At 38.9% G+C, this 65,034-nt stretch overlaps 2 protein-coding genes, 1 long non-coding RNA gene and 1 other non-coding gene across 7 annotated transcripts; 1 reads left to right on the forward strand and 3 right to left on the reverse strand.

Moving 5' to 3' along the window:
• Positions 1-3,794: 3,794 nt before the first annotated feature.
• Positions 3,795-3,866, reverse strand: TRNAD-GUC. Its single transcript has one exon. It is a non-coding gene; the product is annotated as a tRNA-Asp (tRNA).
• A 12,817-nt stretch (positions 3,867-16,683) lies between these two features.
• Positions 16,684-22,870, forward strand: LOC103697596. Of its 4 annotated transcripts, none has more exons than XR_602589.3 (9): positions 16,684-16,860; positions 17,346-17,475; positions 18,605-18,689; positions 18,773-18,851; positions 18,938-19,051; positions 19,130-19,257; positions 21,075-21,183; positions 22,328-22,435; positions 22,547-22,870. XR_602589.3 is itself a non-coding variant. In XM_008779486.3 (8 exons), the coding sequence occupies exons 1-8, from the start codon at positions 16,788-16,790 to the stop codon at positions 22,667-22,669; spliced, it is 840 nt and encodes a 279-aa protein (XP_008777708.1). In that variant the 5' UTR covers positions 16,693-16,787; the 3' UTR covers positions 22,670-22,870. The 4 variants fall into 4 exon arrangements, 2 of the variants coding, with proteins under 2 accessions (XP_008777708.1, XP_008777709.1); XR_602590.3 differs by having other exon boundaries at positions 16,689-16,860; positions 19,145-19,257; XM_008779486.3 differs by lacking the exon at positions 21,075-21,183 and having other exon boundaries at positions 16,693-16,860.
• An 8,683-nt stretch (positions 22,871-31,553) lies between these two features.
• Positions 31,554-35,452, reverse strand: LOC120107455. Its single transcript, XR_005509219.1, has 2 exons — positions 33,083-35,452; positions 31,554-33,045 (listed from the first exon to the last, which is right to left on the reverse strand). It is a non-coding gene; the product is annotated as an uncharacterized LOC120107455 (long non-coding RNA).
• Positions 35,453-36,524: 1,072 nt separating this feature from the next.
• On the reverse strand, positions 36,525-59,400 carry LOC103697818. Its single transcript, XM_008779757.3, has 12 exons — positions 59,217-59,400; positions 58,937-59,079; positions 58,617-58,714; positions 57,935-58,194; positions 52,448-52,608; positions 51,952-52,296; positions 47,763-47,896; positions 43,457-44,202; positions 40,598-40,746; positions 40,274-40,495; positions 40,043-40,192; positions 36,525-37,944 (listed from the first exon to the last, which is right to left on the reverse strand). The coding sequence occupies exons 1-12, from the start codon at positions 59,398-59,400 to the stop codon at positions 37,606-37,608; spliced, it is 2,931 nt and encodes a 976-aa protein (XP_008777979.2). The 3' UTR covers positions 36,525-37,605.
• Positions 59,401-65,034: the final 5,634 nt, after the last annotated feature.

The raw sequence follows: 65,034 nt of genomic DNA on the forward strand, positions 1-65,034 counted from the left end.
AACCAGAGTGACGACGTGATCTCAAAGAGTTGCTCATCAGGGAAAGTGTCTCTTATGGGTAAATTGTCTATGGAATCTGGAAGAGTGAGACGGGACAAGTGATCAGCTACTCTCTACCCCCTTTTTATCTCTTATTTCTAGAAAAAATTCTTGGAGCAGAAGGATCCACCTAAGCAAACGCTCCTTAGCATCCTTTTTTGAAAGAAGGTACTTAAGGGCAGTGTGGTCAGTGTAGATAATGATTTTGGATCCAATCAAGTAAGACCTAAATTTGTCTAGCGCAAATACTACGGCGAGTAGTTCTTTTTCCGTAGTGGTGTAATTCATTTGTGCACTATTTAAAGTCTTACTTGCATAGTAGATAACATAAGGTTTCCTTTCCTTTCTTTGCCCTAGAACTACCCCAACTGCATATTCACTAGCATCACACATAATTTCAAAAGGAAGCGACCAGTCTGGTGGTTGCATGATGGGAGCAGAGGTCAGCAAGCTTTTAAGTTTATCAAAAGCTCTTTGACATTCTTCAGACCACACAAATTGGGTTTCCTTTTGAAGGAGATTACATAAGGGTTTAGATATTGAGCTAAAATCTTTAAGGAATCTCCTATAAAATCCTGCATGACCCAAAAATGAGCGTATATCTTTGATAGTTTTTGGGTTGGGTAAATTAGCAATTAAGTCAATTTTAGCCTTATCTACTTCAATTCCTTCAGATGAAATGACATGCCCGAGAACAATTTCCCTAGTTACCATGAAATGGCACTTTTCCCAGTTTAAGATTAGATTCTTCTCCTCACACCGAATTAAGACTAGCCTTAAATGGTCCACACAGTTTTCAAAAGAGGAGCCGAAAACCGAAAAATCATCCATGAAGACTTCCAAAAAATGTTCAACCATGTCAGAGAAAATACTGAGCATGCATCTTTGGAAGGTTGCAGGAGCATTACATAATCCAAAAGGCATTCTCTTGTAAGCAAATGTGCCAAAAGGACATGTAAAAGTGGTCTTTTCCTGATCTTCAGGATCAATTGCAATTTGGTTGTAACCTGAATAGCCATCTAGGAAGCAATAAAATTTATGACCAGCCAACCTTTCTAAAATTTGATCAATAAAAGGTAGAGGAAAGTGATCCTTCCTTGTGACAGAATTAAGTTTTCTATAGTCAATGCATACACGCCAACTAGTGGGGACCCTAGTTGGAACTAATTCATTGTTGGCATTTTTGACTACAGTAACACCAGATTTTTTCGGGACCACTTGGGTTGGACTTACCCATTTACTATCTGAAATTGGGTAGATCATACCCGCATCCAGAAGTTTCAGATCTTCTGCCCTAACCACATCCTTCATGTTTGGGTTTAATCGACGTTGAGGTTGACGAGAAGGTTTGGCATCAGCTTCTAAGTGGATTCTATGAGTGCAAATTGAGGGACTAATTCCCTTGATATCAGCAATTGTCCACCCTATTGCTCCCTTATGCTCTTTGAGAATTTCTAATAATTTTAGTACTTGACTTTGTTCGAGTTGGGATGATATGATCACAAGAAAAGTCTCTTCTTGACCAAGGTATGCGTACTTGAGCTCAGATGGCAAAGGCTTTAGCTCAAGTTTAGGTGCTTGAACACTAGATGGTAGAGGACTATTGTTGCGTGTGGGCAATTCATCAAAACGAGATTTCCACCTATCTGTATCCAACAAAGGAGCTGAATCTAATATAGCACTGATTTCTCTAAAGTTTTGGTTGATATCTATATTTCCAAAATGAGTTAGGCATGTTTCTAAAGGATCAGAAGAAAGAGATGGGACAAGAGCATCTTCTACAATGGAGTTGATCAGATTAACTCCATGAATTTTGATGAGAGCACAAAAGTGCGATCTACATACCACTTAAATTAGTATTATTGCTAACAAGATAATGATAATCTCATTAGATTAATATTATATTTTTGTTGAGTGTAGGTGATCGTAAATCGAGGCCAAAATATGTATTCAGTATAGATTAGGCTTAGACAAATGCATGACTCAGACCGCGTATGCCCAACCTCATCATGGTCAAATCGAATTCACCATTATCGAGTATATGTGCACCCGATTTTTAGTGCAGAGGACCAGCGAGGAGATCCCGAACAGCAAGGCACCGCATCCATCTTCTCCACGTGTGATCCCACGCATCCGCCCGCCTCCTCCACAGCGTCCGCAAAGCAAGCCTCCCGCGATCAACGCCCTCATCTTCCGCCCGTTTAAGGCGCCTCCTAGCTTCCTCCTTCCGCGTGCGCCTCCTTCCAGCTCCGCATCAGATCTCCCAGCATCCCGCGGCAGTCTTCTTCATCAGCAATCCCATGTTCGTGCAACCTCCCGAGATCTCCCAAGCTCCAGCGTCACAGCAAGGCACCGTATCCGTCTTCTCCGCCCATTCCGGGTCCTCGCACGTCCGAGCCAAGGGTCCTGCTTCCATCCGCCTCCCGCGAGTGAGCCACGGCGTTCATCCGCCTCTCCCACGTTCCCAGCTCCTCCGGATCAAGCAACATCCAGCCGTGATCAGCTCACACGTCCCAGAAGCTTCCCAACGGCTATCCGAAAGAGATCGCGATCCATCCGCGCGTCTTCCGGATTCATGATCGCCCAGCCATCCCTCCGCATCCGCTCCACATTTCCAGCCTCCTGATCCAACCGCGATCACTCCCGGCTGTCCGTGAAGCGTCCCGGCAGCCCGTGAAGCATCCCGTGCCATCCTCTTCTTCCGTTTGCTCCCAGCTCTTCTCTGCAATCAAATCTTCAGCTTCCGGATCAAGCAACTCAGCCGCATGCATCCCGAGCCTCACGGATCGGTTTCCACCCACGGACAAATTCCCCTGTTCCAAGGTCACCGCCCAGCCGTCTGCCTCCTCCATCACGACCGTTCTCAGCACCAGATCCGGCCGAGATTAGTTCCAATGCTTCAGCCTCACACGCCCAAGATCCAGCCGTTTGCCTCTAATGCATTGATCTCCAGCGCATTCCGAAGATCCATGGAGGGAGAGAGTTGATTATAAGAGGTAGTCAGCTGAGAGGGGGGGTTGTTCCGGTTCCCACACAAAAAAAAGGAAGAATAGAGGAGTCGGCTGCTGCGGTTGAAGGAAAAGAGAATAAGGAAATAGGGGATGCCCTGTTTCCGAAAAGAAAAAGAAGAAAAAAAAAATAGAGAGAGGAGTAACAGGGGAAAGTCTTTGATGTTGATGGCTGGCTAATTCTTTAGGTGAAGGGTGATGGAGGAACCCTTGATGTATTGCTATCTTTGAAGTAAATTCTAAACCTTTAATTCTTATAGATTTATATTTCCAATATATTATGGATTCTTGCATAATTATTTTGTAGATAGTTCTTTAATGGTTTATGTTGATCGACATGTGGACCGCTTTAGTAGTTGATTTGTCGTTGATGTAATAGGCACGATAAATGCTTAGAAATAGAGTTCATATGTCCCTAAAATATATCCCATGCTTTGATCTATCCTACATTTATATCTTTAATCAAGAATCGAAGAATTTATTTCTTGAATGCAAAATTATCAAGGGGGATTCCAGATCCCTACTCCATCTTAATCTATCCATACTTTAATTCTCTGTGTACTGATTTGTTTTCTATTTGCAAAACATCATCTTAATCAACAAATTAACTGAATTAATTAATCTGAGATTACGCTAATAATCTATAGATCGTTCCCTGAGGAATCGACCTCGGACTTCCGAGTTATACTACTTGTGCGAATCTCCTGCACTTGGGAGAACAATTTTATTTTTGCACCAAGTTTTTGGCGCCGTTGCCGGGGAACGAACCCGGGTCACCCGCGTGACAGGCGGGAATACTCACCACTATACTACAACAACAAATCAAATACTAAAGCGGTCCACATGTCGATCAACATAAACCATTAAAGAACTATCTACAAAATAATTATGCAAGAATCCATAATATATTGGAAATAAAAATCTATAAGAATTAAAGGTTTAGAATTTACTTCAAAGATAGCAATACATCAAGGGTTCCTCCATCACCCTTCACCTAAAGGATTAGCCAGCCATCAACATCAAAGACTTCCCCCTGTTACTCCTCGCTCTATTTTTTTTTCTTCTTTTTCTTTTCGGAAACAGGGCATCCCCTGTTTCCTTATTCTCTTTTCCTTCAACCGCAGCAGCCGACTCCTCTATTCTTCCTTTTTTTTGTGTGGGAACCAGAACAACCCCCCCTCTCAGCCGACTACCTCTTATAATCAACTCTCTCCCTCCATGGATCTTCGGAATGCGCTGGAGATCAATGCATTAGAGGCAAACGGCTGGATCTTGGGCGCGTGAGGCTGAAGCATTGGAGCTAATCTCGGCCGGATCCGGCACTGAGAACGGCCATGATGGAGGCGGACGGCTGGGCGGTGATCTTGGAACAGGGGAATTTGTCCGTGGGTGGAAACCGATCCGTGAGGCTCGGGATGCATGCGGCTGAGTTGCTTGATCCGGAAGCAGAAGATTTAATTGCAGAGAAGAGCTGGGAGCAAACGGAAGAAGAGGATGGCACGGGATGCTTCACGGGCTGCCGGGACGCTTCACGGACAGCCGGGAGTGATCGCGGGCAGATCAGGAGGCTGGAAATGTGGAGCGGATGCGGAGGGATGGCTGGGCGATCATGAATCCGAAAGAGGCAGAAGTTCTCAAGTTGCTTGACGTGGGTATTATTTACCCAATTTCCGACAGCAAGTGGGTAAGCCCTACTCGAGTTGTTCCTAAGAAATCGGGTTTGACGGTAGTAGAAAATGAACAAGGTGAACTAGTTCCAACTCGTGTCCCGACGAGTTGGCGCATGTGTGTTCACTATCGAAAGCTGAATTTGGTCACACGAAAGGATCATTTTCCTCTACCCTTCCTAGACCAAGTATTGGAGAGGGTTGCAGGGCATGATTTCTATTGTTTTCTCGATAGCTATTCGGGATATTATCAAATTAAAATTTCACCAGAAGATCAAGAGAAGACTACCTTCACTTGTCCTTTTGGCACATTTGCTTTCCGACGAATGCCATTTGGGTTGTGTAATGCACCTGCAACATTCCAAAGATGCATGCTCAGCATCTTTGAAGACATGAACGAGAAATTTTTGGAAGTGTTCATGGACGATTTCTCCGTTTTTGGCGACTCATTTGATGATTGCCTGTCACATTTACAAGCAGTCTTAGCTCGATGTATAGAAAAGAATTTGATACTGAATTGGGAGAAATGTCACTTCATGGTGCCAAAGGAAATTGTCCTAGGACATATTGTTTCATCGAAAGGAATGGAAGTAGATAGAGCTAAGACCGATTTAATTGCTAAGCTACCTGCACCCAAGACGGTTAGAGATGTTAGATCATTCTTGGGTCACGCCGGATTTTATAGGAGGTTCATCAAGGACTTTAGTGTCATAGCTCGACCATTATGTAACCTCCTATCTCTTGATACACCGTTCAATTGGACTGACACCTGTCAGGAGGCATTTGAAAAGTTGAAGTCTATGCTTAGCATTGCACCCATCGTGCGACGCTAGCGACTATGCGATAGGAGCTGTCTTAGGACAACGCAAGGATAATAAGCCATATGTCATTTACTATGCAAGCAAAACCTTAAACGATGCTCAAATGAATTACACTACCACCGAGAAGAAATTGCTTGCAGTAGTATTTGTCTTAGATAAATTTCGCTCTTATATCCTTGGTGCTCCTATTGTTATCTTCACGGACCATGCGGCACTAAAATATTTGTTGGATAAGAAAGAAGCCAAACCACGCTTAATACGATGGATACTTCTACTCCAAGAATTTGGCATCACTATCAAAGATAAAAAAGAAGTAGAGAATGTGGTTACTGACCATTTATCACGATTAGTTTTTAATGATTCGGTGCCACAGTTTTCCATCAAGGACTCATTCCCTGAAGAGCAGTTGTTTGCACTCTCTATTGTGCCATGGTACGCTGACAATGTAAATTTTCTTGTTACGAACCGGATTCCGGAGCATTGGGGGTCAACAGATAGAAAAATTTTCTTGCACGAAATAAAGAATTATTACTATGACGAACCTTATTTATTTAAATATTGCAATGATCAAATCTTTAGACGATGCATACCGGATCATGATATACAAAGCGTACTTTCTTTCTGCCACACTAATGCTTGCGGTGGACACTTTGCCTCTAAGAAAACTGTTGCAAAAGTTTTGCAATGTGGTTTCTATTGGCCCACTATGTTCAAAGATGCCCACGAGTTCTGCAGGACATGTGATCCATGTCAACGTATTGGAAGTCTAACTCGTAGGCAAATGATGCCTCTTCAACCCATTACTATTATCGAAATTTTTGATTGTTGGGGCATCGATTTTATGGGCCCATTCCCACCATCTTTTGGATATGAGTACATTTTAGTCGGTGTCGAATATTTGTCCAAATGGGTAGAAGCTGTTGCTTGTAAGACCAATGATCACAAATCCGTCCTGAAGTTTTTAAAAGAAAATATTTTTTCACGATTTGGGATGCCTAAGGTCATAATTAGTGATGGTGGAAAACACTTTTGTAATAAGCCTTTTGAGACATTATTAAAAAAGTATGGTGTCACCCACAAAGTTGCTACCCCATATCACCCGCAAACTAGTGGCCAAGTAGAATTAGCCAATAGGGAGATCAAGCGTATTTTAGAGAAAACGGTGAACCCATCACGAAAAGATTGGTCCTTGAAACTATCAGATGTATTATGGGCCTATCGTACTGCATACAAAACCTTTTCTTGAGAATTTTGCAGATGAAGAGGACTCTTTTTCCTTGGGGGAGCCTTCTTATGACTGAGCATGAAGGCAAAGGTATGTGTATATTAGTTAGGATTATTTTTCTAGTTTTGTAGGTTTTATTTTCTGGATATCAACAGCTCAAGGTATTCTTCTTCTCTTCAATATTATTTTCTCTACTGTCTTTCATTATAGCTTTCTTGTATCTATTACATTGAGGACAATGCAATGTTTAAGTTGGGGGGAGGGAAGTATTTTGGAAAAAAAAAATGCATTCTTTTCTAAGCAAATGCACATGTATTTTCATATTGAGTTTGTGCAACTATTAAGGCAAGGAATACATGCATACTATGACTGATCAGAGACCTATTATTAGATCCCCGCACATGTATTACAAGTAGGAATCCCAGTCCAAGTAGGAATCTCAGTTCAAGTAGGATTCCTAGTCCTAATCCAATTAGGACTCTAGGAATCTTACTCCAAGTAGGACTCTTGTTTTAAGTCCAATTAATTAATTCTCTTTGTTTCTTCTTCAGCTTATTATCAATCGAATTGATTACTTGTGATTCCTAATCACGATTCAACCATCGGATCGGTCAATGCCTTTAGTGTGTGACCCCATAGGTTCTACTCTGACTGGTAGTGAGATATATTGTGATCTCTATCACAATATCATTGAAAACTCCTTTCAATGGGTCGGAACGATTCCAACTCTACTCATTAGGGCATATCGATCATCGAGATAATCCCTATGAGTCCCACCATCCACCAGTGACACCTAGCGGCATGTAGTAGCTACCCAGCAGAATAGAATGATGAACCTCTAGGTGCAGTTATCGTGTAATACTGTCCTACTATCGTGGATCCCTACAGGACGGAGGTCATGGATAACTCGTCAAACTCCTTCGTCTGTCATATGTCAAGATTTATTTGACTCGAGTTCGATAGTGAAAAACTCTTTCTCCACTTTCTATTACTGTCCTGGCCAAGGTCTTAGAACTCAGTCTAACAAATCACATATGATCACTCCTCTTCTATCAAGGTCGATAGATTCCATGTAAGTGCATACCCTACTCCTACAGTGAACTTAATGCAGCCAATCTACACTACAAGGACCCATATGACTAGAGACCATGTATACGTGTAGTCAAACTACAATAACCTTACTGTGAGTAGCTAAAGCACCGCAGGTCAAAGGACCAGTCATACTACTGCAACATCAAGCAAGTCACTGACGAGTGGATAGATATCCAAGTGACTTCTTGTCTTGGTCACGCTCAGTACCTTTATTCTGTAACAAGCACCTGCACTATCACTTCAGTGTCCCTACACTGTGGACTCAAGTCTCGTCCATCCAGAAGGAAAGTGATATGTGCACTGATCGGATCGATCACCGTCCTCGTGATGATCCATTGATCAGGAGCATTTAGAAATTTATCACCAATGATACATGGCTCAAATTCTCAACTCTTGAGAATATGCATCATCATCTTATTAATTTTTTGGACGATTCATAGACACATAAATAATATGAATGAAACGATGCCTTTTATTTATTTAATAATAAATAGTCAAGTACAAAATTATGTCCCTAGAATTAACAATGTGTCAGCCAGATTGGCTTCTAGGGCATACATCTAACAGTTTTTTGTACCGTGGTTTGATTCTTATTTTATTATTTGGCTGGTTGGATTGGCCAGAGCGGACTGACCCAAATTGTCGGACGTTGCTACCAAGTCGACCCTATCGGTCTTGCACCCAATTGTTGTCAGCCACCATTGGACCCATAATTATTAACCCCTAACCAATTGCCTTGATTGGATATAATAATTTTTGATCATATGGATTGAGTTACATTATACTAACTAATTCAAATAATTGGGCATTGTCATCTAGCTAGCCTTGTACATCTTCGTATATGAAAATATTTTCATGTTTGGCCCTAGTTTGTATGGGGTTATAATCATCCAGGCAGGAAGAAGCCCAACGAGATCTTATTATCTAGTTTCTCTCTCTTTCTGTTTCATTCTCTTGGTATTCTCTCTATAGCTTGATCTGAGAAAATTTTGGTTAAAGGGACTTAGAGGGTAGTCCTAGAGTACTACATGATGGTGGACCTTTTAGTGGACTAGTAGGGGGTTCTGGTTGTCAGATACCTCGGATAATTTTTGATGTTGATTTGTTTATGTAGGAGAACAATCTTTTAGACAAGAGAACGTTGAGCAGGATTCTGTGCACCCTGATTTGTAGATCATAGAGTGGATAGATGATTAGTCTATCAAGGTTGTCGGCAAAGTAGTAAGAATCCTTATATACTTACCTGTATGATATAGATATTTTTATACCTATATATATATGATATGCTAATGATCCAGATAAGTAAAAAGTAAGAATAATTTTATGATAGTTTCTGTATTAAATTATAACTTACACTTGTATAATTAGACTAATGGATGTGGTTCTCTGAAATAACTATGTTATATTGATTATTCCATCACGAGCAGAAAACGTGGCTGTGGTTAGTCTAAAGCCGAGAATAAAAGAAAATTGATGTGTGGATGCAAACTAAATTGAATAAACAAGGATTTGGGGTTATCTCGTTACTATGGTAGGCCCCATCATAGGCTAAAAATGTGATACTTTGGTAGGCCTCATTATAGGCTGGAGATATAAAACTACAGCAGGCTCCGTCACTTGCTGAAAATGTGAAATTATAGTAAACTCTTTCATAGGCTGAAAATGTGATACCTTGGCAAACCTCATCATAGATTGAAAAATGTGGCCGAGATTTGGCCTAAAGTCAAAAAAATAATTGATTCAGATTAAGTTAAAAATGAATGGAATAAAAAGCATTGAAAACACTAATGAAGATTTATAAGATATCGTATGATATATCACTCTTGAGTAGCTAGATTTTTCTTGATATTTGATGTACATATTTATACGGATTATTCGAGCATTATTGATAGCCGGTTTATGATTTTATAATATGTGCATCGATTTCTAGCAAGTTACAAACTTATATTATTATTGTGTTGGTGTGGATGTGTGGAGATTCTTACTAGGCTATAAAGCTCATAATCCCTTTCTCTTTCTCTTTTTTAGAGTTGCAGGTTGCATAATACATGGTTATGGTTGAGATCATAGGTGGAGGAGATGATTAGACAGAGCGCCATTGATACTAGTTAGATGATCAAATTTGTAATTGGACCAATTCTATTGTTTGGTATGAATTGAGATCAATATTATTCAATAATATTGAGGTTGTGATATATTTTCAAGCCTTGCGTATTGGACCCGAGTGCTGGGTTCGGGGCGTGACATATAACCCATGATCTTATAAAATATGGTTGGAATTTTGTCCAATATGAACTAATCAATCTGACTACAATCAGGACTAATGTCATACTTGAACATCCAATAGTTCAAACATTTAGTATTCAAATGCACCCAAAAATCATTTGATTTGGTATCTATATCAAGTTAGGTTCAGGTCTAAGTAAGATGCTCAAGGAGTTAGGTTCCTTTTTTTTCCCCAACTCGCTTAATTCTCTGCCCTTTATGCATAGGTTTGGTCTAACGCTAGCTGTAAGCTTTGGTTTAGCCCAGATACGATGATATACGCCAGGATATATATTTCCTAAATAGGGGTTTTTAGGAAATCGAACTAGAAATGAGTGTGAGGTATGTTTTAAAAAACATGAAATTTATATTTTCAAAATAAACAATATAATATCTTGCTTAGAGGTAAAGGAAAAAAATATACATGCTCTTTTTTCTCTCTTTCATGTGCTTTGTTCCACCCACCTGCAAGAAGTTTAAGAAAATAAGGCATTGATTTAGATTCTCTCCAATGAGTTATCTCCAGAACTATTACTTAAAATTCCTTCTTTAATTAAAAATCTTATAAATCTAAAACTACTTTTCAGTAAAACTAATCTACTATTGTTAATCAACATGAATGCACAACACAAACCCATGTATGATAAAAAAAAAATATTAAGAAAAGGTTGCATGCCATTTTCTCCAATTGTCGTAGATTTCAAAAAATATTCATCCTCTCTGCTCATTTTCTTAAAAAAATACATAGACAATGAGTATAGATTTTATTGAACTTTGTAAGATATATTCGCTCTTTCCTGTACTAAATATATAAATAATTTGAATATTTTTTATAGAGTTTCTGCTTTCCAATTGTTATCCATTGTTTCATGCTCTCATTTTTCGTATTTTTTTTTTCTACCCGGCAACTATGAATAAGATATTCAATTTTTTTATATTATCTACAAAACTATATAATAAAAAATAAGATTATCTATGCTTCTTTTAAATGTATTAACGATGCCTACTTTTATTCATGGAGGGTTTTTTCTATCATTATTTTTTAATTTTTTATATAAAAATTAGTGGAATATCATACAGTGATTGGTTTAGAAGATAGTTTGCATAAAAATTCTGCTATTTCTGACTTTTATTTGTACTCTCTGTGAAAAGAAACAAACCTTTACTGCCAAAAGCTTAAAGATTTTTTAGATCTTTTAATACAAAAAGTATTTCATCACATGTGCTTGTCATTTTTGTTCATTTTCCCTCTTTGATCTTTTGAAAATAATAAATAAAGCCTACAAAATAAGTCTTAAACAAAAATGATGGGCATTATTTATGTTAGAGTTGGGCATCGGGCCATGCCGGGCCGGCCCGGCCCAGGCCCACCGGCCCAAGGTCTAAACGGGTCGTGCCTGGCCCGGCCCGCTTATGAAGCGGGCCGTGCCGGCACGGCCCGTCTCGGGTGCAAAAGGAAGCCCGGCCCGGCCCCAGGCCCGTCTATTGGCGGGCCGGGCACGGCCCGTAACGGGCGCAAATGGGCCGTGCCAGGCACGGCCCGTCTGGAGAGGGGGGGAGGAAAATAGCCGTTTCCAACGGCTATTTTGGGAAAATGACATTTTTACCCCTCCCAACAGTCCAATAACGGCTGAATTGAGGGGTATTTTGGGGAAAAAAATCTTTGGGGCTTCTATAAATAGTCCTTTCCTCCCTCATTCTCACCACACCAAACCAACTATTCTCTCCTTCTCTACTACTATTATTTCTCTCTTCTAAAGTGCTGTTCTAGCAATTTAATTTTTAGTTTGCATTTAGCAAGTGTTCAAGTGCTACACAAGAGGAGGTTCCTGTTGAGAAGAGAAGGTCACTCCTGTTGAGAGCACAAGAGGAAGCTCAGAATCTCGGCTCTGCGGCTCTGTCTCTGCCCTCCGACCCTCTACTCAATTCCTCCAATCCTCCTTGTGGTTAGTTTTTATTTTTTGAATTCATCAATTTAGATATGTCATCTTTTGAGGAAAGTCAGTTTGGCATTCCTCCTGTTTCTGAGGGAGAAGAAACTAATCCCCAACCCCATGTTCCTAGTTCTTCTAGAACTAGTGAACCGAGTGAAGATCAAACCTCTTCTCGTAAGAGGACTAGTGCTGTATGGAATGAATTTGATAGAGTTATGGTTGATGGAGTCTGGAAAGCTAAATGTAAAAAATGTGCCAAACTTTATAGTTGTAGTAGTAGTGGGGGAACAGGGCATTTAAAAAGACATCAAGAGAGTCATAGGATGCATGATTCTCATGCTCAAACTCAAAGTACCCTTAATATACAAGGGGGATTACTTGTAGGTAATTTTGCATATAATCATGAAAATCAAAGAAAAGCACTTGTAAAATGGATAGTTAAGGATGAATTACCTTTTAGTTTATGTGAATCTTTTAATTTTGAAGAATATGTTCAATTAAACCTACAACCTGCTTACAAAAGAACTAGTAGGCGTACATTTAGAAGAGTAGCTATGACTAACTTTTTAGCAATGAAACAAAGTTTAATTGAAACACTTTCTACTTTAAATGTAAAAATTTCATTAACTTCTGATATTTGGTCAGCATCTGTAGGTAGTAATTGTTTTATTGTCATTACTGCTCATTATATTGATAATGATTGGCAATTAAATAAACGTATTCTTGCTTTTCGTGCTTTTGATTTTCCACATTCTGGGCAACAAATTTCAAATATCATTTATCAAACTGCATGTTCATATAATATTAATGATAAAATTATGTCTATTACTTTTGATAATGCATCTAATAAAAATTTCCATCTAACATGGGATGCAATGAGTCTTTTAATAATGCAACAGCAGAATTATTAGAAATGCATATTAGATGTGCATGTCATATCTTAAATCTTTCTGTTCAAGCTGGCATGGGTATGATTCAAGATGTAATTGGTACAATTAGAAATGCAGTTTCTTTTATTCATGCTTCAAGATCAAGACTTCAAGAATTTAAGGAAACTATGTATAAATCATGGTAAACGTTTTAAAAAATTTAAACTTGATGTAATTACTCGTTGGAATTCAACATATAGCATGATACATGATGCATACCCATATAAAAACTTATTAAGTGCATATATTAATGATCGTGGATTAGGCTTTACATTGACTGAAACTGATTGGAATAAAGAAAAAATTTTGGAAGATTTTTTGCTTAGTTTTTATAATGCTACCAATGTTCTTTCTGGTATTTATTATCCAACTTCATGTTCATTTTTACAACAAGCATATATAATTAGTCAAAAATTTTCAGAACATAGATATGATGATGTTTTAATGCCTATTATTGACCTAATGGAATCTAAATGGAATGAGTATTGGGACAAGATATGTCCTATGCATAACTTAGCTGCTGTATTTGATCCTAGAGTTAAATTAAATGGCGTGCTAATTTTACTTGATGCATACTGTGAAAATATGATTAAAGATACTGAACCTGCTAAAAATGAGGTAAAACAACTTCTTTATGATATTTATGCTATATATGATGAAAAAATTCGTGGATCTAGAATACAAATACAAACCTCTATTTCTTCTTCTAGTAGTTCTCGTTCGTCATCTATTTTTTCATTCATTGCATAGAGAAGACACACACATGCTTCAAGTTTATCTTCATTTTCTTCATCTTTAAGTAGTGAACTAGAATTTTATTTACGAAATGATCTTCAGTCTGCATATGATGAAAATCAAATAGAGAATCTAGATGTATTATCTTGGTGGAAGAGTGTTAGAAATCAATATCCTGTTATGTCTGCAATTGCACGCGATATTTTAGCTGTGCCGATGTCCACGGTAGCATTGGAATCCGCTTTTAGTGCAGGTCGGCGTGTTCTTGACGAAAAGAGAAGTAGGATGACGGGCGAAACGGTGGAGATGCTTCTCTGCTTCAAAGATTGGTTGGATGCTGAGGCAAGACTTCAAGATAAAGGTGGACATAATACAACATCCTCTGATAATGATGATACAAACACTACTGAAGACTGAAGAGTGAATACTGATTCACTGAATCACTGATGATTAGTAAGATTTCTTAATTTTTTATAATTGTACATTTTTATTGTATTCTGGAGGTCAGACCAAGGTCCAAACCTCGGCCCTTTCTTATTGTATTCTGGAGGTCAGACCAAGGTCCAAACCTCCCTTCATGTACCATTTTGATTTAAATTAATAAACTGGTAGGGGTCTATGCCAAACCCCCCACCATTCCGGTGGCTTTATATTCATAAATCCTTAGTTTTCAATATTTATTAATTTATTAAAAAAATTTATGAAGCATTAATTTTTATCGGACCGGGCCGGGCCCAGGCCCGGACCGTGCCAGGCCCGCGGGCCAGCCCAGCCCAGGCCCTTATGGGTCGTGCCGGGCTGGCCCGCGGGCCGTGCCGTGCTTGGCCCGCAGGCCTAGAGCGGGCCGTGCCGGCCCAGGCCCGAAGCGGGCCGTGCCGGGCTCAGCCCGCGGGCCAGTAACCTGTGACCCAGCACGGCCCCCTTAAATGGGCCGTGCCAGGCACGGCCCGGCACTGTAGCTATCGGGCCGTGCCAGGCACGGCCCGCTTCGTGCCGGGCCGCCCAGTGCCCAACTTTGATAGATTCTTTGGATTTTGGAGTAGAACAAAAGTTGTTATAATGGCCATTATGACTTATTTTAGTAGGAAATTATGGAAAACGGCAATAAAATAACATTTTCATTCTGCAAAAAGATTATTCCTACAAATGATAAATTATTTTAATCAACATCTTTGCACATTAATCAAAATCTAATGTAAAAGAAATAGTTTCCTCTACATATGATAAATAAATTAAAGTCACTTTGCTAAAAAAATCGCAATAATTATTACCTATCATTTACATGCATCATAGGGGTCTTTTGGAACCATTATAACATTTTCTATTCCTAGTCATGATTTTCAAATTATATATCTATACATGATTCGAACAATCATGATATATCTCGTTGGTGTTATATACGAATAGATGTATAATTATTTAGAACAGAATGCTTCTCTCTTCGGTAGTTCTTTATTGAGCCATGTGCTTGTTCATAACATGATGGGTGTGCCATTAAACCGTGATATAAGGTCTTGGCTTTGGTTAAGCTAATAATACCAATCCACCATTGCAAACCATGTTGTTAATGCAAATTATAGCCAATGATGAGAAATTTTGGTCTTTTGGAATTGGGTGCGTATTCCCTGCTTTCCACTTTACCAACTTGGGGGAGATGGTAAACCATCGCGCCTCAAACTGCAATAAGATCCCGCCCTGATAAGTATTATTTCTTTGACTGCATGCTTTTTTCTTTTATACTTTGTCTCGTTTAGATGTGGGACTAAAAAAAACTACAGTTATACATCTCTTGATCAGTCGAATATGTTGAACTTCAACTTGGACAACAATTCTATTTTGTTAAGGCGTGATAACAAAAGTTTTAAATAAAGCATTATTTCCTCTTAATGAGCACCATCGAAATGTCGTAATAGCTATAGACGACTTTTATAACAGCTCCATTTGTCTTACAAGTTAAGCAGCTTCTAAAATTTTTTAGTTAATGATAGTTATAATAGTGCTATAATCAAAAAATAACAAGTAACAACATCAAAGTGGCATCGCTATTTTTTTCACTTTCATTAGATAAAATAATATTATTTTTTGGATATAACAAGTACAAGTAAAATAACGGTCGTTATCCGTTTTGTAATGATTTATTATAATAAAAATAATAAAAATAACAAAAAAATAATAAAAATGGCAGCAATATAATTTCATATTATTTACAAGTGACAAAAATCATTATAACTCTTAGAGCAGATCATGAAAGAAAACCAGATCAGAACTGTATTTCTAATGATTAACCCTATTCAATTTTCATACTTGGTTTGATTGGCTCTTACACTTATGATAGGCTCTCTCTCTTAATACTTTTTGTCGAGGAGGCCAGGCAATCTTTTTTTTTTTTTTACTTTACAAAAGAGGAAGGAGGAAGGAAGGGACAAGCCCACCCCCGCGTAGCAGCCCCCACTGGGCACCCACCCCGTCAGAATAATATTCGATGCGAGCAGAAATGATCGTGTGTTGGGCACTCCGTCCGGTTTTACTCATTCCCTCCTCACCTGTGGGTTCGGCTCGGTTACTCATCTGGACTCCGGCACGAATACCACGTGTGAGTACGTCACATCTGGTACCACCGAGGCTACCAGCAGAGCGATACGCCCTTCCAGACCCCATGTTCGAGCAGGAAGCATCCGATCTCCATAATTTAATCGACGTCCATGTATTTCAAACTCGGAACTATTTGGTTAGAAGTAAGGCCACGCCCTCGATGGGCTACCATCTCAGTGGTTGCCGGGCAATCATTTCACCCACAGGTTTTCTTGCCATTACGCGACTTCAAGCTTTGATACTTGGCTCCCCCAACAACAAGTGCCTTCATATCCGTGGTATTTTTATTTTTTGGTAAAAAGAAGGATTTTTAAAAAAAAACGGAGAAATATCCATTTTGGCTGGAAAAAAATCTTCATCAGCTCTCCTCATTATCTTCGGCGTTCACCACAACTTGTGGTGGTGACTGCCAAGTGCCAAGCTGTGCCCGCTTATTCTTCTCATACTTCCTCGCTTCACCCACACAACACCTCTCGCGCGATGGCGGCGTCGCTGCTGCCTTTCCGTTCCTACTGCTCGCCTCCCGCCGTCGCTTCCTCCACCTCCGGCAAGGGTATGTGTTTCCTAATCGTATCACCTAGCTTCATTTAGCAAGGTATTTGTAAAACAAAAAAAAAACCGCATACAAAGAGAATGGAAGATTTGTACTCTGCATCTGGTGTAGTTTTTCTCCGCGACCTACTGAGGAGAGCATTCAAATGGGAGATTGTTTTCTCCCTACTGCTCGCCTCCCGCCTTCGCTTCCTCCATCTCCGGCAAGGGTATGTTTATGACTAATATCCGATTCGATTCTCTAACTAAAAGAGTATTACGTGCATGCGCTGTGTTTCACTGATAGTATTTGGGCTCAAACTGGTCTCGTAGAATTGCTGCTCAACTCATATTATTCTCTCTATTTAGGGGGCGTTAAAAAGGAACCTATCGTGATAATTTTTCTGCATACACCCCTTTTTTGAAATTGCTCCTCTTTAATATTCATGTTAAAGAAGATGCTCATATTTCGTATATTTGCTTCCAACAACCAATGGCACATAACAGAGTTGTCGTCCTGTCAAGCTATTAATTTTGTCAGTGCTTACTTTCCAAAATATGGCCGAAAGCAAAGGTTTTGTAAGACGGTCCGCAAAGTTAGTGCTGTTGCAGTGCCTTCCACAGAGGAACTCAAAGAGTAAGCCTTCTTAGTCACATTTGTATCCTCTAACTTTTAATTGTATTTTTTAAATTAGATGAGGTAATTAGAATTCTTCTCTGTTTTCTTGCTAACTTCTGCATCACATAACTGAATAATTCTTTCCATTATTGATTTTTTTATTCCTCTGTTCAAGCGATCTGTTGGGCAAATCTCTTACATAATGTTCTGTTGTTGCTTTAAGATTGTTGTATGTGCTTCTATTTAAGCAAGAGAGAAGTAGAAAGCTTATTTATGTTGGAAGTTTTGGGGCTCTGATTTTGATTCTCTCTCTTAACTTATATGTGCAATATTAATGAAAAAAATGTAATGGATTGCTAGCATGAGAATAGATGATAACAGATAATGCAACATGACATATGATGTAAAATGGCCAACAGCTATTAACTCAATCAGTTGGCGCCACTCACCTAGGAGTTTGCCCTTGAACCCTGGTGATGGCACAATTACCACCATGTTGCTACAAAAAGAAAAAAAAGGAATATCATGTAAAATTAGGAAAGATAGTTCTCGACAACAGCAAACGCTGTGTTGGTGTTGCACAATTGAGAATAGAGTGGGGGATATTAAATGGTATGGGGATATCTAATAAAATTGGGAGGAGGCTCAATGTGGAAAGAGGCTTCAGTTTGAGTGACAATCTTTAAGGTTCATGAAGGAAGAGATGAGGATAGATATGATTAGGAGGAAGCTGTAGTGTCAACAAAGGATAATGAGTAGTGATGATGGTATCATAAAGCCAACTTCTTGCAATAAAGATTATGAGAGCATGAAAACCTATCTTCATATAAGAAACAAAAAGACGAAATCGTCACTACGCCAACCATGAAGATTAAGTGATTATTTAATAAATTTATATAGTAGCTACACTGAAATTTCCATAAAAGTTAAGTTTCCAGAGGATTTTTGGTACATCAAATCAAGTCCTAGGACAATTCCCTGTTTTACCTTCATTTTAATTTTAGAATGCATAAGGGCCATTTCTCTTTTGTTACGTCAAGTTGCTGTAGCAAAAATGCTTAGAGCTTTTAGTTTTTATTTGTTGATCATTTTCCGTTTGATTTCTTTATATCATTTCAAGCCACGTACATTGACCTTTTGAACCCAGGTATTCTCTACCTACTTGGTCTGAATTTGAACTAGGGATGGCTCCTGTGTTCTGGAAAACCATGAACGGCCTTCCTCCTACTTCTGTATGTCTGGAGTTCAATTCATTATCGATACCTCTAGATTTTTTGTTTCGACCTCACTGAGAATTCACTTCAACCTTTGACAGGGAGAGACTATAACACTCTTCTACAATCCTGCTGCAAATAATTTGTTTCCAAATGATGAATATGGGATTGCATTTAATGGTATATACATCACTCTAAGCGGGTAGCTTCACATGTAATTGTCATAAACTTTCTAGATTCTACATGAAGACTTCAAAATCCTACAGGTGGATTTAATCAGCCTATCATGTGTGGTGGTGAGCCAAGAGTAATGACAAGGAAAAATCGTGGGAAAGCCGACCCTCCGATATTTACCATTAAGATACGTGTTCCTAAACATGGTTCGTATGTTTTTTAAATATTTTGTAGTTCTCTAGTAATATGCTAGCATATGAATAACTTCTTATAACTGTGTTTAGTTTCAAATTGTGCAGCTGTTAGCCTGAGTTTTTCGTTCACAAATGGAGTTGACTGGGATGGTCCATACAGACTGCAGTTTCAACTTTTAAAGATGTGGCGAAACAAACCAATAAGCTTTTTCAATGAGGTAAATTGTTGATTTGCACTTCCTGTGTAATGTTTATTGAAGAGTTATACTGTTGTCATGCACGCAAAGAAAAAAGAAAAAGGAACTGGGAAAAAGAAAAAAAAAAGGGAACTGTACAGTTCAGCCTGAGCAAAATTTTCTATCGTAATTAGAACTCGAATCTATAGTTCTTGCAGTTGATTTTAGTCTTTTGAAATTGCAAATAAAGAGACAAGGTTGTTTTCAGTTTAAGGATGATTTATTGTGCCCAATCTTAGCATGCAACTGATGCTATGCAAGAAATACTGAAGTGAACAGGACCTGCTTTATTCATGATGTACGTTTTTGTTGACTAAAGTAGTCCATGCAGTTAACATGATATGGATGTGATTACACCTTTAAAGTTTCTTCAACCGACCATGATTTGTAAGATGTTTAATGTAGTTCGGCTTCATTTGCCTCAATTAAAATCCATAGCAATTCACAATTCACCAAGTGATTACAATTAAAAAGATAAATGGATTACCAAAGAAAGGAATTAGATCAAGGAAATTAAATGGTCTAACTTTGTTTTTTTTGAATTCGTATATCTTAGGCAACATGACTATATTGCATGCTTGAAATGAACCTTCAATCGAGAAAAATCTAACTTATCCTACTCCTAGTATACAAGGCCAAGAGAGTCGTATTTGATGTTGATGTTGATAAAGAGAGTGTGCATGTGTGTCCAGTTTGTGCCTATATGTGTTTGGCCCTTTGAAAGTGGCTTTGAAGATTTGTAGAGAAGAACCGATTATTTCATCATGCATTAACTACCTTTGCGTTGCCACCTCCAGCAATAACTACCTCTTAGTAGGTGCTACCAAGGTTTTAAGCCTCGCGTGGGACATAGGGGAGAGAGATAGAGGGTATCCACCGGGATGCTTGACTAGGACTGCCACCTAGATGGGGCGGGACAACAGGGTATCTTGTTCCATGAAGAAACTGGGACACCCCATTCTACAAGATTTAAAATCTTGAGTGCTACCATCCATAACTTCTTTCTATAAACTCTCACAGATCCCATCCAAAATTTAAACTTCTATAAAAAAAATTGCTAGAGATCATTTACCATATCACTGCTCAGTTTACCATCCTATCTGGAATTCTGTGATTGATTGACAGCACCTCGGGTGCTGGCTAACTCCAACTTTTGTGTATTGCATTTATCCTCGACTACCACACTGGATCGGTGAACTGATGGTGAATGAATAGTTGATTTTTAGCAGTACTCTTTTTATGGGTAGTTTTCCACGGAAGTGGCTATATCTGCATAAGTATCATTGTCATACTCTATAAATGCCATATGTCATTCAGATTACTCAGTTAGTTGATCAAAACACTGTTTGACTGATTGACTGCCAGTTTAATACCTCCTTCCTCTTCGTACTTTTTAATTGAGAGAGAGAGAGAATATTTTTAGTGAGGATTAACATTTTTTCCACAAACTGATAGCTAATTGATGAGTATGCCAAAAGCTATAGATGATGCTATGGGAATATACCCTAGTTTTTCCCCCAGTCTTTCCCTCAATGGGTGGCTGAGGTGATTGTCTAATTATCATGATGGACCATAGAATTTAAGTAGCCTTTGATGATGCTAGAAATTATTATGCTTATGCTGTCAACTAGAGTAAAAGACATGCTTCATTGTGCATCCTTGCACTGAAAGGGCTGAATTCACTATAATGTTAGAACTAAAACACTCTGTACCAACTCTCTGTTTCATTTTATTTAATGTGAAGACTTCATAGTGTAGCAAAAATTGCAATTTGATCTGCCTTTGTGTTCCTTTTATAGAATCATCTCATGGTCATATCTGCTCGTGAATGGTGTGATGACCAAGTGAAATCCACGCATGACACCATATATTGGCAGATGGAATGTTTTGAAAGTAATGCATACACAGGTAGAGTCACATAAAAACATCCAGTGTAAGATGACATTGTCCACCACCAATAAGTTAATGTACAATCTTGTGTCACCAATGAAAATTTTGTCTCCATTTGTTTTTCATACTTTTTAAATTATCCATTCATTCCGTCATTTACTTTTAAATAGGCATGATTCTCTGAAATCTTATATTTTTATTTTGGGGTAATAGATGGCATTATGTATGATATATGTTGTTGTGTCAGTTTGATGACATATGATGCTTTTCGGTTGTTGACTTAATGTTCTTTTACCTTGCTTTCAAGTAACCACATAGGCACCTTTTATCCACAGTAGTTGCTCAGAATTTGCTGCTTGTTTGTCAAGTTTCTTTTCAAAAGTAGTTCCTTCTTTTCTTCTGGCTGCATGTCTTTTATTTGGTAGTATAGGAAAACTACCTTTGATGTGATAATGGTATAGAAATTATGTTGCTAATATGCTCTGCCGTAGACATTTTTTCATTTACTTTGATTCTAGCAGACTGTCTACAATGTTGTAGCAGTAGGGAACGTCCATCTCTCTATTTTGGTCGTTGTTGCACTATTGCTGTTGACAGATGCGAGGGCATTCTAATATATTCCTTCTCAAATTCACTACGTGATGGTACTGAAAATTTTGGATATCACAGGCAATCAAATTACGTCACAAGGACATCCAGGCATCCCTTAGTTCTCTGACAGATAAAAACACTGCACAGCGTGCTTATACCTTAGTGAATCTTAACTAATTTGTAAACCTGCTCAATGTAGAGGGTAATATAAATTAAATAACAAAACTGCTGGACACAGACAGTAATCTAGATTGAAATACAAATTTGCTCAACATAGAGGGTAAAGAAAACTTGTTTGAAAGCATTAGGAGAATACCATCAAATTCATTTATGCTACATAATGATCTACCTGGAAGAACTTCCAGGGTATGTGTGATATTTTTCCTGGGGCTTCTCCAGATGGCTCAAATAGTGCCACTACTTGAGGCCATATTCACTTACCGTCAAGCTTTTAGCACACATGCCTTCCAATTGGCATGTTACCTTTTTTCCATATATACTATTCGATAAAAAGAGGAGTTTTGAGCTATAGAAAATCGATAATTAAAAGGTCAACGACATATGCATGCAGGGTCTGGCAGAAGAATTGAGTGTAGAAGGTGCCTGTGACAGAGCAGTTTTTCCAGATTCAAACAATGTGATTGCAAGTTGTGCAATTGGCAACTTGTACTCTGAAGGAGTAAGACAATTCCTTCTATTTTTCCATCATATGCAAGAATCTCGGGTTAAAAAAAAAAGAATGGAGTAGACATTATCCTCATAAATGGATGCTGACCCTATTCTTCTACAGGGAAACCGCTGCAAGTTGAACCTTGTCCCAGGCTGCACGGATCCAAGCTCGCCATTGTTTGATCCTTTAGCAAATGTGGATGATGGGTCTTGCCCATTGGACTCTGATTCAGAACAAGAATAATATAGTCCACTGAGTAGTCAACAGTTCAGGTAAAATGTAAGCAGAATTTAAGTGCACTAGTCAGAACTGATTGGGAAGTGAAACTTTGAGATCTGCAAAAGATGTATATACAAATTCTGCTTGGACATTACATTGTTTATGCAGCAGCTTTGATTCTTTCAACACAGTTGATAATCTTCTTCTTTATTATTATTATTATTATTTTCGGGCAGATAATCTTGATTTTAAACTTCATGTAATGCTGCTTCCTGCTCATTGCAAGCTAAATGGGTTGGTACAAGTCTGAAAAGGAGATCACTGATTTTCTAATCCGGTGATTTCAAAAGTGGTGAGTAGGGGTTTAGGTGGTGGGCTTTTGTATTACAGAGATCTGATGTTTGTTTAGCTTTTTATGTTAAAAAAGTGAAAAATTGAAGAGGCTGGCGGGAGGTTTTACATTACATGGGGATGGCTATCAATGCTTGTTCCTGTTGCAGCTGCAGATGCAGCCACAGCATACTGGTTCTGGTCTCTGGTACTTGCTCACCACATGCTCTCCTCATGTTTTCCAGCAAGAATAATGTCAAACAGGAAACCAGATGATTAGCTGAGAGAGTGCGATAACAAGGCTGCATCTCTTTCCAGAGCTGTCAATCTTGCTAAGTCAACTTTTGCAGACTAGTCATGGTGTTCTGAGTATAGGTGGCTGGTGTATAAGCAGTTGTATTTCTAGCCTCATGTTAAGAATTTTACTTATATATGAGGCAAAAATGAAATAGCGTTAGACAATTACATACTAGCAACTCCATGGATACTTAATAAGGCAAAACTGGAGCATAATAATTGTTGCATTAGCTTGCGAAATTTTTGAAAGATAAAGCTAGCTTGAAAAACCGAATGTTTTCATCATTAGATATGGTTAAAAGTAACTTTCACCATTGCACTATTATTCTTCTCGTCATATTATGGTACTTATTACTCAACTTATTGCTTCCAGTTTCTTGTTACTTTTTTTCCTTTTCTTCTTTATGATACTGGATTATAATGTTGATGTGTTTCATGAAATGGATTATTTTCATATCCTTCCCTAATTTCTTATTTGTCTATCTCTAACTGTAGATTTGTGTACTCTGTAATTCTCGCCTTCAAGCTCTACCCTTGTTGGATGTATTTTATTTGGGTCTTTCCTTGTGTTGTCTGACGATACAGATATAGCGTAGTGAAGTACTTGGCCTTCATATTTCCCTCTGTGAAACAGAATCTCTGGCACTTGATACTTTGGTCAATCTATTATTTGGTAACCTGCTTATACTAAATATCTACCTTCTACATGACTGGAGCAATGTTTGTTGCATTATTGGAAGTCTATTGTCACAGTGTGCACCTAGTTCGACGAACTCACTAGGGCATTTTTCTTTAATAGTAATATTCTTTTCTCTCATGATACTCTTCCTGAGCATCCATGTACTTTTAAATATAATTTTCTTACCAAGAGGAAGCAACCTTACATTGAGAAATACGCTCTTTAAACCTTCTTCCATTCTCATCCAAAGATGTTCTTACGTTAACCTTTTACAGTTTTACTGTATCTTCATTGGGTACATTCTCCTTTGACATTTTTTTTGTAATTATTATATGCTTTTTTGCATATATGGTAGCATCTCTTACTATTTTCCCCATGCAGGTGCTGTTAGCTCTCCCTTTGAGCATCTAAGTATGTACCCTCGGGTGAATTTCTAAGCTCAAGGGTTCATAATATCATCTTATCATTGTTTTGATCCTTCAGTTCAATGCTTGTTTACTAATTACGTCACCTTCTGAGGGAGTCACTCGCTACTCTGCCTTTGTTAAATCTCTCCTTTTTGAATCTACATGATCATAACACCTTGCCCAGCTTGTCTGGTACTTCAAAGTCTTTTCTCGGTCGCCTTTCCACTGCTACCCTTGTTCTCTCCTTTATGAGCTTTCCTCTCCTTGTAAATCTAGGATGCATCCTTTAAGCAAACTCTCTTTATACTTGCTTATTCTTGTCATCTTTTTTATTTTCTAGATATTCTTCATCAAAGTTCTTCCTTATCTGATGTGCTTTCTCATTTCTTAGGAATTTGCATGTCCCAAGTTACTTAGATGATGGTCTGACTATCTAATATTGCTATAATTCGTGGCACACTACTTATTATCATTGGAATCAAAAAGGGTTGTGTCCTATGCAATTTGACTACCTTCCAGTTGATATGCCAGAATAAAATTCCTTTAGGAACCAAATTCAGAAAGAATATTGAAGTCTGAGAACCCTACTAGAATAATCAAATGGGTTATGGTAACAGAAGAGAAGAAAGTACTAGATTCATAATGAATTTTACTGCCTTGGAATTTTTTCTTGTAAAGTCATAATTCTTCTTTAAAAACATTACTAGTATTAATACTGTCACGCCCCCGTCCCGAGATCGCGGGCCGGGGGTCGCGCCAACCGCCGCACACCCGTAGGAAACTCTCCCCACAAGCATGCAAGGCATCTAAACCAAACACCTCAATTATGAATTTTCAAAATAATTTAAGAGAATAAATTGGAATCTTATTCCATTGACTAACTCAAGTCATAATGTCTCACAAGTCTAAATATGCAGCGGAATAATCATTTACCAACATGCAGAAACCTAGTTCTTAAAATAATAAAAGTCCACCAATCATAATAAATGTCCATAATAACAAATCAACTTAAATAACCCTAATCTAAGATAACTTGTGCCACAATCCTTCTAGTCGCTCTCCCAATTTGAATCCCCAATAGACTAGTTCTCGAAATCTGTAAAACAACAAGAGAGGGTATAATGAGCTAGACAGCCCAGTAAGTAATGAACACTCTAGCTAGATAAATCAAGCAATAATATGTGGAAAATAAATAAATATGCAGTTCCAAAGTATAAGTCAAATATTTCTTAAATTCAAAAGATTCTTTTACATATTCAATTTATCATGTCGATCCTGGACTATGACCACATGTTTCCTATGGCAGGGTCATCAACACCGACTAATCTTCTTGCGGTGAGTCCTTCAGGACAGTCAATTGCCAACGTATCTGCCCCCATTGGCGGGGTCCTCAACATAGCCAGGTCGACAGTTCAGCTTGTTCTCTATTTCATATTTCAGTTATATATAAAAGAAACATACAATGTCAAAACCAAATGTCGTTCATATCTTAATTTCTTTCAATTTATCAGATTCAACTCAACAGCCAGGAACTATGACCACATGTTCCCTGTGGTAGGGTCATATCACCGACTATTCTCCTTGCGGTACCAATGTATTAGCCCCCATTGGCAGGGTCCTCAACATAGCCCGACTGCAAGTCTGAATCTATTTCAAGTCATAATCTTTTCTTACATTATGTTTAGTGTTCCAAGCCAAAAGATACAATGTCGGAGCAATTAAACACAATTCAAATCAGAAGCAAATACGTTCAATCATAATCATATAATATTCTAAAATACACATATAATCCATGCATCAAATTCGAAATCATAAATAATTCGATTCGTAAAACAGATATTTACTTTGCCGATAAATCTAGGAAAGAGGTTACATCACTTACTTGCGAACGCGATCCTCAATAAATCCAATTAATTCCGTAAATCCGTCGCAGAACCTAATATCCAAAAATCATATTCTTCTTTTAAAATCCATCACAATATATGTATACAAAAACTTAAATTTTAATATTCTCCCATGGCTGATCCTACAGAAGTGCCTAGCACCCTGAGTTCGGGTTCATACCCGTAAACCACCCACTCTCTTTATTCATTTTTTTTTCTTTTTCCTTCTTTTCTTTTTTTTTTCTTTTTTTTTCTTTCTTTTCTCTTTTTTTTTCTTTTTCCTTCTTTTCTTTTTTTTTTCTTTTCTTTCCTTTCCTTTTCTTTTTCTTTTCTTCTCTTCTTCTCCAGAAACTTCCCCCGACTTCTTTCTTCCTTCCCCTTCGGCGAAACAGGGGATCCGTGACCCCCCTGCCCCCTTCTTCTTCCCTCTCGGTCGGGCCCAAGGGCGGCCGTGGTGGCCGGCTCTGACAGCGGCAGGAGGTGGCGGAGCAAGCCCGGCCACTCCCGGCGGTGAACAAGGCCAGTGGCGGAGCACTCGGCCGACCGATTTTTGGACCGAAGTTTCCGGCGATTGGCCGGCTCCAAAACCTCAACACATCATGGCTAATCACCAAGAGAGGAGGAGAAGGCCTTACCTCAGCCCCGACGAAAGTCCGGCGGCTTTCTTCCTCTCCGGCGGTAAGGAAGAAGAAGACCCCTCGTACCGAAGAAGACCCAAAGCCCTCTATCTCCCTCTCTCTTTCGCTCTCTCTCTCTCTCTCTGCCGGCAGCCTGAGGAGGAAGAACTCAGGTGTGGCGGCTCTACCTCGAATGGTCTCAAAGGGGAGGAGGAGAATGCCCTAAAACAGGGGATCCCGGCTTCTTCGGGATGGATCCCCTCCACCTCCTCACTGTGTGCCATCACGTGCAACGCACGTGAGGCCGGAACTGGTGGCTGGGCCGGTCAAGTGGACCGGGCCCAGTTCGGTTCAAAGCTTGGGTTTCACATTCTTCCCCCCTTAAAATAATTTCGTCCTCGAAATTAACTCACTTAAAGTTTCAAATTATGAAAATATGGAAACATCATATCATTCCCGAGCTCCTAAACAATCCCCATCTCGAAATGCAAGCTCACAAGATTTTGGCAAAATCATGGCATCTCAAAACTTAATCCTTTCCATATATGATTCATAGCAAGATTTTTTTTTTTTTTTTGATCTCTTTCAGAATTAAGACTAACCTTCCATCCTTGGATTAAAATGCCATAATTCTTTTTCCGAAGAAATTAATTGCTCTTTATTAATTCTACATAGAAATTTAATGGGTTAAATGTAAGTAGGAGAAAGCTTTAGTATCAAATGCTCCTCATTTTTTTTTTCCATAATATAATGATCAACCTTTGTCATAAAACCTCAAGCCCTTTCAAATAGCCAGATTAACAATGTTAGAATTAGGAATAGGAGATCCATGTTAAAACTTTCCAGATCTAAGTCCAACCAAGTAACCATCAATCCGTTAATACTAAATTTAAGATACCCAAGATTCTCCCAGGAATTGTCAACAATAGAAAACCCCACTGATGAAAATTACATAGCTACCTTCAGATTATTCATAGAACCAACAACATTCTTCTCTACTAGAAGACTAACCTCAGTCTTCCAATAGTTCTACTTATCAATATAATTTCATCTTATCATAAGAATAAGGTCCAATACCTCCAGATTTGGTTCTTTTATAGATGATGTAAATCAAACTTCTCTCTCTCATAAATAAAAAATCAACGTCTTAATTTTGAATAAGAACATCAAGTTTCTTTGTCAAAATATCAACTACTCTTGATTAATCGATCTATCACTAGATTAGGTCATAAATAACTCTAATCCACCCCTAGTGGAATATTCATCAAAGTCACTTGACAACCTCAAGTTCTTTCAAATAGAGGGTTGATATTAATTGAAGAAGTACAAGCTTCAGATTTAGGAGGAAATAGGTCTACACCAAAATATTCCAGATCCAAAATCAAAATCGATGATCTATTAATTCTAGTCTCAAGATGTTAATCATTTCCTTAGCATGACATAAAATTAGAGAACCTAAGATAGTGCAGCGACATCCAAAAATTCAAAATCAAATCAAGTCTTTTGTTATTAAAACTTGCCGAATTAAAGGAATAATACTTCTGACCAACTTAGAAAAATAGTTCAGACCACTACGCTTTCGTTGCGCACTCTGATTCAAACTACCAAAATTCTTTGGATTCACTAATAATTTTTTGATCAAAATACTATTTTGTATTATGAACTAAAGAGATCCAAAATTTCAATTTCCACGTAAAGCCTAAAAAGAAATCTTTGATTCTCGTCCCCTACTTTACCTCCAGCCATCCGTCTAGATTCACCCTCGCGTCAAAATTAATTGAATCTTAATTCTCTTATCAGTTCAACTAGAGGATTCTAAGTCAAACTCCACGTAAAATCAACCAGAAGAATTCTCTCAATGCTCGTCCAAATTAGAAGGCGTTAAATCAATACAAATGAGTAAAACCAACTCAACCATCCCTCCTAACGTTTTCTTCATCGAGATCTTTAGCATTTATCAAAGATCCTTCATCATAACCATGTAAGCCTCTAAAATACAAATTCTTTATGCAAATCTAGATTTTTATCAGCAACCGCAACAATATTGACAAAAGACCCTAGATCGGCTTAAATCCAAACTTTGAATTGAAGTTTTATATACATCACATAGTCTCTGATAGACAGGAACAAGATCTATTATTTGGATCCAAAGACGATAATTTAAATTAATAATAATCCACAGAGATGAATACTTTACAATCTCCAATAAAATTATTTCTTCAAGATTGATAATTATTTCTTAATTCTGTCAAAAGCATAAGCTACAAATTTAAGAGAAAAGAGATCTATGCTAAAACATTCCAAATCCAAGATCAGCTAATGCAGAAACCATTAATCCTAGACTTGGGATGCCAGATTTCTCTCTCTCTCTCTCTCTCTCTTTTTACAACAGATAGAAGAACCTATTAATAACATGATAATATCCAGTCAAAATCAAAAACACTATTCTTTTCTTTGACAACGAAATTCTCCTTAACAAGGAAACCCATCAGAAAATATTTTCCAATCATAGAGTTAATATCGTTGATCATCTTAAAATAATTTAAACAACCAGTATTCTCATAATTTACTAAATTACTTCCAATCAAAATCCCAATCTATATTGTAATTTGAAAAGATCTAAAATTTCAAATTCTCGGTAAAGCCAAAGAATAAATTCTAGAATTTTATCCCAAATATATTCTCCATCTACACAGGAGTTTCATACATGATCCACATACAGTTTTCAATCCTCGAAGAATATTTAATCAAGCACTGTAAAAAGGTTTCATAGCCCAAATCTTAAACAACTTTATATAAATGGATCTTAATTTGCCTCAAAAAAAATTATCTTCAAAATTAAGCAAAATCATAGTATACCTCCATATCAACTTTTGAGTTTACAAGTTCACTTAAATAATAAATAATCATAATGCATGATAATATTCTATGGCCAATCCTTTTGCACTTAATTTAGATCCACATCTAACTAATTATAACTTGATTCATAGATTGCCCAACCTTCCATAATGTATCAAACCTCATAAGTAAATTCAATCATAATTTCCTAGTAACCTTCTCATACATAATATATCACAAGGCTTAATAGAAAATCTTGAAAGTAGCTTACAATGCAATTGACATGGATTCACGTCCAATGCCCTTAGTGTTTATCCACCTACACGCATCTTATGTCAGATTCTTTGTCTTAGATTTTATCAACCTACGCTCTGATACCACTTAAGTTGTCACGCCCCCGTCCCGAGATCGCGGGCCGGGGGTCGCGCCAACCGCCGCACACCCGTAGGAAACTCTCCCCACAAGCATGCAAGGCATCTAAACCAAACACCTCAATTATGAATTTCCAAAATAATTTAAGAGAATAAATTGGAATCTTATTCCATTGACTAACTCAAGTCATAATGTCTCACAAGTCTAAATATGCAGCGGAATAATCATTTACCAACATGCAGAAACCTAGTTCTTAAAATAATAAAAGTCCACCAATCATAATAAATGTCCATAATAACAAATCAACTTAAATAACCCTAATCTAAGATAACTTGTGCCACAATCCTTCTAGTCGCTCTCCCAATTTGAATCCCCAATAGACTAGTTCTCGAAATCTGTAAAACAACAAGAGAGGGTATAATGAGCTAGACAGCCCAGTAAGTAATGAACACTCTAGCTAGATAAATCAAGCAATAATATGTGGAAAATAAATAAATATGCAGTTCCAAAGTATAAGTCAAATATTTCTTAAATTCAAAAGATTCTTTTACATATTCAATTTATCATGTCGATCCTGGACTATGACCACATGTTTCCTATGGCAGGGTCATCAACACCGACTAATCTTCTTGCGGTGAGTCCTTCAGGACAGTCAATTGCCAACGTATCTGCCCCCATTGGCGGGGTCCTCAACATAGCCAGGTCGACAGTTCAGCTTGTTCTCTATTTCATATTTCAGTTATATATAAAAGAAACATACAATGTCAAAACCAAATGTCGTTCATATCTTAATTTCTTTCAATTTATTAGATTCAACTCAACAGCCAGGAACTATGACCACATGTTCCCTGTGGTAGGGTCATATCACCGACTATTCTTCTTGCGGTACCAATGTATTAGCCCCCATTGGCAGGGTCCTCAACATAGCCCGACTGCAAGTCTGAATCTATTTCAAGTCATAATCTTTTCTTACATTATGTTTAGTGTTCCAAGCCAAAAGATACAATGTCGGAGCAATTAAACACAATTCAAATCAGAAGCAAATACGTTCAATCATAATCATACAATATTCTAAAATACACATATAATCCATGCATCAAATTCGAAATCATAAATAATTCGATTCGTAAAACAGATATTTACTTTGCCGATAAATCTAGGAAAGAGGTTACATCACTTACTTGCGAACGCGATCCTCAATAAATCCAATTAATTCCGTAAATCCGTCGCAGAACCTAATATCCAAAAATCATATTCTTCTTTTAAAATCCATCACAATATATGTATACAAAAACTTAAATTTTAATATTCTCCCATGGCTGATCCTACAGAAGTGCCTAGCACCCTGAGTTCGAGTTCATACCCGTAAACCACCCACTCTCTTTATTCATTTTTTTTCTTTTTCCTTCTTCTTTTCTTTTTTTTTTCTTTTTTTTTCTTTCTTTTCTCTTTTTTTTTCTTTTTCCTTCTTTTCTTTTTTTTTTCTTTTCTTTCCTTTCCTTTTCTTTTTCTTTTCTTCTCTTCTTCTCCAGAAACTTCCCCCGACTTCTTTCTTCCTTCCCCTTCGGCGAAACAGGGGATCCGTGACCCCCCTGCCCCCTTCTTCTTCCCTCTCGGTCGGGCCCAAGGGCGGCCGTGGTGGCCGGCTCTGACAGCGGCAGGAGGTGGCGGAGCAAGCCCGGCCACTCCCGGCGGTGAACAAGGCCAGTGGCGGAGCACTCGGCCGACCGATTTTTGGACCCAAGTTTCCGGCGATTGGCCGGCTCCAAAACCTCAGCACATCATGGCTAATCACCAAGAGAGGAGGAGAAGGCCTTACCTCAGCCCCGACGAAAGTCCGGCGGCTTTCTTCCTCTCCGGCGGTAAGGAAGAAGAAGACCCCTCGTACCGAAGAAGACCCAAAGCCCTCTATCTCCCTCTCTCTTTCGCTCTCTCTCTCTCTCTGCCGGCAGCCTGAGGAGGAAGAACTCAGGTGTGGCGGCTCTACCTCGAATGGTCTCAAAGGGGAGGAGGAGAATGCCCTAAAACAGGGGATCCCGGCTTCTTCGAGATGGATCCCCTCCACCTCCTCACTGTGTGCCCTCATGTGCAACGCACGTGAGGCCGGAACTGGTGGCTGGGCCGGTCAAGTGGACCGGGCCCAGTTCGGTTCAAAGCTTGGGTTTCACATTCTTCCCCCCTTAAAATAATTTCGTCCTCGAAATTAACTCACTTAAAGTTTCAAATTATGAAAATATGGAAACATCATATCATTCCCGAGCTCCTAAACAATCCCCATCTCGAAATGCAAGCTCACAAGATTTTGGCAAAATCATGGCATCTCAAAACTTAATCCTTTCCATATATGATTCATAGCAAGATTTTTTTTTTTTTTTTGATCTCTTTCAGAATTAAGACTAACCTTCCATCCTTGGATTAAAATGCCATAATTCTTTTTCCGAAGAAATTAATTGCTCTTTATTAATTCTACATAGAAATTTAATGGGTTAAATGTAAGTAGGAGAAAGCTTTAGTATCAAATGCTCCTCATTTTTTTTTTCCATGATATAATGATCAACCTTTGTCTTATAAAACCTCAAGCCCTTTCAAATAGCCAGATTAACAATGTTAGAATTAGGAATAGGAGATCCATGTTAAAACTTTCCAGATCTAAGTCCAACCAAGTAACCATCAATCCGTTAATACTAAATTTAAGATGCCCAAGATTCTCCCAGGAATTGTCAACAATAGAAAACCCCACTGATGAAAATTACGTAGCTACCTTCAGATTATTCATAGAACCAACAACATTCTTCTCTACTAGAAGACTAACCTCAGTCTTCCAATAGTTCTACTTATCAATATAATTTCATCTTATTCTTTTATAGATGATGTAAATCAAACTTCTCTCTCTCATAAATAAAAAATCAACGTCTTAATTTTGAATAAGAACATCAAGTTTCTTTGTCAAAATATCAACTACTCTTGATTAATCGATCTATCACTAGATTAGGTCATAAATAACTCTAATCCACCCCTAGTGGAATATTCATCAAAGTCACTTGACAACCTCAAGTTCTTTCAAATAGAGGGTTGATATTAATTGAAGAAGTACAAGCTTTAGATTTAGGAGGAAATAGGTCTACACCAAAATATTCCAGATCCAAAATCAAAATCGATGATCTATTAATTCTAGTCTCAAGATGTTAATCATTTCCTTAGCATGACATAAAATTAGAGAACCTAAGATAGTGCAGCGACATCCAAAAATTCAAAATCAAATCAAGTCTTTTGTTATTAAAACTTGCCGAATTAAAGGAATAATACTTCTGACCAACTTAGAAAAATAGTTCAGACCACTACGCTTTCGTTGCGCACTCTGATTCAAACTACCAAAATTCTTTGGATTCACTAATAATTTTTTGATCAAAATACTATTTTGTATTATGAACTAAAGAGATCCAAAATTTCAATTTCCACGTAAAGCCTAAAAAGAAATCTTTGATTCTCGTCCCCGACTTTACCTCCAGCCATCCGTCTAGATTCACCCTCGGGTCAAAATTAATTGAATCTTAATTCTCTTATCAGTTCAACTAGAGGATTCTAAGTCAAACTCCACGTAAAATCAACCAGAAGAATTCTCTCAATGCTCGTCCAAATTAGAAGGCGTTAAATCAATACAAATGAGTAAAACCAACTCAACCATCCCTCCTAACGTTTTCTTCATCGAGATCTTTAGCATTTATCAAAGATCCTTCATCATAACCATGTAAGCCTCTAAAATACAAATTCTTTATGCAAATCTAGATTTTTATCAGCAACCGCAACAATATTGACAAAAGACCCTAGATCGGCTTAAATCCAAACTTTGAATTGAAGTTTTATATACATCACATAGTCTCTGATAGACAGGAACAAGATCTATTATTTGGATCCAAAGACGATAATTTAAATTAATAATAATCCACAGAGATGAATACTTTACAATCTCCAATAAAATTATTTCTTCAAGATTGATAATTATTTCTTAATTCTGTCAAAAGCATAAGCTACAAATTTAAGAGAAAAGAGATCTATGCTAAAACATTCCAAATCCAAGATCAGCTAATGTAGAAACCATTAATCCTAGACTTGGGATGCCAGATTTCTCTCTCTCTCTCTCTCTCTCTCTCTCTCTCTCTCTCTTTTTACAACAGATAGAAGAACCTATTAATAACATGATAATATCCAGTCAAAATCAAAAACACTATTCTTTTCTTTGACAACGAAATTCTCCTTAACAAGGAAACCCATCAGAAAATATTTTCCAATCATAGAGTTAATATCGTTGATCATCTTAAAATAATTTAAACAACCAGTATTCTCATAATTTACTAAATTACTTCCAATCAAAATCCCAATCTATATTGTAATTTGAAAAGATCTAAAATTTCAAATTCTCGGTAAAGCCAAAGAATAAATTCTAGAATTTTATCCCAAATATATTCTCCATCTACACAGGAGTTTCATACATGATCCACATACAGTTTTCAATCCTCGAAGAATATTTAATCAAGCACTGTAAAAAGGTTTCATAGCCCAAATCTTAAACAACTTTATATAAATGGATCTTAATTTGCCTCAAAAAAAATTATCTTCAAAATTAAGCAAAATCATAGTATACCTCCATATCAACTTTTGAGTTTACAAGTTCACTTAAATAATAAATAATCATAATGCACGATAATATTCTATGGCCAATCCTTTTGCACTTAATTTAGATCCACATCTAACTAATTATAACTTGATTCATAGATTGCCCAACCTTCCATAATGTATCAAACCTCATAAGTAAATTCAATCATAATTTCCTAGTAACCTTCTCATACATAATCTATCACAAGGCTTAATAGAAAATCTTGAAAGTAGCTTACAATGCAATTGACATGGATTCACGTCCAATGCCCTTAGTGTTTATCCACCTACACTCATCTTATGTCAGATTCTTTGTCTTAGATTTTATCAACCTACGCTCTGATACCACTTAAGTTGTCACGCCCCCGTCCCGAGATCGCGGGCCGGGGGTCGCGCCAACCGCCGCACACCCGTAGGAAACTCTCCCCACAAGCATGCAAGGCATCTAAACCAAACACCTCAATTATGAATTTCCAAAATAATTTAAGAGAATAAATTGGAATCTTATTCCATTGACTAACTCAAGTCATAATGTCTCACAAGTCTAAATATGCAGCAGAATAATCATTTACCAACATGCAGAAACCTAGTTCTTAAAATAATAAAAGTCCACCAATCATAATAAATGTCCATAATAACAAATCAACTTAAATAACCCTAATCTAAGATAACTTGTGCCACAATCCTTCTAGTCGCTCTCCCAATTTGAATCCCCAATAGACTAGTTCTCGAAATCTGTAAAACAACAAGAGAGGGTATAATGAGCTAGACAGCCCAGTAAGTAATGAACACTCTAGCTAGATAAATCAAGCAATAATATGTGGAAAATAAATAAATATGCAGTTCCAAAGTATAAGTCAAATATTTCTTAAATTCAAAAGATTCTTTTACATATTCAATTTATCATGTCGATCCTGGACTATGACCACATGTTTCCTGTGGCAGGGTCATCAACACCGACTAATCTTCTTGCGGTGAGTCCTTCAGGACAGTCAATTGCCAACGTATCTGCCCCCATTGGCGGGGTCCTCAACATAGCCAGGTCGACAGTTCAGCTTGTTCTCTATTTCATATTTCAGTTATATATAAAAGAAACATACAATGTCAAAACCAAATGTCGTTCATATCTTAATTTCTTTCAATTTATCAGATTCAACTCAACAGCCAGGAACTATGACCACATGTTCCCTGTGGTAGGGTCATATCACCGACTATTCTTCTTGCGGTACCAATGTATTAGTCCCCATTGGCAGGATCCTCAACATAGCCCGACTGCAAGTCTGAATCTATTTCGAGTCATAATCTTTTCTTACATTATGTTTAGTGTTCCAAGCCAAAAGATACAATGTCGGAGCAATTAAACACAATTCAAATCAGAAGCAAATACGTTCAATCATAATCATATAATATTCTAAAATACACATATAATCCATGCATCAAATTCGAAATCATAAATAATTCGATTCGTAAAACAGATATTTACTTTGCCGATAAATCTAGGAAAGAGGTTACATCACTTACTTGCGAACGCGATCCTCAATAAATCCAATTAATTCCGTAAATCCGTCGCAGAACCTAATATCCAAAAATCATATTCTTCTTTTAAAACCATCACAATATATGTATACAAAAACTTAAATTTTAATATTCTCCCATGGCTGATCCTACAGAAGTGCCTAGCACCCTGAGTTCGGGTTCATACCCGTAAACCACCCACTCTCTTTATTCATTTTTTTTCTTTTTCCTTCTTCTTTTCTTTTTTTTTTCTTTTCTTTTTCTTTCTTTTCTCTTTTTTTTTTCTTTTTCCTTCTTTTCTTTTTTTTTTCTTTTCTTTCCTTTCCTTTTCTTTTTCTTTTCTTCTCTTCTTCTCCAGAAACTTCCCCCGACTTCTTTCTTCCTTCCCCTTCGGCGAAACAGGGGATCCGTGACCCCCCTGCCCCCTTCTTCTTCCCTCTCGGTCGGGCCCAAGGGCGGCCGTGGTGGCCGGCTCTGACAGCGGCAGGAGGTGGCGGAGCAAGCCCGGCCACTCCCGGCGGTGAACAAGGCCAGTGGCGGAGCACTCGGCCGACCGATTTTTGGACCCAAGTTTCCGGCGATTGGCCGGCTCCAAAACCTCAACACATCATGGCTAATCACCAAGAGAGGAGGAGAAGGCCTTACCTCAGCCCCGACGAAAGTCCGGCGGCTTTCTTCCTCTCCGGCGGTAAGGAAGAAGAAGACCCCTCGTACCGAAGAAGACCCAAAGCCCTCTATCTCCCTCTCTCTTTCGCTCTCTCTCTCTCTCTCTGCCGGCAGCCTGAGGAGGAAGAACTCAGGTGTGGCGGCTCTACCTCGAATGGTCTCAAAGGGGAGGAGGAGAATGCCCTAAAACAGGGGATCCCGGCTTCTTCGGGATGGATCCCCTCCACCTCCTCACTGTGTGCCCTCACGTGCAACGCACGTGAGGCCGGAACTGGTGGCTGGGCCGGTCAAGTGGACCGGGCCCAGTTCGGTTTCACAAATACCATATAGCTTTTGAAACATGTAAAGGCACCACATTGACCTCAAGCAAGTAAAGAAATCCAATAACATAGAGTTAAGGATAATGATCTAACTTTTACAGGCTTCAACACCGAAAACAATTTAGAATTGCCCACACAGTCTTATGCTTGAGATGGAAGGGGAGGACAAAAAATTTGGAATATTTGTTTCTTTCATCGATGAAGATTTGCAAGTCCTGAAACCTTTTATAATACATTGTTTTCAAAGAGCATATGCAGATGTTGAGAGAAATTTTACATCTTAATTTTCTTTATTTGTTGACAAAGAAGAATTAGCTCCACTCACATGAGTAAGCAATATCTCTATTTATACAGGCCTAATATGAAATTTTGCATGCATAGAGTTAAATGAGCATCTCGTCATACAAGACTTGTGGGGTTGGAGATTTTCCTGTCTTGTTTTTGAAAGTAATCCTTCTACCTGATAATGAATCTTCAAAACTTTTTGATATGCTTTGTGATCTGGAAGCCTCTTCCAAGGATACTACTGAAAAAGTTCCTTTTGTTTGAGAGCTGCTCATTGTTAGCAGATCTGTACTTGTGCTTTCCTGTGTCTCTGTTTCTTGCTCGCCTATCAATTCATTTGATTTTGACAAGCTACTAGCTGAAGAGCGCGCTGGAGAAAAATCTTCAATTCCGTTCACTGTTTCTCCATCTACTATGCACTTTAATGCATGCTCAACCTGTCATGGATCCAAAGCGATGACATTGTTCATTCAGTTGAGAATTTTGAACTCTTGAATAGTGAAATTTGTCTAAATTGGAATTCTTCTGAGGAAACTTTCTTCAATAGATTTTGTCAACCCAAATTGAATTTCAATCCCCTCCTGAATTATTTTCCTAATGTTGTCCCCTGAATTGTTTATGAACTCAGATGTTTGCCTTTTTGAATCAATGACTCTTATCTGCTTCATATTCTATACCAAGCTGTAACATAAGAGTTGATAACTTGTTTGCACCATGAGACATGTTGGAGTAAAGTTATGCTGACTATGATTTAATTATGTTTCAGAGTATTTGAATGATAAACAATCGTGTTTTCTTTGTCTTTATAGAGCCTTTTATTGGAAGCACCCTTGGTATTTAATTCTTATACGCAATATGACAATATAGTGCTGGATCATGGTGCGTCTGCAAAATCCTTGTGCTATGTGTATTTATTAATTAGAAAGGAGTCCTAGTGGTTGCTGTTCTACGACTCACACCGATATTTAATATTTTGGAAGGCAGAAATTTGTTGATGGCAATATAATCAATAAAGGAATCAAATATAGGGTGGGAAGAAGATGAGCCTTTTTTCTCATTATGATTTTTGATGTTAGGATGTGTACTTTCTAATTTCATTCCTTTACACAATGTGCTAGGAGTTATGTGAACATGTCGAGCAAACAAATAACCTAAATGAATAGGTAGCTTGGTGGTTGTTGAGGGTTCAATTGTGCATGTGAGAAGGCCCTCACAGCAACCTTTGGCATTTACTGAAGAAAGGTCTGAGTCCCCTATATAACTTCCCTAGAAGGTGCTTCTATTTTCTTGTCAAGGAAGAAATAGCTTATTTTTTTGCTGCTACATTGTTTCATGATATGATTTCAGTAGTCGCTGTGTCCTAATTTAGTAATTACTTCATGCTGCTTGATTCAGTATTGTTATGTAATGCTTATGGTCAAACTCAATAATAACAGGATCTCAAAACGATACAACATGAATAATATAACAACTCATCTTTGTGAGACGAATTAAATAAAGAGTTATCAAACACGTGGTACAAGTTATTTCCTTATTAACAGCAAGATTACGAGATGTCCTCAGGAATCTTATAGTTTGAGAAAACAATTAGATTACATGTTTGCATTTTTGAAAATTATGAATGTAATATAATACTTGGAAAAGAATTATCAAACATTTGTGTTGCTAAACATTGTTAATGGTTTGAGTTCAGGTCTCTTGGAGTTTTGCATGGCTCCTGGAACTCAGAATTTCTCTCTTTTTTAAAATTGGTTCATAACTAGTCAAAAATAAAACTTCTATTAAAGAAGATGATGTTTGTAGTTGGTAGTTCAGCACTTTGAGGTTCGTAAGGCTTAGCTGGGGTGCAATTAGTAACAAGATAAAGGGCACACATTTTTGTCAGGGAATTTTGTTAAATCATGATCTTAACATTTGAGGATGCAAGTAGAAACAGTACCACTCATAAGATCTAGATGTCACTAGAAAATGGAATGATCAGTGTCGAAAATGTGACATGAAAACTGTGCAGCTTAACCAAAATAGTATTATTTCTATAGTTAAGCTTATATAAGCAAGGTGATTTTTGTTGAGGCTTTAGGTGGGGGCAAAGTGACTGCTCCCTCTAGCTGGAGCAGTTAACATTGTGAAGCAGTTGATCCGATATATCCTGTAGCATGATGTGTGCCTATTTGTAGGAATATGTTAAAGAACTGGTTCGAATTTGAAGGAACGTGATTATTGAACTGCAGTGTGAGACGGTCATATATTAGCATGCATGTTGACCTAATGAGAGTTGATTCACTAAGGAAGGTTTCATGATTAAATTCATGGTGATCTATATGAGATTTTCAAACCTTTCTCCAGTGGATTATATACAAACTTCGCTCCAGCAAATACTATCTTTTCTACTGCTGGTTTCACTTCAATTTTTGATAATAATATTCTACTGGAGCAGATATACTTTTGTGATTCTGCTGTTTGATCATTTGATTAAAACTATGTGGTAATCAAAAGAAAATTCTGCATCTGTTGATATGAATTTTATTACTTTACCTTTTCCATGGATGGCCTGTTATCAGGATCCTTACTGAGACACCTCTCAGCCACACTGACCATCCAAAAAAGTTGGTGAACATCATGACATTCGATAATTCTCTCATCAATCAGTTCTGGATACTTTCTTTCCTTTAAAAGTGGTCTGGCCTGTAAAAGAATAAAAGAAAACTGTGCTGAAGGAAGAAACAGTTAGATGATCAAGGAAAGAGTGCTACTGCTTAAACTTACCCATCCTACGAGACTTTTCTCTTGAAGAGTCTTGTCCAAATGAGTCCGTCCGGTGAGTAGCTCTAGTAGAACTACTCCGAAGGAATAAACGTCAGTCTTTGTTGAGACCCTCCCTCTTTCTGCATATTCTGGTGCCAGGTATCCAAATGTTCCCACTACCTTATTTTCGGATAAGCGATCAGATTCATCCTGTTGTGTTCTTGCCAGCCCAAAATCTCCTAACTTGTATGTCCGACAGGAAAATGGGATTCAGTCTTTAAGTTTATCATTTCAAACTTCAAATTAACACGAAAATATTCATGTTTAACAATAGCAATCCAGTACCAGAGGTTTATATTCATGGTTTATAAGGATGTTGTTGGGCCTCATGTCTCTATGAATTATGTTGTTTTGATGCAGATAATTTAAGCCTTTTGCAGCTCCAAGTGCTATATTCATCCTGTGTTTCCAGCTCAAGACATTTGGACTGTGCTCTGCCATCATTCAATAAATTGTTAGGAAATTGGATCTCAATCGTCCGGTTGGTGGATGAACAAGAAGTGCTAACTTTTAGTTTCAGTCCATCATGTATTAAGTAAAAAATAGAGTTAGGTGTGGCCTAGAGACATACAGCTTTTCTAGTCTACAAAGAGGAAAGGTCATACAGAGAGAATAAAAACAGTACAAGAAGCAATTTGCCTAGTCAAAATTGACAAAAGAAAGTTTTTCAAGTACAAAGAGCCTTTAAAACTGTACTTTTGGTATCCTCTACCTCTTCATAATTGACAAGTCATACAGAATGCTGGGACAGCTGTTTATGACATCCTGAAAAATTTTCACGAGCATTTATCATTTGGTACTTAGCCAATGACAATCCTTTTCCCTCTTTCCAAATCATCTATCGTTTTCAGGACATTGTTAATAGACAAAGTTTGCTGATAAATTTGCATGTAGGTAAATGATGTGATAAGATGAAATAATTGAAGATATACTACTTGGCTGATTCAAATATCCAATGCCATTGAAGGGCCTGTAGTGGCACACGTTCTAGTATCTTATTAAGTATATGTCTTTGCTTGCAATGATCTTTGTAATGTCATGGAGATGAACTCTGTAATTCTTTGATGCCTTCTGTTTCTTCCTAAATAAAGAAACATCTTGATTTGTAGTAAAGTTTGTCTTGTTATTGCTTCATGATTCGCAAGTTGGTGAAGGCCACATAATGTAGGAAGTCCCTGATGTCAAATGCTCAGTTGGTTAACTAGTTTGTTGTTCTTTCTATTTGTGCTTCATAAACCCATTGGCAGCAGTTCATGTATCTCGAAGGGCCGTAGTGTTGAAGAAATTCCAACTGCAGGTGTTGCCTTGTTATGTGGCTGTTGAAAGGACCACTTAATATTCCTTAATGCAGCTACATAATTTCATAAAACAACCACAGCAAACACTTGTGCAGCAGATTAAGAAACTTACATCTGTAGTTCTTTCAAATTTTGATATTTATTCTTGTCTGAAATAAATTTTAAGTGTATCAATTAAATCCAAAGATCTCTTACGGGCAGTATCATTGTCTGTGTATTGTACCAATCTGATATATGGATGGTACTAGATATGCTAGGGTTGTATGTTGGAGGAAATTTTCATAACAATTGAGGTTGAGTTTTCAACCACATCCATATACAGGATGCCAGAGTTCATTCAGTGGTGATTGCTGATATTTTAAGAATCCAGAAATTTAGCAATCAACCTCTTCCCATTAAGTGAATCAAAGGGTTCAAATTGATATCCCACCTATCTACAGGATATCCTATATATAAGGTAGTCATTCAAAATTCACTGACTGTCAATTAGTCTAGAGAAGGTTATCCTAGTTAGATATATAAGACAAGAGTTCACTGAAAATCAGATGCACTCTTTATTTTACTCTAAATGATATGATGTCATGGTCTGAAATAATGGGAAAATCCATCTAGTTGTTAACTTTGACTTATATTGTATTATTCTAAAATATGCTCTAGTCTATCTTGTTCTTAATTTTCATTAGTTATATTTGTACATTCAAGAACAGCTTTTTTTCTCTACATATCGGCTCTAGTATATATATTTTTTTAAAGCAATATATCACTTCTATAGTTATTCACAAACCTTTGCAGTTTATATGGTATCTAGTCCTAGAGCTTAAATCCTTTAAATATGACTTGACTGTTGAATGTCAATTCTTACATTTTCTTTAATCTGAAATTTAAATGTCGAAAGTCATGTTTGTAGGACAGTAATTTCAGCAAGATCAGTCGTTAAACATTATCTTCGAGTAATTTGTGCATTTGACTGCTTAAACCAGTTAAATAGGTACATAAACAACCAAACCCTACTGGATTGTATCAAGGGTGTAAAGCCCCTAAGGCTGCCTAATTGCTTCGGCCATGTGAAAAAATTCATATATGTGTTAGGTAGAATGTCCAATCATTGTCTTGTTGCCTGCATAACTATATGATTGACTGTTTAACTATGTAGGTTCTGGTATTCTACCACCCTTGGATTAAGTCATGTCATGATGTTCCCAAGCTGATGAGGTTTAATGTTGGTATGATACTCTACAGAGTACAGATTTCTAGATCCACCAACAATTCATTGCATGGGGTGTTTGGTTTTTGCGTATAATAGATGTAAACCTACATCTGAAGTATAGCATGGTTTCTAGGGTTCAGTTTCTGTAATGTTTCTAAGCATCTCAGCAAGGAACTTGATGGTTTTAAGTGCATGAAAGTTTTAATGTTTTAAATATGAACATTTACTACTATTTCAAGCTTCAACCATTATAACTTTTCACTAAAATGGAAACTTGGAGTCTTAGATGGCTAAAATGCTCGAGCTATGATTTCAACCAAACAAAGTTGACTTAAAACTAATCAAGATCGTGATACCAGAGAAGTCAGCAGAAAAACTTTAGTGTCGAATTCTAATTCGAGCTAATGATATCTTATGTGCAATGTAATTGGACACAGTCTAATGACAGTATTGTAGTCGTGTTCCCCATAGTCAGAATTCATGAGGATGGAAAAGGTGGAAGAAAAAAACTATTAATAGAATCAGATTTTACCCAGGTAAAGATATTGTCACTCTTGAAAAGATTGCATTATTGTTAACTAAAAAGTACTAGCAGTCCGGGAAGAAGTGGAAGACAAACAATAATAAGATGATTCTTACTTGACAGATGTACATCCAGTGAATGATTGCAGACATATTCATAAACAAGCAGCCGATGAGTTCCTTCTGAACATGAACCAAGTAGCATGACCACATTTTCATGTCTAGCCTTGCTGAGCACACGAACCTCTGACCTAAATTCCTTCTCTCCCTGCAAACTTGCATGTTTGAGTTGCTTGACAGCAATCCACTGCCTGTTTTTGAGCCTGCCTCTGTAAACAGACCCAAATCCTCCTTCAGACAGAAAATTTTCCTTGGAAAATCCATCTGTAGCAGCATGGAGCTCAGCATAAGTAAAATCTATCTTTTCTTCAGTTTTGGGTTGGTCATTCCCACAATATGCACATATCGGATTTTCTTGCATTCCTTCCAATTGTTGATTGACAAATCCGGATGTCAATGTCTCCTTAGAAATGGTCGCACTTTTCTGTTCTGTTTCCTCAACTATGGATTCATTACTCTGTGTGTATGGTATTTTGCAGTGGCTAGTATCCAACAGTAATGAAGAGTTATTGTCTGCTCTTTGGGTTCCTGTAAGGTCATCTTCCTCTTGAAATTGAATGGGAAAATGCTTTTTCTCATCAACGATAGAATTTGATAAAATCTCAGGATTTGGTTGGTCAGGGGTTGAAGCTGCGTTTGGCAAAGATTGGTTGTCACTTGATGTTGATGCAGAAAAACAAGGAATTGCTGCGCTGACGTCTGGGGCCCCTTTGATGTTGTCAATCGAAATCTCTGCATTGGAGCTGTTTATACGAGGGATTTTTAACTCTGAGAAAAATATTAATATTTTAGATTTCACTCCTCTAGAAAACAGTTATTTTTATTAAATGAAAAATATCTGTTCTTTTTCATCATAAAATCAGCATGGAGGTTCACATTAAATTCGTAACGCACGGCAGAACAGAAACTACTGTCTTTATAGTTGTAGCTGACAAGTTTACCAGCAACATGGCGATGCTACTTTACCTAAAACTAACAAGGCTGGCAATGCAAGATGGCAGAAAAGTACGCTGTCGGCTAAGTTGGTGGAAATACAAATTATAAAGAGAGGGAAATCACATTTAGATGATATCTAGATTTCAGCTGGAAATGAACTTGAACTAGCCTTAAGTTTGTTGATCATAGGTCGAAAGTTTGAGCATAAGATTCACAAAGCTTTAGTTTGAAGACTTAAATCAGCCTCCACACCAATCGAGACCTTGCCTGAAGCTCGAATGTTTATCTATATCAATATATATTGATATAGATTGGAATTGATGATAGTCCAATTTAGCAAACCAACCAATGAGGGCTCACAACATAGCTGCAAGCTGACCACTCAAAGCTCGCCACGTGGCCAACCTAAAAAATGTATGGAGAATCCTTCATATTTCAAAAATTTTCCCTAGCTGGCTATAGTTCGACCATGATTGTGAACTATTTCCAAATAAACGCAGTATGTGAACAATCCACGCGGCCAAAATGCGCAAGTGTGATTCATAGATGAGATACGTGGGCTGCTACCATAGCGGTCGGCGCATACACCTAAACTACTTGGCGACGGCCTCCAACCCTCGCCTATATATTACATTCCTAGAGGCTCTCCAAGTAATTATTTGACTCTCTTATGCTGCCTCTCTACTGCTCTCAGGCCCGTTCTTATTTCCTAAGAGTGTGTCTGACTCAGGCATCGGAGGGTTTTCCACCGAACATGCTCTGTTAGGTAGGTTTCCTTGGCTTTGTTGTTTTAGGTTGGATCCAGTATTGGAGCAGTAGTTCTCCGCCATCCAATGTTAGGATATGCGCGGCATCGGAGCTACCACCACCTGAGAACAGCAGCCACCAAACCATCATCATGGAGGCACAAAATGACCCTTAGTCAACTCTCCTAATTTAGATAAGGAATGAGCCGAGCACTCTAGTGACCTCGTCAACTTACAATCTTAGTCAGGTCAATTTTTAGTGGCAATAGATTGGCGCTAAAGGAAGGATCTTGATCCCATATTCGGATGTATAATATATCAGCAGGCAACATGCAGCCATGAAATCAAGGAGATCACAGGTAGTGCCTACAGCTACCCAACAAGACACCCCTAGAGTCTAATAGTTCTGTGTAGAGTCCTCGGAGGGATCCTTTGTAGGAGCCACAATCAGAGCCGTTGATTACCGCTAAACAATTTTGTCTACTTATGCAGTAGGTTCGGATGCTAATCACAGTCATCTAGAACCTACAGTAGAAGGCAGCCAACCAGCAACAGTCCTGGCCGCAGCAGCAGCTCCAAATTTACACGTCGAGCATCAAAAGGATGCAGTGCAGCCGAGTCACTACACCCATCCTCGGAGCCCAAGATGGGTCTGACATAGGCATTGCTCATGTTTGTGGGGCATAGGGCGAGACAGAAGGCACTGATCACTGAGTTCATGGTCTTGAGAGGGATCAACGTCAGGTCGTCATCATACCACAGATTAAAGAGGGTCTCTAGGAGGGAGGCCGACCTCGATCGCAAGATCGAGGGGGTGGATTGCCACCTTAAAGCTTTGAGGGGCCACATATTGAGCTTGGGAACGACGTCGACTTCACAATCGAGCAGGATGGTACAGATCGAAGCCAACCTCAATAGAGCTACAAAGGCTCGGCTAGTAGACTTTCTCCAAGCAAATGCCGACGTTTTTGTCTAGTTAGCCTCTGACATGCTAGGTATAAGCTTCGACGTGCTTGTTCATAAGTTGAGCATGGACTCGACGTACAAGTCTGTTCGATAAAAGAAGAGAAGCTTCGCCCTGGAGAGGCAACACGCTATCAATGAAGAAGTGGACAAGCTCCTCAAAGCAGGCTCCATCCTAAAAGTCGACTACCCCAACTAGATAGCAAATGTCATCCTCGTGAAGAAGGGCAACGGAAAGTGGCGAGTGTGTATCGACTTCACTGAACTCAACAAGGCCTGTCCTAAGGATAGCTTTCCATTATCGAGGATCGACTAGCTCATGAATGCGATATCGAGAAACCGGATGTTGAGTTTCATGGATGCATTCTCGAGCTGCAATCAAATTCAGATGACTCCCAAGGACGAGAAGAAAACCTTCTTCATCACCGACAACGGATCTTATTGCTATAGGGTCATGTCATTCGGTCTAAAGAATGTGGGAGCTACATACCAGCACCTAGTCAACAAGATCTTCAAGGACCAGATTGGTCGCAATATAGTGGTCTATGCTGACGACATGCTAGTGAAGAGCACGGAGGCCGAGCAGCATGTGGCTGACCTATACAAGGCATTTACAAGCTTGAGGAGACATCGCATGAAGCTCAATTCGAGCAAGTGCACCTTCGAAGTCACTACCAGGAAGTTCCTCGAATTCTTGGTCACACAATGGGGGATCAAAGCCCATCTGGAAAAGATCTATGTTGTGATGGAGATGGCGCCCCTGAGGACGAAGGTGGTCTAAAGTTTAGGTCGGATTGTGACACCGAATAGGTTTGTGGTAAGATTGGCCGAAAGGTGCCTGCCTTTCTTCAAAGCATTGAGGCAAGTCAAGAACTTCCAACTATCTAAGGAGTATCGAGTTGCCTTCGACCAACTCAAGCGGTGCCTCAATGCACCACCGTTTCTCATCAAAGCCGACCCTAGAAGACATGCTCTACCTCTACCTCGTGGTGTCCTTCTCACTTGCGAGCTCAGTCATTATCCTGGAGGAGGGAGTGCAAAAGCCCGTCTACCATACAAGCTGAGTCCTCCGTGATGCCAACATGAGGTATCCCGAGTTTCAAGAAGATGGCCTATGTCCTTGTCATCTTGGCTCAGAGACTTCGGCCTTATTTTCAGCTGCACTCCATCACTATGCTGACCAACCAGCCCGTGCGACAAGTTCTGCAAAGGTTGGACACATTAGGAAGACTGTCCAAGGGAGCGATCAAGCTCAAGGAATTCAATATCCAATATCATCCTCGACTAGCCATCAAAGTGCAAACGTTGATGGATTTTCTCGTGGAATGCACCATTCCCAAGGAAGCGAGCATAGAAGAAAGCTAAGAAGAGTCCGAGCCGAAAGACTTCTGGATATTGCATGTCGATGGGTCTTCCAGCTTGAACAGAAGCAGAGCTAGGCTAATCTTCACTAGCCCATATGGAGTTGTGACAGAATATGCTCTACACTTCGGTTTCAAGTTGTCCAATAATGAAGTTGAGTATGAAGCCCTCATTACCAGCCTCAAGCTCATGAGAGAGCTTGGAGTCCAAGACTTAAGAGCCTTCAGAACTCCCAGTTGGTTGTTAGGGACATCCGAGAAGATTTTGAGTCAAGGAGTCCCACGATGGTCAAGTACCTCTTGAAAGTCAAGGACATTTTCTCATCCTTTGACATGTTTGAAGTGCAGCAGATCCCAAGATCAGAGAACACAAAGGATGATCTACTTTCAAAGCTCGCCACCTTGGAGTGTGCTGACTTAGGGAAGACAACCTACCTTAAAATACTTGAAAAATACAGCATAGAGGAGGAACCGAGCTCCGTCATACAAAGCGATTTGGAGCTGAGTTGGATCGACCCCCTTGTCGACTATCTTCAAGATAGGAAGCTTCTAGATGATTGGAGAGAGGCCCGGAGACATGGTATGCTGTACCGATCGATACAGGTCGGTACCGGGCGTACCGTACCCGTACCGATGGATACCGGTACCGGTACGCCAGTGTCGGTACGCCTGACGTACCGCGTACTGTACCGTACCGACATTCGATACGCTTATGCTAGTGCGGCACCGGTACGGGGTTCGGTATCGGTACGGCGAACCTTGCCCGGAGACTCAAATCCCAAGTACCTTTCTACGTCTTCCTGTATGGGATATTGTATGAGAGGTTGTTTATCCTGCCTCTTCTTAGGAGCTTTCGACATTCCGATGCTGACTACGCACTTCAAAAAGTTCACGAGGGGATTTGCGGCAATCATCTAGGAGTAGGACCTTAGCATATAAGATCCTATGATAAGCCTAGTACTGGCCAACCATTTAGAAGGATGCGACTGACTTCATGAAGAGGTATGACTGATGCTAGCGACATGTGAACATCCAGCAGCAGTCGGGGGCACCATTCACGTCGATCAGTGTCACCTAGCCTTTCGCCCAATGAGAGATGGACATCCTCAGATCTTTTCCACCGACAATTAGGCAAAAGAAGTTCCTTATAGTGGCCATCAACTACTTCACCAAGTAGATTGAGGCTGAGCCATTGGCTTGGATCACTGAGAATGATGCTATAGATTTTATTTGGAAGGTTTTCATTTGCTAATTTGGGCATCCTCGGATGATCATCACCAATAACAGCAGGTAGTTTAACAATGCCTGCTTCAAGGAGTTCTGTATCGAACTTTAGATTGACCATCGACTAACTTTGGTCAGACATTCTTAGGCCAATGGAGAACTGAAGTGACTAATAGAGCCATTCTACAAGGCTTAATGACAAGGCTGGACTGAGAAAGACTTCCTTTGGGCATACCGGACCACACATTGAATCCCAACAAGAGAGACTTCCTTCAGCCTCACATTCAGCACATAAGAAGTCATCCAATTGGAGATTGACCTACTGTCTCACTGAGTAGACTCAATCAACGAGCAATGGAACCCTAAGAACCTTCAAGCCAATCTCGACCTATTGGAAGAAATGAGAGAGCGAGCTCAGATTCGGATGGTGGCCTATCAACGACGAGTAGCTTGGTACTACAATTCTTGAGCGAAAGTCAAGTTCTTTCAACCGAAGATTCAATGCCTAGAAAGACTGAAGTATCACAACCCATAAAGCAAGCCAAGCTTGCACTGAATAGGGAAGGGCCATACAAGTGACAAAGATAGTCCGCCCAGGAGCCTATCATTTGGAGCACCTCAACAAGATACTAGTACTTCGGACATGGGACTTAGCCAACCTTCAAGTGTATCATTAGTAAGATATCCTGTTATGTAAACCTGATTTTAATGAATGAAACATCTTTTTTCTCCAAAAATTATCAAAGTATTTTAAGTTGATAAATCGCTCTCAAGCAATCAATGAATGATCAGATGTGTCCTTTAAAGACTACTGACCTTTGAACCCTCAATAGCGAACACACTGAAACTTTTTGATCGGATATCTCTCCCAAAGACCACCAATCACAAGTTCCACACATCGGGCAAATCTCCCTAATGACTTGCTACGGATTGGGCGATATATGGCTAGAAAGCTAAACCCATGGATAATCCTGCGGAGCTACACCTCCATTTCGCCGACCCTCACACCAAAGATCTAGCGAGTTAACTGACCCTTTCAAGCCTGAAAGGCCCAAGTAGAGGAACCAACCCTTACACCAAAGATCCAGCGAGCTAATCGATCTCTTCAAGATGGGATGACCTACGTGGAGGTGCCGACCCTCACGTTGAAAATATAGCAAGCTAACTTACCTTTTTAGGATAGGACAGCCTAGGTGGTGCCGGCCCTTGCGTTGAAGATCTGGTGAGCTAATCAACCTCTTCAGGCCAGGATAGTTCAAGTGGAGGAACCAGCCCTCGCGCCGAAGATCTGGTGAGGTAACCAATCTCTTCAGATTGGGACAGCCCAAGTGGAGGCACCGACGCTCTCGCTGAACACCTTGCGGGATAACCGATCTTTTCAGGTCGAAATAGCCTAAGTAGAGGCACTGGCCCTTGTGCTGAAGATCTGGCATGCTAATCGATCTCTCCAAGTTAGGATGGCTCAAGTGGAGACCCACTACCATTCTACAAGCTCCCACAGCAAAGATATGATATGCTAACCGCATCCTAGGTGGAGGAATTAGCCCTCGCGCTGAAGATTTCATGAGCTAATTGATGTTTTCTGGTCAGGATAGCCCATGTGGAGGAACCGGCCCTTGCGCTAAAGACCTAGCTAGCTAACCGATCTCTCTAGTCTAGGATGGCCTAGGTGGAGACACTCTCATTTTATCGGCTCCCACATCGACGATCTGGCGAGCTAATCGATATCTCCATGTCAGGACGGCCTAGGTAGAGACACACTGCTACTCTATAGGCTCCCATATGGCAAGCTACCCGACCTTTCTAGGTTGGGATAGCACGACTAGAGATGGCAATCTCTAGAGGACTGTAAAGTTGAATAGATCTATCCATCAAAAGGATATGACGAGCTCAGGGTAGCTGAAGTCTAAATCAATCCACAATGCCCGACCCATCACTCCCGTCAATGGCAACGCGATCCTCAGGTCTCGGCAGCATGGAAGATCAACCTTCAGATTCTTCAAGCCTCTGAAGGCTCTCATGAAAGAGTTCAAGTCCCATGCCTCTTTCAAGCTGGCAGAGAATGGGGGGCAAGATTCTATGATCCACTGATGATGGTCCTGCACCTCGACCTCTGAATGCATGGACTTGGGTGGTGCTTGGGACGATCATGTGTGGAGCCAACCTATGATACTTAATGGGTCAATGTGCATTCCTTACATGCAAGTTCAAGCAAAAATGAAGTGCCAAATAAAATCACTTTCATTCATTGCTGTAATTACAAAATGGCATCAACTCGACGGCCAAACGACTTTACAAAATGAGTACAAGACTCAGACCCTACAAGACTCTACAATTGAGACAAATTGAACAGATCAGAGGAGGCACTGATCGAGAAGCCAAAATTAAAAAAAAAAAGATAGAGCACTAGAGAAGCTCTTTGCATTTAATGCCATGAAAAGGATTATAGAAGGTTGGAAGTAGAAAAGGAAAAATACAAAAGAAAGCTCACCGCACTGCCGAGCCTAAAAGGAAGAAAAAACCTATTGTACTCCTTCCCTTCTCCTTCCTCTCTTCTGGAATAAGACCCCTACTCAACAGCAACCAGCCCTCTGGGAACAATGCGACTGAGGTCGACATGAGGATGCAGGTTGCCAACCATCGCCCGACACCACTCGAAGCCTTATTTGAAGGAGTCCATGGCAGCCTCCAAGATCTCATAATGGAATTCCTCTGAGTCGTTGAAGTTATCGACCGCCTTGAGCCTTCTTCTCGACTTGGATGGACTTTTCCTTAGCTCGAGCGGCTCACTCTTCAGCCCTAGCAATCTGCTCCTCGGCTTGAGCTGTGTTGTTCTCGGCTCAGGTAAAATTTGTCCTCGACCCGAGAAATTCTGTCCTCCACCTCTACTGCCACCTCCTTGATTCGAGCGATCTCCTCCTTGAGATGAGCCACCTTCTCCTTCGATCCCCTCCTTGCCTCAAGCTTTTCTACGCATCGGAGAGTGCAACCTTGAAGCAGAGCCTTTTCTCCCTAGCAAGATGAGCTTGCTCCTTAGCATGCTCCCTGAGCAATTGCCCACTCTGAGTCTGCCGTAGCTCTCCCACGCTCAGCCTTACGGATCTCGTACTCGGCGCCCTCTACTTTTTGCTGGTGGTCTAGAAGACGACGGTAACAACTTAGACAGCATAGGCGTTTTGCAATCACAAAGAAAAAATCAGCTCAAATGGTAAAGAAAAGAGTCGAATACAATGAATCAAAGTCTTGGAGCTTCGGCGCTTGCCTCAACCGCTTCGATGTAAGCTTCATTGACAAGCTCCTTCGTCCTCATCATCCAGAGGTGCCTCTCATCCTTGGAAAGCATAAACCCTCCAATCATCTCGCCTACAATGTAGGAGGTATTGACGAACGAGTTGATAGCTCTGATCGTCCACCTCAGTTGGTAAATACCCGGCTTGGCCCCTTGAGGTGAAGACGGGGGCAGTTGGGAGCTCAATGCTTCTGGAGCCTCAGCGGAAGGAGCTGAAGCAGGCACCGGCATAGAGGCAAACTCAAGAACTGGCTCAGGTTTATCAATGGAAACAAAGGCCAGAGCGGCATCTTGAATGGCTATGGAATCTAGCACAGCCTTCGATGCGGCTATCGACGCACCTTCAGCTTTGGACATAGCTATCGGTAGGAGACTCCAAGACCAGTGGATGAGTGGATATTGGGGCAACCACCTCCACCTTGGGTGACCCTACCTCATCAGGCTAGTCCTCGGCTCGAGTAGTACTTACCAAGCTTGGGGTGACTTGAGGCTTATATGTAAGGGCTGGCGGGGCAGCAGATACCTTCTTCTTCTTGTTCGATGGGTTGGCCTTGCCCCCGCCAAGCTTTCTTTTGTTGGGGGCCTCTTTGGTGGTCTCGGACATATGCTCACTGAGATCAAACTTCATCCCTGCAAAAACAAATGAGAAAGTCAGTCAGAGAAGCCAAGTATTAACACTTGAAAAAAAATAAGTTCAATCAGACAAAAAAGTTACCATCGATGGAGGCCGGACAAAGACCGGCATTTATTAAGACAGCCTCTGAAAGCAGTTTGACCAAGGATGGTGCCTGCATATCACGAAGGGTATTGACTGTCGCATGCTCCTCGTTAGACAGAATGGAGAACAAATTCATTGCTTTCTTCACCGGTGTGGTCCGCTACATCGGGAGGTCCCGACCCCCTCCCTTTTTTGAGGTCACATAAATGAATTAACCCTTCTAACTATGAATGGAGGAAGGGCCAGATGGAAGAAAGTAGCAACTTTTTTTGCTGGAGAGGTGCCACCAACTCTTATTTCAGGGATGCTCCTTTAGCTGAAAAAAAGCTTGGAACAACCCCACAGAAGGAGTAAAGCCATGAAAGATGATGAAGAAAAGGAACCAGACGATCATCCTCGCCATCGAGGGCGAGCTGAGTTTGGACGAGCTGATACCTATATAAGAGCTCAGCAAAATGTATCAAAATAGGAAGCCTCATTCCTACCTTCAGAATTTTCTCATAAAGAGCGAGCTGATCCTTCCTATGCAATGTCACCCGACCAGAAGGGTCAAGCAACTTCAAAGAGAAGCCCCTTGCAGTATGGTACTCAGAACAAAGCCTCTTCAGGTCGGTCTCCCACAAAATGCTTTTTTCAGTAGATGGGGCAAAGTCGGTCGCTGCTGAGGGTCCCTCCGAGCCTGCGGAGGCTCAATCAGGAGAGCACCGAGCTATAAGCTCGTTGTCTGATGACCACTCCGCTACTTGCCTTGGCACTTCTCCCAGCCAGAACATACAAAGAAAAGGGAGAGAAGAAAAGAATAGGAAAATGGGCGAAAACCTTAAAACTACCAAACCAAAGTAACGTACCAAGAGGACCTGCCGGAAGTTTAAGGTAAGGAAGCTCCGATGGAGGGACAGAAGCACAAACACTAGTGGCAAGGACGAGAAGGACTCTGGTCGAGAATGGAAGGGGGAAAGAACTTTGAAGACGAAATGCTGGCCCACTCTCAACCTCTCTCTAGCCAACTGGTTATAGAAGGCCCAAATTGGACATGAAGCATATAAAGCCTCGGGCAGCCCAAATCGATGTGACCATTTGAGTGCTTGGTTCAATCTTCTGCCACATGTCTACCAGGTGTTTGATCCTGAACCGTCTCTCAGATCGCTATCGACAAAGCATCCAATTGTTGCTATGAAAATCTAGCGCTAGTGATACTACTTTGAAGAGGGTAGATGTCAGCATGCAATCATAAATGCAGTCTCTAGAAGATTTTCAAAGCTAATAAAATAATCCCGACTAATCGATTTCATGGCTCGTCTTGGCTAGTCGGCCTGGCCAGAGGAAAGCTACTTCCTTCTCCTTAGTTAATCATGTCAAGGCGGCCTCAGAAGTGGGAGCAAGTTGTATACCTCAAAACTGACCATAGTTGATATGGCAAACTGACTAATAAGGCCTTACCGCATGGCCACAGGCTGACCACTCAAAGCTGGCTACATGGCCGACCGTGAAGGCATATGGAGAATACTTCACATTTCAAACTCTCCCCTAGCTGGTAGCAACTCGGCTATGATCGTAAACTATTTTCAAACAAATGCAATACGCAAGCAATCCGTGCACCGGAGAAGTGAAGGTGTGATTCATAGGCGAGATATGTGGGTTGTTACCATAATGGCTAGTCTAAACATCGGAACTACTCAGCGATAGGCTCCGGATCTCGCTTGTATGTTGCATTCCTGGGGGTCTTTCAAATAAGTTTTCTTTTGACTCTCTTACACTGCCTATCTACTACTCTCAGGCCTCCTTCTGTTTTCTGAGAGTCATATCTAACTTAGGCATCAGAGAGTCACCCATCAAACAAACTTTGATGGGTGGACTTTCTTGTCTTTATTATTTCAAGTCGAATCTAGCATCAGAGCAGTGGTCCGAGCAAGACCTCTGCCATCTTAACTTGGAGATGTGCGGCATCTGAGCCACTGCCACGCAAGCACAGTAGCCACGAAACCATCACCCTAAAGGCATGCAACAGCCCATAGCCTACCTTCCTGATCTGGACAATGGACAAGCTGAGCACTCCAATGACCTTGTCAACTCGGTGCCTTGATCGGGCTAATGCCCAATGGCAACAAATACACACACCCCCTAAGCCGAAATCCTCTTCTCTTTACCTTCTTTAATTGTTGGAAGGGGCTACCACAAACCCTTATTTGTGTGCATGCGTGCATATTATTATTTTTTTGAAGTACATAACCATTGATTTTTCACCTCCTCTTTCTTCTCTACTCTTGCAACAACCTAGGATTTCACCCAAAAAACTAGCTAGGAGGTATTTTTTAGATTCCTTGGCCCTATATAAATACCTAGCATGGTCTACCGTACTATCCCATAACGCTTGGTATGGGGCATACCATACCGTACCGCCTCATACCGTCCGGTATGGGGCATACCGTATCGAAAGAAAACTGGTACAAAATTTATCTTCAAGTCGGTACAAGCTCCGTACTGGCTATACCAAGGTGTACCGAAGTGTGTACCGAGGCGTACTGAGATAAATGGTCAGAGAACTATTTCAGTACAAAGGTATATCGTACCATACTATACCAAACTAATAAGGTACCAATACAGTATCTGGTACCAAGATTGCAAATCTTGATACCTAGGGTCCATCTAGTGCATAGCTGATGTGGGACTAAACACACGCCCGCATGGGTCCTGACAACTCTCCTAGTCTTCCCACCACCATCCTTCTCTCTCTTCTCTACTCTCTTTAACTACTAGGTCACTAGATCTTGAAACCTCATATCTTTGTTATTTGTAATCATTACCATGATCAGCCATCATTCTTGCAAGCTACAACAATACTACCAATATTTTGTCTCTCTGCTGCCAAATTTGAGATTGATTTATGCGGTAAACCATGAAATTTGTTGGCTTGGCTTAAAGAATTTAATTTGTGCTTGGGTTGGGCCTGAGTACACCTAAATACAATGTTTTTCGTCTCAATATTAGGTCTTGCATAGGTATTTTATTAGTACAATATGGTAACCCCTGTATCAACAGACAGTATATTGTTAGAGTTGGTATGACATCCATACAATGTGTTGGTATAAGAGCATACCAAGCTCCCATATCATACTTGCACCATATTGAGTTGGTACGATGCACCCCATACCACCTTGTATGAGTCAGTGCTTAAAAACTTGAGGTATTCAAGCAGAGCCTAGGCTAATTGTGGCTGACTAAAGCCCAACCCATTTCCAATCCTATATGCATATAGAATCTGCTAACTGGAGATGAGCTACCTATACTTACTAAGCGCAGAGAATGTAGCTGTATCTTTAATGCAAACATTTTGAGGCAAAGGTGTCGTGATGACCGCGTTCCAAGTTGCTGGGGTTCAGACAGTGAAGTAAGTCTTGAAGCTACTCCTTGTCATAGTCACAACAACAAAAGCTACTAGTGCAGATGTTTTGTTGGGGATAGATAAGGTGAAATGGACATCCACAACAGCACCAAGTATAAGAGGGAAACAAGTGACTCCAGGAACAAGAAAAGGCTAAATCAAGAAGATATTAAGCTTAAGAATTCTGCTCAAATGGTGAACAAAGGACAATAAATGGAAGATTCAAAGAAACCTCAAAGATGACTTGCCAATAGCGTAATTGGTTATACAATCCATATGCAGAACGTGAATATAATAACGTGGATATAATCAAGACAATGTGAATCTAGAAGCACTCAATGGTAATAGATGATGAAATGAGGCAACAAAATCCTATAACAGAATGATTCAAGAATTAGAGCAATACTCCATATCAAGGTCTGTCATCGCCCCATCTGTCGTGTCGCCCCGTATGGGGCGTACCAAACCATACCTGGAGAAATCAGTACGAAACACACATTTATGTCGGTACAAGCTTCGTATCACCCCGTAATGAGGTGTGTATCGAAATGAAAATTGAGAAAAATGGTTAGAGAGCTATTTCGGCATAGAGATTTACTGTACCAAATCGATAAGGTACCGATATGGTACCCAGTATCGAGATTGTGGACCTTGCTCCATATGTAAATGTCTATCAAAGTGTATGGAAACAACAAACTTCAAGTATATTTAATATTAAAGGGGCCAAAAAAAATTGGAAAAAAAAAACCCAGATCCTTGTCATAAAGATACGAGGTTTGAAGAAAGTTATTAGTAAATGAGCGAGACCAAGGTATTGGGACCTAAGGAGAACCAACCAACTAGAGTATTCTTCTCCATTGGATGGCCAAGATGATGATATCTCTATAGCTAGTGAGTACAAAACAATTTGGGGTCTCACAAGAAACCTAGTAGAATAGTAAGAAAGTTCAAAACTTCATGAAGGTGACAACATGCAAAATAAAAAGCCATCAGCAAGAAGTTTCACTCTTGTTCAGAAAAAACTGAATAGAATACTCCAAATTAACTACCCTAGTCAGAAGCCAAGGAAAATCTGTGCGCTTTATAAAGATTTCTATTATTACTCTGGTTGTCATTTTTGTTAATAGTTTGGAATGTTATTTGAATCCAAAGCTCCCATTATGTGAAGTCGCCAAAACCTTTAAACCCGAGTGGCCCTGTCAGTCACACAATCTTTCAGACAACCACCATTCCTCTTCTCAAAACCATCTTTTCTTTCAAGATGTACAGTTACAAATTTTTTATATTTTTTCCTAGTTTGAGAAATTAATCTCATCCTGGCATTGGTTTTAGATATGAAACTTGGTTAAAGCTTTATAACTCATATAATACATTAGCATTTATTAGAATGTGCAATTAAAGAAATACATGTTATTTGAGTTTCTGTCAAACATAAGCATCCTTTTCTTGATTCCATTTCTCTATTAGTCATATCTCATGGAAGTATTTGTATACACCAGTTTTGTTGTGAACTCTAAATGGCTTAGCAATTGCATCATTATATTGGTTTCATCTCAGAAGTAAAGACTAAACTTGCATATCTGAATACATGCTCATGAGTATCACTGTGGCAAGATGGAAATTGATGACAGATAGACATGGCAAACACCGCAGCATGAACAAAAATGACCACCATATAAAATATAGTTTTATAAATTGTGCAATCAATTTACCTTTGGTCTTAATGAGTTCATGGCAAATATTATAGCAGCCCAGAAATTTCAAATCTGGCACTCTGAGTGTATTGTGCAACTATCTTTTTTTCTTCTTTCCCTTAAATAAATATCAATGTTTGAAAAGAAAAGAGTCTGACTTACTCGTTGGGGATAGTTCCAAACTGAAAAGATCATCATCATCCGGAATATCTAATATCATATCAGAATCTCCTGATTTTATCTCTGCTCCTGGTAACATCTCGTCGTATGTCACATTGGTTTTCTGATTTCCTATTGTATGTTCAGAATTTTTCTTATTAGTTATTGGCCTTCTCAGGAGTTCAACGCTATTGTTGCGTTTCATCCTTGAGATACCACAAGATAGCCTCTCCATGAAGTACTTCTTGTCTTTTTTCATCTGTCTGTTAAAAAGAAAATTTCATTGTTTAGTTAAAAATAAATAAAAAACAGACTGGATAACCAGAACACCATGATATGCATGCTTGATTTTAGAAATAACTTGTCCATAAAATCTTAGAGAAGTGTAGTTTAAAAAAAATAAAAAGCAAAAGAAAAGGCAAAAGGATGAGTAGCTTGTTTTAGTCGAATAAGGGTTCTGACAGAAAGGCTATATTTGATAACTGTTAGTGTTATCAAGGAGGTGCAACATTGAAATAACTATGTACCCTTGACAATATAGTCCATTACTGTGTATTTTCCTCTTAAATGCAGCATTCATATGATGTTCCGATTTTATGGTGAACAACATTTTCTTTCTTATATATACTTGTGTGAACTTAATGATTGGAAATTCCTATCCTCCTTTATATCATTTTTGCCTAACCTGTCCAGAATTATCCATGTTGCCCTCAGTTTCTTGGCTGCATCTAGAGCAACTAATTTTGGTGAAGCTGCTGCTACCACCCTTCTGTGAAAAGTAATCTGATTGCCATGTTAAAAAAGAATTCATGTTAACGACCATTTCTTAGTAATCTGCTAGTATGGTATGAAAAATAATATATGTCAAAATTGCAGAAATATTTGTGTTAATCAGATAGCTGATTATGTAAATGTTTTCATGATATCAGATAGCTGATAAGTACAGATATTAAGTAGCATCTACAAGTATAGCCATTCTAAATGGATTATTCTACTTAGACATACCTTCTTTGTCTCATAGAGCTCAATAATCGAAGCAATCTCTTCACTGTTCTGATATTCTTCCTCCTTTCTCTTAAGTTCTTCATCAATGATTTTTCGGTTTGCTCCTAACATAGAATTTGAGTCTACCCTGCTTTTGTATCCCACTGGGAAGGAACAAAAATAAAGGACAATGAAAATCAATTGGCAGCAAAGAAAATAACATTTGATAATCTTATTTGATGTTTTCTTCATAAGTCACCACCATTTATCTCCTTTTTCTAATAAAAGTTTGAATTCTTACTCAATTTTCCAGCAGCCATGAAAGGAAACGTACTAGGGGTATTGACCTGGTGAAGAACTCCAAGGAGTGTGAGTTCATCCCCAGGTTTGAGGGAAAGGCCGTCTATGGCCCATTTGATTGCGCTCGAACTGATGTCTCTTGACGCATCCTGGATCACCACCACCCTCTGTGACCCCACTGACATGGTATCTCCAGTTTAAGAATTTAGCACTGTATATGGAAAACTAAGAAGGAAGAAGAGCATTTATACAGGGTGTATGACCACTAGATTTTTGTTATTTTTAATTTGCATATGTTATTCTGTGACAAAATACTGGGTTGGTGCACGTCTGTAAAAGTTATATTTTTGCAGACATGAATTCATGCTTGTTGTGATAACAAAGGTACTGATGGATGGTGAGAAGGCCAAGCCTTAATCAGTCGTGTCATGTTGAGATATGATCTTCGACTAAAGCATATGAAGAAACAGTGAGCTAAATGGATCATGATTATTTCAAGGAAAATGAAAGTTAGTCTTCATTTCTTCATTATGACTGCTCTGAGCTTTCTATGGGAAGTGATAAAAGATGTACAAACAACAGCAGAAGCATAAATTATGTCTATTAGCTTCAAGATCAGAAACTCAGGAGCTTCTACCAAAGGAATATAAAGGAAAATATGATTAGTATGCTTAAACTTTAGAGCTGATAATGCTAATTGATCTGTTAACTGCTATAGGATAAGAAAGAGGAGTTGCTAGCAGAAAACTGATCAACTTTCAGGTTTCAGAAAAATAATAAGATATGGACATCCTATGATTTTTTGGGATCTGAAACTGTGAGAGAAATGGTGGTGTCATGGTGGATCCAGGAAAGCATCTCAGATTCATGTCCGAACGCATATTCGGATATACAAACGTTGGGCATTGAAAAGGTTTTATGGAGGCAATGAGTGCAATTTAGCTGATGTTATATTTAGCAATTCCCTATGTATTTTGTCATGTCTCTTTACACATTCTGTGACCAAACCAAAGGACGCGGAGAAACCGATGACCATTGTAATATTTTGCTTTATATACAGCTGGTTAGTCACTGTCATATTTGGTGGGTTTGATGTAATCAACAATATTCTTGGATATGAGAATATAAAATCCAAAAATATCATGCTCTACTTGGAAATTTTAGTTTCTGTTAAGAAATGATTCTTGGACAGTGATTTATGACTATAAAAAAGGTTTTTACTGAGGGGCCACTTTTATGTGAAGCTCGGGAAGGTGCTGGATCTGATGATCACTTATAGGAGTCCATGGTTTAGTCAGTGCCAGCACTGCGTTTCCTGTAAAATTGGATTCTAAGTAGCCAGCTACAGATGCGATTCTCTGAATCTTTCCATGAGTTCTTACAAAGAAGAGGTTTGAACTTAGTTATAAATAAAAAGTGCTGCCAATCCCTTCAGAAATAATTTATAAACCTGCATCCGAGGATCCACGGCAATCTGTTAAAACCACAAGCATTAACAAAGAATAATTAAATAACATAAGCATATAATTTTACCATCGGCCACTTGTAGTTAATGTTGGAGAACTATTTTCTACAAATTGCTATAACGTTATTTTATTATAGTATTATAAAAGAATAATTTACTAAACTAAATTTAGAAATTTGAAAAAAAACTTGTGTGGATCGAGATGTGTGATATACACCATCTTAAGAACTTAATTCACCCCTTACGTGCGGGTTTGCAGCAATCTCATTTTTAAGGTACAATAATCCGGTTCAGCCCGATCCTCCTCTAACGAATACGATTGGTTGAGAGGTTTGACTCGATTAACTCCTTTAGTTGTCCAGAAAATAAAAGAAGAAAAAAAGTAGAAGTTGAAAAATAAAAAAACTCTGTCTGTGGAAGACTTTTAAGAAATAGAGTATCACTAATATTGTGCTGCATTTCCGAAGATGCGATGTTTCTGATGTTTCAGAAACATCGCATTCCTATAGACATCAAAACTAACGTTCTTTTCAGAAGAGGAGTCGCATCTCTTCTGAAAGAAGCATATGAAAAAAAAAAAAAAAGAGTTTCAAAGGTTTTAAACTACCTAAAATTTAGTGAATGAAGCTGGTATATATTTTTTTTTAATTAGATTTTTTGTTTTAAGTTAAACTCCAACAGTTAAGCCAGTAATAGGATATATTTTTCCTTCTATACTTTCAGTTATTTTCAGAGACCGGATTTCCATCACATGTTTGCTCCAATCCTTCTTCAATATACCAAGGTTCAGGAAAGAAGCAATCTTTAGGTGTAGATACCGTCCCCAAGAAAAGTATTTAGCAGTCAATAAGACCTTGACAAAATGAAAAGCCATAGCAAGCCGTACTCTTGGTTGTCCTCTCATTGTTAGCATTGTTATTATCAGATCGCTTCAAATGTGCTGATATCCAGCAACGTTGATCGTGATGTCTACACGACGCCCAAATTGTGATGATTATGTCAATGATTTTGAAGTTGCAGGAGTGCAAAGATCAACAGATTTTTACCATAGAGTTATAAACAATGATCCCATACCATTAAAAAATAGCGTACAACTGCCTATGTGTTACATTTGTTGTTGACAACTTGTCCCTATATGCAAGTCTGTTTAGTCCCAAACTATCGGAATCTTGGCCGAAATCAGGTTGTGGCCTAGCCACTTAACTATGTCATTAAAAAAGAAAAGAATGGCATACGGACTCAAATTTTGGATATCCAAACCAAAAGTGCTGGTAGACTATCATAGGCCTGCTACTTCAAATTGATGTTTGTGTACCAAGAGCAAATATGAGTTTAGAGCTCTTGGGTCTTACAAAGATGGTTTCTGTAGGACTCTGTGAATCGTATTTATTGGATGATAAAAGGTTTGCAGGCAAATTCCCGGATGAGTTGATTTAGTTATTGTGTATACACCTAAAACTGTTTTCTCAGACAACAGCTACATGACACAGCCACACACAGCAAGTCAGGCTAATGTTATTCTGTTAATCTTGTTTAAATGCAAGACAGCCCTATGCATTTGCTTGGAAAACATCTGATTAAATCAGAATGAGAATTTAATTAACTCTGCCGAGATTTTTTTTTGTTGTTTAATGTTAATCTTGAAGCTGTTTGATTAGAGAATAGCTAGATGACATTACCTGCTGTAAGTTAGGCAAATATCTCTCATGTTATTTCCTTTAAACTTGAGGTCTGGGTTTATGTTTGATTGAGCTATGCTTGATTACTTTAACATCGGAAATTGGACAACTCTGCAAACACATTTTGTTATCCCTCGACACAATCATCTCCAAGAACATGGATAATTTCGTACATAGATGTACCATGTACTAATGATTAAGATACATATTTTGATTTGTATGCATTATTACGTGTATGATTGTGGATATTTTGTATATAGGTTGGATTATGACGTTCCTTTTTCTAATTCTGTATAGAATATATATTAATTAGAAAATCATGATCGTGTGATGGATTATGGATGGCATCTGGATTGGTTGGCTATGCAAAAAACGTGATGTATATGTTGTATCAGCTTTGGATTGGAGAGCAGCATAGTGTTTGGCATACCATAAGCTAAAGCATGACCATAACTAGTCCCATGTCGGAAAGTTAATTCTAAATAATGAACTGCACTTAATCATAGTTGTGACATAATTACATTAAATTTTGCCTATTTGTAAGATGGAGAAAAGAGGAGGCATTTGGACTAGTCGGCCATGTGTGAAATATGGCATATCAACCGTGGGTTAAGATGTGATATTGTAGTTGCCAGCTATAGAGAAAAGTATGGCGTGTGTTTATCCTGCCACAGGCTGGAGCATAGTTGTGACCAGTCCAATGCTAAAATCAAATCGAGATTGTAAATTATATTTAAACAAATTTTTACATAATTATAAGATTAAGAAAAAGAAGGGCTTCTGGACTAGCTGGCATGTGTGACATGCAGTATATGTGATCTCAGCTGTGGGCTAAGATGCAATAATTATGGTTGCTAGCCACAGAAGGAAACATGGTGTGTATGGCCTGCCATGGGCTGGAACGTGGGCGGTACTAGTCCAGTGCCGGAATGATAATGTTGTTAGAATCTAAACTATGTTAACCGATTAATGACAAGTAATCTCATTGAATTACTGTTAAATAGAATTGTTGATTGGGTGGTATGTGACATGTTTACACAAAAATATGGTGATATATGGCATGTATCTTGAGACTTTCATTTATGGTGATATGTATGTAATTGAGTTGCTATACGGAAACTTGATTTGTATGCTGGCATGGCTTATATGTGTGTTCTATAAATATAACCACTGAATCCGTTAAGCATTAGTTAATTATTAGATTGTTGATGTAGGAATCTTACTATATTTTTATATCTTTATATTTGCTAAAAGATGTTTTCATATTCATGCTGGCGTGGAGGATTCTTTCTGAGTTGTAAAACTTATATACTTGTTGCATTTTTTGTCCAGAGTCGTAGGATGTCTAGTTTCAGATGGGTTTGGACATGAAGTTCGAGTGATGGAATCTTAAGTTAGTTAATTTATTTTCTAATACTAATGAACGGTTGAAAATTTTGTAATTGAACAAGTTAGTTATTTAAATCATAGTTGATTTATTTAGTTAGATTATTTGGCTATTAACAGTTGAATTAAATTTTTATAGATTTCTAGGGCATCACTCTGGGGTTTAGGTGGCCGTGTCATGTGGTCGATCTAGGTGACAGTTTCGGGGCATGATAAAAGTGGTATCATGTCTGGTGATGAGATATTTCCTGCTACTTGTTTTCCTAGGTTTCTTGTGTTTCCACCTGGTAGCTCTTTGGGGACATCAACAAAGAGAGCCAGAGACAAACAGCAAGAAACAAAAAGGCTGTATCCAACATGGCGATTTGCATCATAACAAACTAATGCAGCAAGCTTCTCTTTATGGCCTGGTAGTTGCATGCTCCTGGGTCTAAAGAATCCCCTGATGTTAAGAGGCCAGTTAGCTCTTGGTTATGTAGTTGGATGTGATCCTCCAGGCTAGCTGTCCATTGGTGTTGATTGTTTAGGTATCCTAAGAGAATGATAATAGTCGGCTGTCCACATTTTAAAGGTTTGATTTGGTGATCTCAACCTGCAGGTTCCAGGGTTTTGAGTGAATAATGTTGGAGATTAGATCAGCCTAAACAAATAAATAAGTGATCATTTCATCTAAGAAAAGCAACTTGCTAAAGAAACAATAATTGGTGCCTTGTTTCTTATAAGATCATCACCAATCCTGATTCCATCTTGGTTAGTAATGCATGTTGTGTGGAAACATCCAAACAAAATGGGGTTGTAGCCTTCTAGGTAGCCATAATATAAACATGTGTTAAATATTATCTCCATCCCTTCCATGTATCTAGAATATAGTTTTTAAAGCTATATTGATGCCTTCATAACATTTCAGTCGTTATATATTTGGGTCCTATTCAAGCCCTTTCTGCAACCTTTGCCGTTCTTAAAACTATTGCACACCCTGCCCCCGCCTTAATTTTATGACTAAATTATAATTTTTTTTTGATAGTTATATCTATTACATTTACACCCGATAAGTTTATTTCTACACTTATATCCTCTTAAATTAAGAGTATTAGTAAAATTATTTATCTCATATGAAAAATCAAAATTGTCTTTAGGCAAGAAGAAGGATACATATATTTTCTTATATTTTTGGGTGATTGTGTTATCATTTAAGGTTATTTTGTTTAACTTTAATTTTTTTTTTTCCCTGGTATAGCATTAAGGTCTCATTTAAGGTTAACGGTTTAACTAATGTTTTATTAAGTTAA

The sequence above is a fragment of the Phoenix dactylifera genome, unplaced genomic scaffold, assembly GCF_009389715.1.
Source record: "Phoenix dactylifera cultivar Barhee BC4 unplaced genomic scaffold, palm_55x_up_171113_PBpolish2nd_filt_p 000870F, whole genome shotgun sequence".
In the NCBI taxonomy this organism is placed as follows: domain Eukaryota; kingdom Viridiplantae; phylum Streptophyta; class Magnoliopsida; order Arecales; family Arecaceae; genus Phoenix; species Phoenix dactylifera.

Excerpts from the sequence above, each read along its gene's own strand:
- LOC103697596 (XM_008779486.3), top strand. The coding sequence starts at position 16,788 with ATGGCGGCGTCGCTGCTGCCTTTCCGTTCCTACTGCTCGCCTCCCGCC. Across the intron at positions 18,690-18,772 it reads ACGGCCTTCCTCCTACTTCT|GGAGAGACTATAACACTCTT; the intron begins GTATGTCTGGAG and ends AACCTTTGACAG. Across the intron at positions 19,052-19,129 it reads GATACGTGTTCCTAAACATG|TTTCAAATTGTGCAGCTGTT; the intron begins GTTCGTATGTTT and ends AACTGTGTTTAG.
- LOC103697818 (XM_008779757.3), bottom strand. The coding sequence starts at position 59,400 with ATGTCAGTGGGGTCACAGAGGGTGGTGGTGATCCAGGATGCGTCAAGA. Across the intron at positions 59,080-59,216 it reads CATGGCTGCTGGAAAATTGA|TGGGATACAAAAGCAGGGTA; the intron begins GTAAGAATTCAA and ends GTTCCTTCCCAG. Across the intron at positions 37,945-40,042 it reads ACAGGCCATCCATGGAAAAG|GTTGAGCATGCATTAAAGTG; the intron begins GTAAAGTAATAA and ends GATCCATGACAG.